General features: G+C 53.0%; 1 protein-coding gene across 4 annotated transcripts; it reads right to left on the bottom strand.

Moving 5' to 3' along the window:
* Window positions 1-11,431: 11,431 nt before the first annotated feature.
* LOC102085318 (ATP-sensitive inward rectifier potassium channel 12) lies at window positions 11,432-67,596 on the bottom strand. Of its 4 annotated transcripts, XM_021290468.2 has the most exons (3): window positions 48,833-49,851; window positions 47,204-47,427; window positions 11,432-21,508 (listed from the first exon to the last, which is right to left on the bottom strand). In XM_021290468.2, the coding sequence occupies exon 3, from the start codon at window positions 21,348-21,350 to the stop codon at window positions 20,061-20,063; it is 1,290 nt and encodes a 429-aa protein (XP_021146143.1). In that variant the 5' UTR covers window positions 21,351-21,508; window positions 47,204-47,427; window positions 48,833-49,851; the 3' UTR covers window positions 11,432-20,060. The 4 variants fall into 4 exon arrangements, with proteins under 4 accessions (XP_021146143.1, XP_064887410.1, XP_005504550.1 ...); XM_065031338.1 differs by lacking the exons at window positions 47,204-47,427; window positions 48,833-49,851 and adding an exon at window positions 67,297-67,596; XM_005504493.4 differs by lacking the exon at window positions 47,204-47,427.
* Between the last annotated feature and the right edge of the window lie 3,257 nt (window positions 67,597-70,853).

Below are 70,853 nucleotides of genomic sequence, written 5' to 3'. Positions count from 1 at the left end.
GCTCTGGTCCTATGAAGAAAGGACATGCTCCTGTTCACCCGAACCTAGCAGGGATCAGAAGCAGGGGACACGGCCACACTTGCAGCTCAGGCATCTTTGGCCCCGTCTCTTCTCTGGACTGTGCTGAGCTTGGAATTTCCTTGCTGCTTTTTTCCCTTTTCCATGGTTTGCCCTGTTTGTTTTCCCTGAAACTTGCACACTGCTTTGCATTTAGGACATCACTGAGCAAATTCTCTCAGCCCTTTTCTAGGTGCATCCATGTGTTTTGGTTTTGCACTGTTTGAGGTGTTTATTTTCTATCAGTGCCTGTTCTGATGTTAGAGGTGAGCCACAGGAACAAGATCAAGGCACTGGAGGAAGAAAGAAGTGGATGAGCCAGGACAGCTCTGCATGTCTAGGAGCTCTCACACTGTGTGAAGGCTTGCAGGGGAAATGATGGAAGACTGAAAATTTGGGGATAGCCAAACCTAGCCTGAGGTGGACAACAGAGAAGGTGAAAAGATGTGATATTCCCTGGTGCATGTGGTTTGATGCTTTGCTTCTTTACCACTTGAAAGCTTCTTACCTTGTCCCTTTTCACAGGGGAGTGTGGGCAGCTATTTCCTAGTCCTTTAAGGGTAATGCTAAATGGGGACCCAAGAAATTATACACCCAAATCCCGTGAGCAGGCTGGGGTGCTCTGCTGCACTGAGCTCTGCAACGCAGTGAGGCAGCGCGCCCGGTTCTGCTCAGGTAACACAAAGGCAAAGCACAGTGGCTGCAAATTAATTACTGTTAATGATGCCACTTCCCTGCAGAGCACAGCGATTTCTGCAGAAGGCACAAGGCTTGGTTTTGTGGAGTGCCCAGCCTGTAAAGATGCCTTCTGGCATCCCTGCCCTGTCCATGAGCCCATCTGTTCCCAGTGGGAGCCATGGAGCCATCAGGCAGTGCCGGATGGAAGCACGTTTTGACTCATGGATCAGAGTCTATCATTCCCAGTCACTTCTTTAATTGACAGAGTGAAAGAAGCCACATCTTCCTGCCTGGTTCTGACCGGGTCTGTAATTGAATTCAGCTCAACATCTCTGCTCAAGCCCCCAGGGGCCCTTCAATTAATGATGGATTTTTTTTTTCTCGCCTTGGGAACTTCCCCTTGCTCCCATTCTTTTTTATTTAATAGGATCTGGTGACAAAACCCATAGTAGTAAATCTCCCACCCCCCACTTTCTACCTTTTACAAAGGTGCCTCATGAAGAAAAGTGCTTGAGCATTAAAGGAGAGACAAGTGAACTTGAAAACGTGTGCAGCTTTCCTGTCTTTTGTTTATTCATCCCTTCTCTTGCTCCTCTCAGGTCTTTTGTTTCTCCTTGCCAAAACTGCTTGCGTACACTTTGCTCAGGATCTAATGAGACTGTTTTAGAAACTGCAAAGCTGAATTGGATCCTTCTTTCCCCCCCGCCCCAGAGTCCAATGTCTGTTTAACCTTTCTCCCTTGGCATCAGTCTCTCCCAGCAACCTATTTGCAATGCCGATGGTTGCAAAGAAATCCCAGTGCTGACTGGGTTTAAAATGGGGGTTGCTGGGGATGCGCAGGAGTATGTGATACGCTGTCAGGTACAATTTTTGGCTGGCTGCAGGAGGCAGTTATTCCATGGATCTGACTTGGCAGGGCTTGGAATAACCAGGCTAAGATGTAGAGGTTTTTCATTGCTCCTTGAAAGGGAAATGTGATTTGCATGTCAAAGGGTGAGAAAGGACAGGGGTGGGCACTTCGCCAGCCTCTTTATCCCTTTCTAGTCTCTCTTCCCCTCCCCACATACCCCCTGGCTTTCCTTTTGGCATTCCTATGCTGCTAACGATTTATTGCTGTGTTAAAGCATTGTCATCATGGGAGAGATCTTGGGGTTTCTTAAACTGTTGGATCCCGTTGAACATCTTTGTTAAACTTCACCCTTACTGCTGCGTGCGGGGAGCTTCCTACACAGACCAAAGTTCGGTCCCCAACCCACTGGTTCTCCCCCACATCGGTGACGTGCGAGTCCCTGCACGCAGGCGGCAGTGAGGGGAGGGTGTTTGGGAGAACGTGTCTCTGAAGCAGCGACTGTTTGGGGAATGTGCAGAGACAAGGGGATTGGGTTGGGTGGTTAACCAGGCGAAAACATGGTGTCCCCAGTCCGTGCTTTTAGAGAAAGGCCACCAACCTTGTCCTTGCCAGCCAGGGCTGGCGATGTGTGGGAGGAAAGCATGGAGGAGGTGATCCTTCCCTGACCCTCTCCTTGGTGGGCCACTCAACCTGCATACGGATGTGAGAAGGGACAAAGTTGCCCAGGTTTTGGAGGAGATCTGGGTCCATTTTAGATGCTAGCTGTCTGAAGGACTAGAGCTCTTTCCTCCTTCCCTGTACTCTGTGATCCTTCTCCATTTGGATCCACATTCTCTGCCCAAATCTCCTGGAGCAGGAGAGCCAGGAAGATGCTCATACTCAGCAGGGAAGAGTTATATGGACCTCAGGATGTTGCATCCAGCCACCTGCTCCTGAGACCATTAAGATGGTACCTTCACATGCTGCTGAAACTGGTTACACCCAGAACTCAGAGGACAACATTGCTCAGTAATATTCCAGGGCTACCAGCATCTTCCATCACTGGTGAGAGCAACAACCTGCTCTCCATGAGCTGAGAGCTCTTTCAGCTGGCAGGGACAGTCATAGCAACACGAGCTTGTGTCCTGCCTCCACCAGCTGTGAGGCTGAGTTGTTAGGTTGTGCTGAGACATGGATGGGATCATTGGCTTAGGGAGGTTTAAGCGGAATCAGTGGGAGCTGGGTTGTTACCCTGCACTTGGACAGGGTTGTTCTTATGCCCCATTTCCTTCGTGAACAGAAAGAAGTATTATCGGGAGCCTGCACGTGATTCCAGTTGAGGGGAGACACCCTTCTGGAAGGGGCAGAGGATCATGGTGGTGTCTCAGGAGTCTGGGAAAGACCAGGGCTCTGTTGGACTTAGTGTGGTACAGATTGATATTGCAAGCTTGTGGTCAGGGTGGCTGGAAAAATCATTGCTGTCAGCAGGAGAGTGCTCAGAATTAAAGTCATCACCCTGATGATTTGTAGAACTGAGCTGCTGAGGACACGTTCCCCAGCCCACGGGTCAGGAAAGGCTGTGGCTTCCCTCCTTGCACTACCTGCTGCCTGGCTGCTCACAAGTTGAAGCTGGGCTTGATGATCCTTGTAGGTCCCTTCCAACTCAGGACATTCTATGATTCTAAGTGAGGAGCACCCCAGGTGCCTTCATCACCCTCACGGCTGCTTTTGGGCCCAGCTGGAGCTTCTGGCTCCATCCCACAGCAGTGTTTTTGTCCTGGAGACCCCCAGGTCTGTTCTGGCTGTGTCCCAAAAGCTGTGGAGACCCAAAGGAGACATCCAGTTAGCTAAGATGCATGGCCTGACGGAAGGGAGAGAAAATACATCTGAGTTAAGGGGTGATCATGCTACTGTGTTGCATTAATGGGGAAATTAATTAAAGGACTTCATCAGGGCTGTAAAGTGAGTTGGTGGGGGGCTGAAAGTCTCCTAATGGGTGCTCTGCCCTGGGTTTTCTGTGCTCTTGTGAAGCCAGGACATGCTGTTTTCGGACAGTGCATTAACTCGATGCTAAGAGGCTTCCTAGAGGCACGTGGGGAGGAAGAAGCCAGTAGATGCAGGGAAGCACTAAAGAGAGCAATGCTGAGAGATGCTGCTCTCACAGAGGGTCATGAAGAATCTGAACTCCCCTGTGACTTTGAACATGATCAGAAGGCTGGACACCACAACCCCAGACCTTCCCTAACACTGACATATCCTTGGAGGCACCTTCCCACATAAGGAGTTCGGCAGCAGCTTAACCAGGTCCCCCATTCCAGGGTACCCAGCAGCTCTACTTACCTTTGTGTAATAAGGTTAAATCACTGCCTCATTAGAGCCCTCAAATTAAGTCACCACCTTGCTGGATCAATACTGTTTTCCATGATGCATTTGTGACACTAAGTCCGTGAGATGGATTGATGCTGGGAGGCTGAAGCGCTGCAGGGGAGCTCCAGTTAGACCCACTGCTGGGCAGGGTTTGTTATCGGGGAAAAACAGCAAATTTCCATGGAGAGCAGCAGCTGAGAGAGGCGGGAGGTGTGGTGGGGTAGGGACACAAGGACAGTGCCCGTGTTTCTTTGCACTTTGTGGGACTTGGTGCTGGACCCTGTTTCAAGATTGCAGGGCTATTACAGGGAGAAGGTCCCTGTCTGCGAGAAGCCCGTGGCAGCAATGATGTCCTCCATGTGTGTCTGCACTAGAAGTTTGGGTTAAAATGGGCTGTTCTGTCCTTTCCCCCACCCCCATTCCCCTTCCCTTTGAGCAAGGTCTGGGAGAGGAAGGGGCAAAGCAGCAGCTCCCCTGGGGTGATCACAGTGACATGCAGGGGTTTGGAGCTGCAGCACAGGGCTGAGTTTGGTGGGGGGGTTGTGAGGCAGTTTGGGATCCTGGGCACCAGATCATTGTGCTCTGAGTGCAGCCAAGCCAGAAAAAAATTTGTGGCCAGAGTGAATCCTGACAGCCCCAAATCCCAGCCCTAGGACATTTGCACTTCTGCCAGGATGGAGAAGCTTGGACTGGACATTCTTTGCCCTTTTCAGGGATGCAATGTGGACCAGAGACCACCCACCTCGTCCCATCTACCTGCCAGTGCTGAGGTCACTGCTGCATCTCTCACCCCCAAATCCCCTGTCCAATGCCTTTCCAACCTCCCTCACTGCTCTGCCCCCAGGACAGGATCCCCCAGTGCTGGGTGCTTGTTCAGCTGGCCAGAGAAGCAGGCAGGGGCTACAGCCCCTTCCTGCTGCTGCAGCTGAACACCAGACCGCTGGGAGCTGGGGAGTGGAATGGGACCAGTCGAGTGGGTGGACTAGGTGGATTTAACCCTTCCGGGACAAGCCTGGCTTTGTTGAACATCTCTGTGCAAAATCAGAGCCAGCGCTTCCCAGCACCATCACTGGGAGCTGGGGGAACATTCAGAGGAGTGATTGTAGCTCTATAACCATTCCTTCCCATCTAGACCCAAACACCTCCTGCCCCCAGGGTGCCCACATCACTTCCAAACCAGAACTCCATTTTCTTTCTAAATCTGTAACAGCACCATTTATTTGAGATATTTGGCATCAAAACTGGGATTTCTCCTCTTAACCCCTTGCCAGACATGCCCAGAGGTGACCTAGTGGCTGTCACAGCCTTGTATTTGAGCAGAGGTGGAGGAGCGGGTACCAAGGCAGCAGGTTGCTGCCCACCCTAAGGCATGAGGAGGGGTGAGTGGGTGCATCTGAGTAAAATATTAAGCAAGAGGAGGAGGGCAAAGCTGATAAAAATGCCCAGAGCAGCTGTGGCAATGTGGGCAATGAGGTGACATGGCAATTAGCTGTCACTTATTTTGAGGCTTATCATCTCTGGCTTGTTTCAGAAACCTCGTTCTTTTTGTCCCAAGAGCCCTCTTAGGAGCTGAAGTGTTTCTTCAGCCCAAAGGTCTCTGATCTGGCTCCAGCGGTGATGCAGGAGAAAGTCCCCGCAGCAGGACAGGACCTGTTGTGAGGAGTGGGGGCTGCTGGCCTCTTTGGGTGGAAAAGATCTGATTTCAAGGTGAGAGGAAGGAAGAAACTTTCATGTGTTTCTGGTGAGCGGTTCATGAGCTCATCCCTGGCCTGGGGAGAGGGCACAGAGCTCATGGTCGGGCTGTCTCTGCAGAAACAGAGAGCTGAGCAGTTTGTTCATCCCTGCCTTGTTACGAAGCAAGAGAAAAACGCTCCTGCCGAGCACAGCCAGAAATAACCCAGGCCTCCAGCAGCCAAAAAGCTTCCAAGGGGGAATTTTAAAGTGCTGGGAATTTGGCCTCTCAGCGTGTACTTCGGGCTCTTCTGCTGTCGTAATGTCCCACGCAGGGAAAGACAGACCCTGAGCACAGGGTCCAGCAACCAGCATCTCTACAGAGACCAGTTCATTCCCAGGTCACCCCCAAGACCTGCTTAGGTCCTGTTTTCACCCCAGTCTTTTCCAGCACCATCATCACTGTCACAGCTCCTGCCTTGGAAGGACACAGGTGATGGACAGCTCTTGCCCTGTGGGATGTTCTTCAGGGGTTGTGATGCTCCAACATCCCTGAAGAGCCCTTCACCTTGTTGCATCTCTGGCTCAGGACACCTCTGAGATGAGACCACCTTGCAGTGACAGCACTGCTGCCGGTGAGACCAGAATGTGAATCTCCTTAAGGGAAATGTAATAAGGATAAATAAGCTTGATTGGTCCCATTGCCCACAGGAGGAAGGATTTGGGGGGCAGTTAAAAACAGACCTTCCCCATCTCTGGAAAGGACAGCTGATTCCTGTGCTCTCCAGATGGGATTTGAGTCACGCTGCGAAGAAAACCATCTCCCTGTGGCACATGTCAGAGGCTGCAGGGAAGATAAATGCTGCTTCATTGCTCTGGCCCCACTGTTCATTCACCCACAGGGGTCTTCTGGCTGGCTTTTCCGTGTGTCAGCATCTTCTCACCACCCCAGAGCAAGGGCATCGCATGGCAGATGCTCCGCAGAGGAGGAGACACCTTGTCATGCAGCAGCAGATCTGCTCCAGCTCCTGGGCGGCTCAAGGCTGCTCCATCCCTTTGCTCCGGGATATAACCTGGTGCATTGCTTGGTTTCCTGTGTCCATGGAAAATCTGAAACCTTTGGAAACCTCCTGTACCCCCTATCTGTCCTGCACACCCCAAACTGCCCCTCTGGTGCAGGACACCAAGATGGAATGAACATAGTGGTCTGGGCACATGCAGGAGGTCACTGAAGAGACACTGGCCTTGTAAAACAGACCCTGTGATGGTTACAGGATCAGCTATTTATTTTAGGTTTTATAGGGGGCATTTTCCCTTACCAGGAGCTGGAGAATAGAGGACCCGGGTACCATCTGCCCAGGGGACTGGTGAATCATCCTATTTTCCAGTTAACCGCACTTGTTTGCTTTGGGAGATCTCCAAGTTAAGGGGGAAGAAAAAGAAAACTCAACCCATGGATCTTTTCCCACACAATAAGAAAAATGCCTTTTTTTTTTTTTTTTTTTTTCTACAAAAGCCAGTGTCAACTCTGCTTTCACTTAGCAGTGGGCTGGGTAAAAATAGACAGTGAAGTCATGATGCCTTCAGAAGAAGAACCAGGTATGGCATGGGAAGAGGGTGAGAGAAGTCAGGGCTGGGGAAGAGGGACAAAAAGCCAGCACGATGGGGACAGGCAGGATTTTTGTCCCAGGACCATGCTGGGACAAGGAGAGCCGCTCACTCGGGTGCCTTGTGGTTTCCCTGGCCTGTTGCTGGGAGAGGCAGGAGGCTCTTTGGTGGATGTACCAGAGTTCACGTGATATGGATGTGGCAGTGGCCCCGCAAACACCAGGAGATTGGCTCTTTGCGAAACTGAGATATGTGGAGCTTGAGGCGCGCTGGAAAGGGAAGCCAAGGGGTTATGCTCCTGCTTTCCCCAGGACCATATTGCTGCAGTCACTTCTCTTAGCTTTTTGCTCAGATCTGGCTTTTTTCTCCTGTTTCATCACCGTGCCAGGCTGTGAGCATGCTGGGCTGTTGGGAAGAAGGGTGCATATGTGGGATTTTGATATGTCCACCTCAGAGCAGGAGCCCTGGAAGCCACTTGGCCAGCTTTAGCACCAGGAGGTGCAGCTGATGCCCACATCTCTGTTCTGCCGGTGGGAGGCTTCTGTGGCAAAGCCTTCATGGGGCTTTTAGTGCAGGGTTGGGGCATGTCCTGAGCTCGGTCATGCTCTGTGCTGGGGTGGATGCAGGTGAAGATCCTCTGGGGCAGGGCCTCTTGGTGTTTCTGCATCACAGGAGAGATAAAGATGTTCAGCCTGGAGAACAGGAGGCTGAAGGGAGACCTCATTGCTGTCTACAGCTACCTGAAAGGAGGTTGGAGCATGGAGGGTGTTGGTCTCTTCTCCCAAGTAGCAAGTGATAGGACAAGAGGAAATGGCCGCAAGTTGTGCCAGGGGAGGTTCAGATTGGATACTGGGAAAAAATGCTTCACGAAAGGGGCTGTTGGGCATTGGAACAGGCTGCCCAGGGCAGTGATGGAGTCACCATGCCTGGAGGGGTTTAAAAGGTGTTTAGATGAGGTTCTTAGGGACATGGGTTAGTGCTAGAGTTAGGTTAGGTTATGGTTGACTCGATGATCCTCAGGGTCTCTTCCAACTGAAATGATTCTCTGCTTCTTTGGCCTTCCATGGGTAGTTCTTTATGTGCTCAGAAATTACATGGTAGCTGCCAGGAGATGCCAATTTAATGTAACAAAAGGATGCTGCACAGCAAGGGGTCGTGCCCTGCCAGAACAGAGGGATCTGGACCTTCAGACTTTTAAATTTTCAGGATACAAGGTAAGGAAGTTTTTGCCCTTTTACTTACACAAAAAATTCCAAGGAAAACATAATTCCTGTCAAAACTTTAGCATCACCCACAAGGAAGGAACCTTTTATCAACAAGAAAATCCACACGGCGGGGGAAAAAAGGTCCTTTTCTGCTCAGCAGCAAATGCTTCCACCCGCTCCTGGATGCTGAGCCGCGGTTTCTCTGCAGCAGGAGGCTGGAGGGGCGCGAGGGGGAATATCTGCATTTCTCCCTGATCACTCACTGGAACCAGCATTATCGCTGGAACAATGGGCTCAGCCCAGGCCTGCCTTGGCAGAGCAGCTTCGCCGGATTTATTTTTGTCCAGGCTTGGAGCAGGATGCGGAGATCAGGTGACAGTGCCCGAGGAGCATTTGGCATCGCCTGGTCCTGCCACCTTGTGTACACATGTCCACGGGAGCGATGAGCAGGCAGGGATGATGGAGCAGGGCTTGGCATGCATGGTGGCTGCAGTCATGTTACTGGATCCGTTTTTCTTGGCTGAGCCCACTCTTGTGACCAGTTTGCAGGAGAAGGGATGCTCTCTTGCAGTGTGGGCACCACTGATGCTCCTGCTTGCCCTGACTCAGAATCATGAAATCATTTTGGTTGGAAGAGACCCTGGAGATTGAGTCCAACCATAAGCTAAATCTAGCAGTAAACCGTGTTCCTAAGAGACTCATCTTTATGCCTTTTAAACACCTCCAGGGATGGTGACTCCACCACTTATATCTTTGCAACTCAGTCTAGGGAATCAAAATCAGTGCCTGAGCTTTGACAATGGGATTTAGGGCCTGGAAACCAGTTTCTGATGGAATTGAGTTACGGGCATTAAGGGAGGTGACCAAGGAGACATGCAAAGGACAGTGTCAGATTTGGGTAAGCCCAGCTTCCCAAGGGCCAGTGCAATGTCTTCATCTCTGAGTTTGCCGCCTTTCCATGTAGTTTCCATACTGGGTTGTGTCTGAGCAGTGCCTGAGAACCCAGTTTGTTCCCAGGGTCCCTGTGCTGTCCCAGAAGAGCCGTCAGCCTCACAGATGTGGCTGAGATAATGGATGGGTCCATCATGACCTCAAAGGGAGCCAAGTGCTCCGTGGCAGAGGCCGGGGCTCACCCTGATCCCGAGGAACTCAAGCTGCAGTCTGTGACTGGCACGTTGTCACCTTCCATGGGTCAGGCCATCCTGCAAAGAATCCCCTTTTATATAAGTCCCAGCATGTGATGTGAGAGTTGAAGGAGCCTGCCCTGCCTCAGCAGGTCATTTCAGGCTTGGCTGAGCTTCTTTCCTCTCAAGGGGATACTTGCCAGCATCTCGGAAATGGCACCGGTGTGATCTGCAGCCCAGGCACAGCGATGTCAGCTGAGGAGCCGCTCACTGCGCTTCAGAGCAGCAAATACCTCTTGCAGCAGGAGGATGAGGGTGGACGGAGCGGGAGCAGCTCCCTCTGCCAGCCCAGTGCCGAGCAGGAGGCAGTGATACCTGCTCCCATGTCGGGGGCTCATGACCAGGTTCTCATGTGCAGCAGGGACACGGTGACAATCCTGGCCTTGCCTGCTGTTCCCTGTGGTTTCTGTGGCTTGTTGTCATCTGTACAACAGATGATTTCTGTTGACGCTGGGCCCCCAGGCGATGCTTTATGGCTTGTGGCATATGGAAATCTATGGACCCCTCTGGCAGCAGTCACACTGAGTCTAAAACAGTTCTAAGGGACTGACCCAGCCACATTTCCCTGGATCGCCACATTTGGGTGTCTGCAATGTTGAGATCGAAGAGCCTGTGTTCATCCACAGGACTGGAAACACCCTGTGGAAGAGATGCAGGCACAAAGTACCATCCTCTCTTTACTGTCAGCATAGCCCTGACATTGCTGTATGCAGAAAGGACGTGAACACACGCAGAAAAGCAAAGTTGTGGATATTGCCCATCAGTCTTCACATGGGGAAGATTGCCGAACTGCTCTGCTGGATGAAATCCTGCAGATGTTTAACAGTGAGCAGACCACAGGAGCTGGCTGTGGTGTATGCGAGATGTGTACTGGGGGTCCTCCCTGTCACCACATCTCTCTTTGCTTCCCCATCCCAGCAGGACGTGACCGTCACTGAGGAGCCCGCCGTGCCATCCCACCACAGCAAATGTCCCAGCAGAGAGGGTTTTTCTTGCTGACAAGCTGCTTAGCAGATTATGGAAACAATAAAAGTAGTATTATCTTCAGTGGTGAGGCAGATGGTTTGGATGATTGGTTTGACTTTTAAGCTGGATTTGAGCTACGGATATTCTGCTTTTTAACAATTTTTGGCTGGTCAGACTCCGGCAGTGTAATCCCCAGATTCCCGCTCCCCTTAAATCTAGTTCTCTCTTTGCTGGGGGCTGCACAATGGAGACCTGTCCTGGAGTGGGGGACCATAGAGAGACCTGCATGGAGGGGACACCCAGACATCCACCACCCGGGCAAGCAACCACCCAACCCCATTGTCACCACCATGGCCACCACTAGCCCTCTGCACATGGCATGTCACCGCTGCCACCGCAGCCTTGTCACCCTGACCTTGTGGGGACAATGTCCCTCTCTGCTCCCACCCAGCGTGGGCGGCAGCGCTCTGAAAATCCATCACTGGCAGGAGCCCAGACCCGAGCTTCTCCCCCACCTCATTGTCTTTGTCAAAAAAAGAGATTTATTTAGTCTTTCTCCTAATTATCAGGAGCTGCGGACTTCCCCCCACCATCTGAGCGCCGTCACCAGCCCGCAGCGCTCCTGCTGCTGACACTGGGTGCCTGTTCTTGCCATCGCCCCCACACCCGGCGTCATTATTGTGCTGCCGTATGGCTCCAGCCAAATAAAAACCATCCTGGGGGGTTTCATCATTAACCCCGGTGCTGAGGAACATGCAGCACCCACCCAGGCACCAAGCAGGGTCTCAAGTTATTAATTACCTTAATTACCTGGCCCAAAACCCCTGGCTGTCCTGCTTGAGAAAAGCCATCACACCCAGCGCATCTTTCATATTAGAATCATTTTTATTTAGCAAATCTCCAGAGCATTAAAATAAAACTCCCATAAAACAAGGGTCATCTTTGCGTTTACATTGAATTAGTAAACTGGGCAAAAGAGGAAGACTTCTACAGAGGTCAAAGGTCATCCAGAACATCCCTTTAAGAGAAATAAACATCAGTTTTCCGATCCGATCACGAGCTTTGGTGCTGGTCAGCAGTCACCGGTGAAACAGAGGGTACAGGAAGGAGAGAGGGAATGACAGGGGTGAAGGATGCGGATGACAGCTCTAGGCAGTTGGGTTCAGTCCTGCAACCAGGCAGAATAATTTCCCTGCTACACCCTCATCATGAAACACACGGGGGGTGGAAAAATCTGTTTTAAGGAATGGGTTTGGGGTCTGTTTGCAAGTGACACCTGCAGAAAGATGAACCTGGGAAGGTTGAAATGTGGCTGAGCACTGGTGGGTACCGGGGAGCAGAAAGCAGCTGCTGGCAGTGGGATGTGAAGCTGTTTCTCCTGGGCCACGGTGCCCGATCTCCAGCAGCCTTTTCCTTCCCAGCTCCCGGGGGGCCTGGCAAAGCAGTGCCAGAGCTGCCAGGCTTATCTTTAGCTCTGTTCCCTCCCTCGCCCCCGCGCCCACCTCCTCGCCGCGGCCCCCACCAAAACACGCCATTATATAAACGCTCACAGAAACCATCTGGGGCTGAGTCAACCACCAACCCAAACGGACAGCAAGCCCACCAGGCGGGGATGCCAGCCCCCAGATAACCGGGTTCTGGGGTCATCCCCCCCTTAATGCCATCCCTGAGAGTCTGGCACCCCTACCCAGCCCCTGTGCGGGGTGAGCAGGGACCCTGGAAGGGGACAGCGAGAAATGCCCCAGCCTGGGCAACAGGTGTGACGCTTGGGGTCATCAGGAGAGGCTGGCAAAGAGGGCAAGGTTTAGTTACATGCTAATGAGTTATTGCCAAAATAAATGTGCCAGCTGCATGCGAGGAGGAGGGGGAGCATTGATGGGCTGCTGCTCTGCCAGCTTGGACACGTCTCCTCTTGCCTCTCCATCCACAGCCCTGATATCCCATTGGAAACCCTTCTGTGCATCTTGCCCTAAAGCAGCACCACCATGCCCAGCTTGACTCCAAATTTATTCATTTGTGTTTTTTTTTCCCCAAAACCTGGGGTCAGGACAGGGATCTCCTTCACCTCCTTTAAATCACCATTTTTCTCCGAGAGCAGTGTCGTGGCGAGCGTTCACGACCTGAACTTGGCAGCGTTGTGCTGATTCATGACAGCTTGTCACTGAAACTGCCTAAAACTGACACAAAAAGGGACACCAAGTCATGTGTTTGCCTTTCCCGAGCAGGGAGAAATGTGAAAGGTGAACAAAGTACTTAACGAGTGATAATTACGTTCAGCACCGCAAAATTAAATCCATATTAATAAGACAGAATGTTATTACTAATAGAGGCCTCTTATAATTAAAACCAAAAACAAACCAACAAACCTAGGTAAGGTTTTTAACCTTGACAGTGACCTTTTAACAACAAGTGTAAGGAAACCCCTAATTTTGTCCCACTCATACTTATTAATCTGTGTTAAGGAGAAACTCCAGTAGCCACTGTCCCAGTCTCCCCACAGACGCTGGGGGCTGGTTCCCCAGCACTTTCCTATGATAAAGTGGGATGAAACCTGGCATGGGATGGGCTGGACTGTGGCACGAGGAACTGGAGAGCTCTTGGCATTGCCATTCATGGCAGGCAGAGGGGGAGAAAGGAGTTGGAGAGGGTCCACCTTAATGCAGGATGAAAAAGCAAATTGCCAGCAGGAGAGCGGAGATGCTGCTCCGTTACTATGGTTACCCCCAGAGAACACAGAGCATCCCTGGGTACCAGTACCCGAGCTGCTCCCGGCCACCCGGAATGGTGCTGGAACAATTCGAGTGGGCAGGGGAACAAATTCGGAGGCGTTCGTAGGGTCTGAGCTTCTCGAAGCAGCTGGGAGTGAAGATGCGCCCAGGCTGGGTGGAGAAGCAGCATCTCCAGTGCTGATGGGGCGAAGTTTCTGCCCCTGCATCTCTGAGACATGGTACATCGATGTGGTTGAGCCAAACCCATCCATGAAAAGACACTTTGCTTTTGGGTTGGCCAGAAACCTCTGGAAGGGCACATAGAGATGCCTCAGGTCCCCTGAAGCCAAAGAGGCAGGAGGGCAGTCAGCAAGGGCTGGGGTAATGCTGAGTTTAGAGAGGGTTTTAGTATTTAAAGACGTCTTGAGTCTTGAAAGTGGAGGTTGCCAGCTAAGAAACAGCCCCAACCTCAGCATCCCTGCCAAAAACACCCTGGCCATGCCTGTGAGGCATAAGCAAGGTCCTTCCCTGCAGAGTTTAGTTCTAACTCCTGAAGATGAGGATGGTCGGAGTGGAAGTAAAGCAAGGACTGAACGTCCTGGTAGTACATTTCCCATGGTGCCAGCGTCAGCTTGGCTCCCCAGGGATTTCTGCTACAAGCAGCCACTGAGGGAGGAATTCTGGAGGCAGCGGAAACCATCCCCAGGGAGCTGTCGACTCCCAAATCATTAAATGCTTCCACAAACGAAGTGATGGGTTTCATAGTGCAAACTGCTGCACAAGAAGTCGCCACCGCACGGCAAAGCAAACCCCGAGAGCAGAGCCACCAGAGTCTGGGAAGCTGCTGCAAGGGCCAGTGCTTGTCCCAGGAGAGATGCTGTGAGAGCATCCCCTGCATCCTCCTTTTCGAGATCCATCTCCTGGTTTGGAGGAGAGCAGGGAGGTTTTTCCCATCTCACCTCCTGCCTGTAACAACCCATTACCTTCATCAATAACCCCCAGCTCCTCTACTCAGCAAGAAAAAAGCTTCCAGAAAAGCATCTGGTCCAGATTTAAAGGCATTAAGAGACAGAGATTGGTAGCTTGTTCTAATAGCTAATAATTATTAAAAGATCACTCCTTATTTCCAAGATGGATTTGTCTGGCTTCAGCTTCTAGGAAGAGTTAGTGATTATGCTTTTCCCTGGTAGATTAAGTTACCTCTTTATACCAGTGTATTCTTCCTGTGACAAATGCTGTAATCAAGTCAGCTCTCAGCCTCCCGCTTTGATAAATTAAACGGGCCGTGCTCTTGAATCATGCTTAGCCTCCGACCTATCTTTGGTCATCAGAGTGAGTGGCTGGTAGTGATTTTGTTTTTAATGAGTAAAAATACTACCATACGGTGGAAGGGATGGAGCCAATGGGACCAAACTGATGCTCATCAGTGGATGGAAGCTATCAGTCACCAGTTACCAACCTGGATTCAGACCTGTGACCAGCCTGAGAAATGATGATTAATTATTTCTCCAGGTTGTCTTGGCACAGGAGCCCCGTTCCTTGCAGCAGCCAGGTGCAACAAACAGGAGGAAAATCCAGAATAGCAAAACCAGGGGCTCTGTGTCCAGCAGGCCATTAACCTCTCCATAAATAGCATCCACGGACTTGCTCTGCTTTCCTTCAACCGTGACGTACCATTAAAGACATTTAAACTGTCACTTGGCCGCAGCACGGTGTCCCCTGAGGTCCCCGCAGGAGGCGATGCCCGTAGGAAATAGATCCTTGTGGAGCCCAAGGGCGACCAAGGTCGCTCGGGGAAGATTTGTTGGGTTGGTCTCGGATGGCTGGGCTCTTTCTGCCTGGGCTATGGACACGGTTTTTTCCCCATCTCCGGGCTCCCCACATGGCTGAGATGCTGCGATCCGCTCCCCTGGTTAAAGCCCATCAGGGGGATGCAGCAGAGCAAGCGGTACCCACACGCGGGGCTGCACGAGCGGGTGGGATCCTGCATCCCATCTCGTCTTGCCGAGCATCCCCGCAGCTCCTTCCCCAGCAGAGAGGAGAAATTACCCTCTCCTGCACGATAATGAGGAAAATTCAAATTTGGGCTTCCTGCTCCTACCTAGAGGCAGCAAAACAGACTTTTGCTAGAAGGCTCCTAAAAACATCTGTACTCGTCCTGCTGGACCCCAGTCTTGCTCGAAGTTTGCTGCACATATATATTATACGTGTGACAAGTGACAGCCTCCAAACTACATCTGAAGTTTGATGCCGGCAGACACTTCCTTATGATCTTTAAAATATACAGCATGACGCGAGATATTTTAAATAGATCAAAATACATTTATTACATATTTATATTATTTTCTCTATTCTATTTATATCTTTTGGAGACTCTTATATATAATATATATAATATATTTAAAATAACATAAAATTGGCCAGTTTTGTTATCTGAAATACATTTTACAAATATATATATACATTGTCACATATATCTCAAATATATGTGCAATGAGACAGAGAAACAGGGGAGGTGGAAAAGGTACAGATACTTCCATTGCATCCATCAGCTCCACTATCGCTGCAAATCACCATCACCACAGCGAACGGACTCGGCATTTTCCCCCTAGGAAACCTGTGCTCCCAGTTACCAGCCTGCCCGTGTGAACCGGTGCTGTGTCTCAGTCCCCAAACCACCTGGGGCCAAAGCTGGGGGAGCACCAGGGTGTGTTTTGAGGGGGGATATGGAGGGAAGATGTTGCCCCCGGGAGGGGGCACTGGGACAGAGATGCACAGGGGTCAGCAAGGTGATGGGTGACATTGGGTCGGGCACCATTCCGTGTCCCCTCCCTGCTCCAACCCCTGCCCTGCACCAACCCCCCTGTGGCAGCATCCCTGAATTGGGAGGGTGGGAGAGCAGGATGCGGCCGGAGCGCCACACTCTCGTTTTGTCATGTGAGAAATGAGGTGGGGGGGGACACAGGGGACTCTTTTGGTTGTCAGCGTGAGAGGAAAGGAAAGAGCAGGAGGGTTTAAAAATAAATGTATTTGTTCTGCCTTATTAAAGATAGAAAAGGTGGCTTTGAATTCATCTCCTACAAAAGGTTTGAAGGTCAAGCAAGCACCGAATCGCGAAAGGTTAAGCGCTAAGTGATTGTCCCAGCCCTAAAAGACTAAGTGCACTAAATTTGGTTATGAGAAGCTCAAACTCATCCCGATGGCCCCTGGGAACCCCCGCGAACCCCCGCCCAGCTGAACGGGACACATCACACATTTCGGGGGGCAGAGAATGCTCTTTCCAGCCAATGGTTTTGGGGCATAGGGATGCGGCTGCTTTCTACTCTCACTGCTGGATGGTTTTGGGGTGAAGGCAAGAGGGAGCAGCAGCGGGTCCAGTCCCTGGTCCCCCATCCCTGGTCCCCACTCAGGGCAGCTGCTGCTGCCAGAGCTGCCGTGAGCGAGGACAATCCCTGCGGGATGCTGGCCAAGAGGATTAGAGGTTCTTTCCTTTCTTGGACTCCCACCATCCTCCAAGGATCAAGTGTAACACTGGAGTTAACTCTATGGATGGAGCAGCCTCTGCTTGGTGGCTGTTTGGGGCGGGGGGGATGTGGGGTGGGACGTGTCCCCTTGCTCAGCACTGAGCCCCTTTTCACTGGGATCCCGCTCCATCCCTGCCGTGACCAACACCACAACCAGCACCCCAAGAGCATCCTCGTGCCTTTCCAGTCCCTCCAGGGAACCTGAGCACTGAACAAACATAACTTTTTGGCTATTTTCACCTTTTTTTTCTTTTTCCCCTCCTTTTCTTTGACAATCCAAGTGATTAAAACGACCGCTGGGCAGCCTTCCCAATGCTCCCTGATGGTAGGAAAAAAAGACGAGTAGCTCAGCACACTCACAGGTAGGCAAAAATAAGATTTATACACTATGTACCAGCGTGGTCCATGGCCAGGACGAGCACTATACAGTATATATACGACAACTTGCCAGAGCTAGATCCTCACTAGTGGGGTTTGGGGAAGGGGGTGCGTGAACTGGGGCTGGGGAGGGTCCGAACCCCCTCGCTGTGATGGCCACGGGCACTTCCCAGCCCAGTTGACAGCCTCCTACGCAGCAGTTTAAAAATACATCTGTATGTATTAGTCTATTCTCCCAGGTAACACTGTACAATCATAGAAGTTTCTTTAAAAGCAATAATTTACTTAAAGACATCTCTATTTCTCTTTTGTTTTTATACAAATATTTACTGTGATATATATATATATATTTATAAAGAAATTAACCCTCTGAGAACTCTACAGCAGCAAGATGTGCACCTTTTAAAATAATTGGTATTTATTCAAAAAAACCTAAAATCACTTAAAAGCATTGAAAAAAAAAAAGAAAGAGTAGTGCGCACACAAAATCTCTCTGCACCCCAATCCGTCCTTCCCGCCGCCCCAGATGCTATGGGGCAAAAAGCGGGTGCCAAAACCATCTCCCCTGGGAGCAAAGGGACCAACGATGGGATGGTGTCTGTGTTCGCTGCCTTTGAAACACAAGGGTTGTGGCTGAAGCCCAATGGCACATCCCTGTGTCCCCATGTTTGGGGACAGCCCATTCAGGGCATTCGGTGCTGAAACAGCCGTCACCCTCCCGGTACTGTCCCCAGGGATGTTTTCTCCACGGTTTTTAGGGGAAAACCAAAAATAGAGCAGCCCCTTGGGGGGGAGCGCGGGGTCGTGGTGATGGACACCGATGGGAACAGGGTGGGGAGAAAACTCTGTGGGGACAAAGACCCCGGTCCCCGTCTCATGAGATGCGATGCTGGGGGGCATAGGGCAGCAGGGGGGGACACCAGGGCAGCTGCTTCCCAGAGCCCTGTGCAAGAAGGAGATGAAGGCGTAGGACAAATCCTGCCTCTGCCACCAATGTCTGGACGTGCCACGGCAAGTTCTAACCTGGGACACGTCTCCCTTGGTGTGGGCGTGGGGGGAAAAGCACCAGGAGCCCATCACAGCCGAAACGATGCCAGGGACCCCATTCTTGACCCCTTCTCCCTGTGGCTGGGTGCTGCTGAGGCTCCACACCCAGAGCTGGGTGCAGAATGCCTGCGGGTACCGAAGCCTTTTCCCGGAGCCCCAGTGGAGCAGGGGCTCCCAGAGCACCAATGAGCAGCACAACCGGGATGAAGGGACCTACAGCCTGCATCTTCCAGCTCCTTCCCTCTGTGCAAAGGCAGGAGAAGGGATGAAGCAAAGGCTTCCCGTGCACAGAGGGGGTTGCCTTGTGCCTGAGCACAAGCTAAACCAATGTGCCATCCTAAACCAAGGCCAAACTAAAATGCAGCAGACAGTGGGATGCAGGCGCTGACACAGGGGTAGAGCAAAAGGGACACGGGGCGCAGGAGGAGTTTGCATCTCTAAGGCACAATCCAACTTGAGGCTGGGACACGGGGAGGGGTTGAAGTGCAAGACGGGGGGGGTTTTCTCGACTGGCATCTGTAGTTTTTGGAAAACCATCTGCCTTCAAAGCAGCACTCACCAGGGAATGGGGAAGTCATAAAGCCCAGCCTGGCGGGGAGACGGCTCATGTGCCAGAAGTGCAACTCAATAAGACGACTTTCACATTGATTTCCACTTTTGAAATGATTTTTCAAGGGAGAAAATACCGAATGGGTTGGAAAAGTGGGAAAAATACCCAAATTTGAGAGCTTTCCACTCTCCTTTTTGTGCTTATTGCTATTTCATCCTAGTTACAGCGAAACATGAATTCCTCATTGGAGGTGCTGGGCTAGACTAAACACTTCAGCAGCTGGTGCCCCAGACACAATTTCCAACCTGAAGATCAATAATTCCAGAAACTGGTTAATTACTGTGTTTACAAGGCATCTTTCCATTACACTCTTCCTTGTTAGCTACTTTTGCCAATAATTAAGCTACTTGCTGTCACTGCCACAGACCTGCAGCCACTTACGTTTGTTTTCTGCCTATAAAAAGAATCCACACCCCAAAATTGGATGCAATCTTGACTTCTCTCTCTTGTATCTACCCAGCAAATCACCCCTTAAAAGACCCCAGTGGCTTATTCATTCCTTTGTTATTTTTTAAAAAATACTGAATCACTTATTTCAGATTTATTATTATTATTGTTGTTGTTATTATTGTTATTATTATTATTATTTCGGTAAACAGTCTCCCAAATGGTACGGTGAAAAAATTAGAAACCCTCTCACCTGCCCTCTCCCCTATTTTTCCCCTAGTTTAAAAGAAGTATGTTAATGTTGCATGTTATTTCAAGTGTTGTTCTTGTGCAACTGAATCAGACCGCCTGCTGGAAGGAGCAATTTTTGTTGTTGTTGCTGCTCAGTTAAAAAATAAAAGGAAAAAAATAAAGAGAGAGAGAAAGATTTGTTTCCTGATATTTCCTCTTTTTTGATCTCGCAGTGCTCAGCTCCAAGAAAACGCCGGCGTTTTCCCCGCAGGGAGAGCAAACCCCTGTGGGGCCGCACGGGGCGAGCACCTGCCCGTGGCCCATGGACACTCCTCTCTCCGTCCGCCCGTCCATCCGTCTGTCCTTTCCCCCAGAGCCGTCAGCCCCGCCGTGGGCGCCGGGCGCGGGGGACGTGCCGTGGGCTGTCGCCGTCCCCTCTTGCCGACCGCTCAGTGGTTATTGCGATGAAACTGAAAACTATGAACGATACTAATTTCTCAAGCATTCCTATGGCACTTGCATTGTTCTGCATAATTTGAGCGGGTTGTAGGGGAAGAGATTAGAGGAGGAAAAAAAATACCCTCAGAAAAGTCAATGGTAGGACCAAGAGTCATATTTCCGACTCCCTCCTGTACGACCGCTGATCCAACGCTATCGTGGCTTGAAGTCTATCAAACTCGTGCCTATTGTCTGGGCTCAGGTCCTCCAAACCCCGGCTGTCATCATCTTCCTCTTCCTCATCACGGCTCATGAAGGCCAGCTCGTTCTCGTAACAGAAAGAGTTGGTGCTGGGCAGGAGGAATTTGTTCTCCACCAAGTCCTTGGCGCTGCAACGAGGGGTGGATGGGACCTCGTAGGTTTTGTGGAAATGGGAATAGTCTACTTTGTACTGGTTTTTCTCCTCAAACAAGACAGGCTCAAAGCGGTGGCCCCAGAGAATCTCGCTGGCCAGGTAGGAGCTCCGAGCTTGCGTTGTCATAGCGGTGGCTTCTACCATGCCTTCCAGGATGACCACGATCTCAAAGTCATCTGTTTCCAAGTCCTGGCGGCTGATCCCAAACAAGGGGCTGTCTTCGTTGATCTCATGGAGAATGGTGATCGGAGACACCAAGAAGATACGGTCCAAGCCTTTATCAAACCCCACATCAATGTCTATTTGGTCAAGAGGGATGTACTCCCCTTCTTCTGTGATCCTGGGCTTAATTAGCTGAGCTCGTACATGGGCTTCTACTATGTGGCTTTTCCGGAGATTCCCAACTCTCCACATCAGGCAGAGTTTTCCATCTCTCATTGCCACTACTGCATTATGGCTAAAAAGTAATGTCTGGGCCCTTTTTTTGGGCCTGGCCATCTTTGCCATTATTGCACCAATCATGAAAGAGTCAATTATACACCCCACGATGGACTGAACCACCACCATGAAGACCGCGAGCGGGCACTCCTCTGTCACGCAGCGGAAACCGTAACCAATAGTCGTTTGGGTCTCAATGGAGAACAGAAAAGCAGCCACAAAGCCATTGACCTGCAGAACACAAGGCTTGAAGGTATCATCTCCACCTGGGTTTTCTAGGTCTCCATGAATGAGTGCAATTAGCCAGAAAATCAGCCCAAACAATAACCAGGACACCAGAAATGCCAGAGAAAAGAGCAAAAGCATATACCTCCAGCGGATGTCAACGCACGTGGTGAACATGTCTGCAATGTACCTCTGTGGCTTGTCATCCATGTTGGTGAACTCCACGTTGCATTGACCGTTCTTCTTTACAAACCTGTTCCTGCATTTCCTCCTGGTATGGATTTTCCCATTGCCAAAGCCGTTGATACCTGGCATGGTGGTCAACCTCAGCCCGTCTTCCTCGGAGGACACGATGCTGTAAGGGTTGACTCTGCCCGCAGTCATCCCTGAGCCAAGCCCACAGTGAAGGTGAATGGTCTTGTGACTCCCAGCGACCCCCTGGCCCACCCCTGCCCACCCCCCAAATTCTGTTGTGGTGGAAGAGACGTCCCAAGCTTCCACGTCTTGGCTGCCACGTCACCACGTGGATCCCGTGAGGGGCTCTGCAATGAGAAAGCAAAGACATGGACGTTACCTCTCACGGCAAAGGGACCCAAGGGGGTGTTTGGCCTTGGGTCTGGTGAGGTGGGTGGCTGCATGTTGAGTGAGGACCCGGCACTGCCCCGACTCTCCCTCCTATGGCTAAGGCTTTTCCCCAGAAACACTTGGGAGGAGGGAAGAATGTCTTAGAGTTTGTTCTCTCATAATACAAAGCGAGTGAGCACGCTTTGCTGGGGAGATGTGGCATTTGTGGGACCTCAATGACACAGGCAGATGAAAAAGCTTGGGTAGCATTGGAGTCTCTCCCCTTTGCTTTTCTCATGAGCTCCACGGTCAGAGCAGGGTCCAGAGGAAAGTAGAAAGGCCAAGCTGCTCTCCTTAGCACAGAGATATTAATAAAGGTACGCCTGAAAGCAGCTCTGTCGGTTCACATTGCCCGTGCCAGATGGACTGCTGCCCAGCACATCGCCTGACCTCCCAAGCACCAGCTCTTCTGGGGTCAAGGGAAACGACGGGAGATGTGGATTTAACCTCCATCCCTCAGCCCAGGGATGGGAGAGGACATGGCCAACGTGCAGCTAGTTGGAGAACGCTGAGGGAAGGCACTCGCTTGGGACAGATGTCCTGAGGAGTAACTTTCCCAACACATCCATTGGGACATGGAGCTATCTACGGTCACAGATAGGTTTTATTGGCCAAGTGTCCTGAAGGGACAATGGCCACTGGGGAATGGGAAGCTGTTTTGGTTCCTTCTGCAGGGACCTGCACTCAGCTTTGCCTGGGAGAGGTGGGAGCAGGATGGACATGGGCAAGGTCATCCAGGTCAGGTGTGCTCTCCGGTGCCTCTATGATGGCACATGGGGCTGCATCAGGCAGTGGTTGGGATTGTGGAGAAACCACATGGCACAGCACAAACACCCCAAATACATGGCACTGCAAGAGTGCTCCCCAAACCGCCCCCTGCCACAGCTTGTCCTATTCTTCAGTGACATGAGATCGTAAAATCATGGAATTGTTTTAGGTGGAAGAGACCCTCACAACCACCGAGTCCAACCGTTAACTCAACCCTGGCACTAGCCCCTGTTGCTGAGAACCTCATCTCCGTCTGTTCAGCCCCTCCAGGGATGGTGACTCCACCACTGCCCTGGGCAGCCTGTTCCAATGCCCGATAGCCCTTTGGGGAAGAAATTGTTCCCGATATTCAAGCTCAACCTCCCCTGGCGCAACTTGAGGCCATTTCTTCTCATCCAGTTGCTTTTTACTTGGGAGAAGAGACCAACACCCTCCATGCTCCAACCTCCTTTTAGGCAGTTGCAGGGAGTGAGAGGATCTCCCCTCAGCTCCTGTTCTCCAGGTGAAATGCGGATGAAACCCCCTTGCTGGCACTGAGACCTGCACAGGGCAGTGCTGTGGTGGGGTGGGGGGGTGGGGGGGTGCAGACCCCCCCGTGACACCCCATTCCCCCAGCACAGGGATGTCCAGCAGGTGCCCAGAGGTGCAGGCGAACCCGCCGGGCTGTACGAGCCGTGTCGCATCCACTGGCCCTGTCAATGGGGTCGATTCCTGCAATCAGCTCGAGCGCCCGGGGACACGCTGCGACAAAAACACCCTTTCCATTACACGATGACCAGGGCCAGCCCAGCACTGGGGAGCTTTGCCAGGCACAGCCTGCCCAGGGCTGCATCACCTCAGCCGGCAATGATACGCTGGATCGCCTTTTTACAGAAATTCTCCCCAAATCCATTCTGGGACTTGGAGATCCCCAAAGAATCCCAACGCCACAAGCAGGAGCACTAACAACCTGCACAAACCTCCCAGGCACTGGACACAGACCCACACATGCCAAAGAACATCTTTCCACCTGCTGCAATACAAGCACAACCATTTCAAGCACCACAGTTGTTCATTGCTGTGTCGGGAGCTCAAGCACCTGTCAAGGGCAGCTGGCACGAGATCCTCTCCCTCCTTGCAACCATAGGGAAGAGGAAAAGAGGCAGGAAGAGTCAATTTTAACAGTTAATATTTACAACCTCCTCATCAGTAGGAGTCAAATGCGACCAAAGTGGCCTCGCAGACCTGACGTGTCTGGCTGGCTGAAGGTTCAGGCTGCCAAACCCCAGCCTGGCCACCCATCCCAAGTCTTCCTCCTGGCTGCACTGGCCATAGTCATTAAGGCTTTCTCTCCTTTTTTTTTTTTGTTTTAATGAAAACTGAGAATTTGGAGCCAGAAAAGGCTCCTTCTCCATCACCTCTCCAGCTCACCCCAGGGGAATATGCCGAATTAATTTTGCCAGAGGATGAATTTACTGTAGTTTGTTTGGGGGGTTTTGTTTGTTTGTTTGTTTGTTTGTTTGTTTTTAATTAATTCTAGATGCATTTGAGAAGTGAACAAAATGCAATGAGCTCCCAGTGACCTGCGAGAGGATTAGCTGGGGTCTGGATTAACTGTGCGGGAGGGGAGACGTGTCCGGGTGACTGCAGAGGCAGCGGCGCTGCCCTCATCAGGGAACGCTCCATGGAACCAGGGGTGCCAGCCACCACCACCGCTCCCCCACCTGCCTCTTCCCCCTGCCCTCCCTCTTTCCCTCCTTTTGCTGTTTCTTCCTTTCTCTCTTTCTTCCTGCTCTGCATATTTCTTTATTAGTTCTCCTCTCCTCTCCTCTCCTCTCCTCTCCTCTCCTCTCCTCTCCTCTCCTCTCCTCTCCTCTCCTCTCCTCTCCTCTCCTCTCCTCTCCTCTCCTCTCCTCTCCTCTCCTCTCCTCTCCTCTCCTCTCCTCTCCTCTCCTCTCCTCTCCTCTCCTCTCCTCTCCTCTCTTCTTTTTTTTAATTTTACTTTCTTCCTTTATCTTCCTTCCTTCCTTTCTTCCTTCCTTACTTCCTTCCTTCCCTCCTTCCCCCCGCCTCCTTTCCCTTTCCCTTTCCCTTTCCCTTTCCCTTTCCCTTTCCCTTTCCCTTTCCCTTTCCCTTTCCCTTTCCCTTTCCCTTTCCCTTTCCCTTTCCCTTTCCCTTTCCCTTTCCTTTTCCCTTTCCCTTTCCCCACCTCTCCAGTCCCCCAGACATGGGGGAATCCTCTGCTGTGTGGGACCCAAGGGGCTGACACTACTTTGGAGACAAGGCAGCTCTGGTGACACAGCCCACAGAACACCCCACATTCACTGAGGCCACCAGACTGAGTCCCCCCCGAAGCATCAAAGCTCTTGGGGGGGACAACCCCCCCCCGGCCCCAGGCCGGTGGCGGCAGCTTGGGGAGACAGCAGCTAAATAAAGGCAGCAAAGTGGAGCTGTCGGAGCAGGCGGCCGCCTGCAGCTCGTACTTTATTTAGCACGGTTTTGTTTGGAAATACGTTTTCTTGAGTTCGCTGAAAGCTGAATTTCTGGTTTGGTTTTAATTTGGAGGCTGGAGCCCCACGCTGCCACTGCGGGAGGCTCGGGATGGGAGAGGGCTGGTGAAAACCCACGGCTGGACGGGCTCTGCCGCGGGCACTGGCTGGGGATGGTGTCCCCATGGCCACCCTGCATTTCCTTGGGTCACAAGTGCCATCCTGCAGCATCACCCCAGTATCTCCCCACAACGAGAGCTGCCCCAGGACACTGGCAGAGGTACTACAGGAGGTTACAGCCCCCTCCCTGCCTCCTTCCCAGGACTTTTGCACCCATGACCATCACAATTTTACCCTCTGGGAACAAACTCTAAATTTCCCCTAATACTCAGAGCCCCTTAATCCCAGCTTTGGCACAGACAGGCCCATGCTGGGTGTGGGGCAGGACTGTGACCATCTCCTGCTGCTTGTGCCACGTGTCTTCTGCAGCACTAATAGCGTTAAAGATGTAAGAAACAAAACAGGCTCATAATATTAATAGTGGGAAGGAACGGCCCACAGCTCCCCGCGGGCTCTGAGCGCAGCGGTGCCTTAGACTACCCCAGCTAATGAGCTGACATTAGCGGCGATGACTCCTGCCACTGAACTGCAGCAACCCAACTCCTACCGTGGAGCGGTTTCCCGCAGAGAACCCAAGTGTCTCCAGCAATCTCCCAACTGCACGGCTAATTTTATTTTTTTTTTTTTTCTTTATTTTTAAAAGGGAGTTAAATGTTAAAACAATATTCTGAACAGTCAGAGTGCCTGGAAAACGTGTCGAGTGCCAGAGAGGTCATTAGTTAGAGCCGGCTGAATATGTCGATATGATTTATCATCACACTTTTCCCTGTAACTCTGGAGGGGATGAGTTTGGGGGCCGGGGAAGCAGCAACCAGGCTGCTGTCCCCCCTCTGCATCCTCCCAGCGTGGATTTTCTCCCAGCTTATGGGGGCATACGGGGAACTGGGCTGTGTTTGGATGGGATCAACCCGGACGGGGGCTTGGAAGAGCCAAGTCAGGGCATGCAGGTCCCCTGGTGGGAGAGGTGACCGTCCGAGAGGGTATGGCACGAGGAGGTCACGCTGGGCGCTGCTGCCGTCCCTGCACCAGGAGATAACGCTGCTATCTCCGCAGCGATGCCCTTCATGCCCCAGCAGCGCACGGCAATGTCAGCGGGGAGGAGGGAGCTTGGCTCCCAGCACAGCCGTGGGTCCCCAAACTCCTCCTGCGCACCCCCTCCCAACAGAGCAACACTGGGCACCCACAAATTGGGGGAGAAGAAGGAAGCAGCTGAAGTTCCCACCACAGTGCATTCCTAATGAGAAAAAAATCTGCTCCATTTTGGCAAGGACACGGGTAGAAAACCACCATGGGCATGCACCCCTGCCTTGGAGCCCCCCACACCCCCCTAGTGCCAGCAAGCAGCTGAGACCTCACTATCTTATCTGCAAGCTTCAATGGCACACACAAGAGGGAAACTGAGGCACGAGGGATGAGGAAGGCCCTAAACAGGGAGACTGGAGGTGACAGGGTGCCTGGAGAGGTGCTGGCTCATCCCTACCCCCCTGAGCCACGTGCAGATGCCACCGCGGGCACAGGAGGAGAAAAGAGGACACGTGCAGCACTCGGCACCGCTTGGACCAGGTATCTTGTGCTTAAGCACCCCAAAAATCTTGCTAAATATGTCCTGGATCAGAGAAAAACCTGGGAAAGATCCCATCAGAGGCTGCACTGAGGATGCCGTTGGTCCCCAGCTCTGCAACATGATGGGGTGACCGAGCGTCCCAATCCAGCCACCTCTGTGCCCGTTTCAGCCGCGGCAGCACCGGTACCCACCACCCACATGCCGCAGTGGTCGGACCCCAGGGTTGTACATCTCCCCTCACCATTCGTTAGTGATGCCCTCCCAGCCCGGCTACATCAGGAGGGGGCTGGGAAACTCAGCAGCACCCAGGGTCCCCCCCAGCCCTGCCACCCACCCAGGTCTTGAAATCCTATCTCATGTACCAGGGAAATATTGGTTGTTTGTCTGTCCTCTCACATCCTCACAGTCAGACTGCAGGACATGGCTGGGGGTGAGGATGAGGGCAAGGGGGTCTGAAGGCCTTGGCAGGGTCAAACTGCACAAGGGGCTGCCAAAGGATGCCCCAAAACACGAGGGATGCAGCCAGACTGCTTTGCCCCTGCAACACCCTTATCCAAACCTCCAAAGCACCCGCACCCCCCTCCCTGCACCCTCTTCCCTGCAGCTTTCCCTGCAGCCCCCCCGGCTGCCCTGGCTCAGAGGACAGGTGTTAATACCCCAGCAAATCACCCCAGGAAGGGACAGAGCCCCGTCCGTCCCCACGAGCAGGGGGGGGGTCCAGCCAGACCTCGGGAAGAGGGGTCAGCCCTTACCTGCTGTGCAGCCGGGGGGGTCTCCCCAGCGCTCCCCAGCCATGGCTGCGGGGCACAGGGTGCCCCGTGGCCCTGCTGCAGCCCAGGCGAGAGACAGAGAGTTTTAATTGAATTTCTAGATTATCCTGGAGGAGAAGTTGTAATCTCCTTAAATCCAACCTCTGGGCGAGTCCCGTAACCTACTGTCCTGCGCCAGGGAAGGGATTTAGCCAGGGGGAGGGCAGCTTTCCCAGCCTGCTGATGCCCCGGACCCCCGCACCCCGCAGGATTTGTCCTGCAGGACGTCAGAGATCTGCTCCCGGCAGCCCCGCAGCTCTGGGAATTAAATCTCTGCGGCAGCAATGTCCTGTCCCCTCTCCCCACAGCAATCGGGGTGTCGTGGAGGTGGTGGGACTGGGACACTGGTGATGGAGATGTCTTGTGTTGGGTGGAGGGAGCTGGATACAGAGTCAGTGGGATGTTTGGAGGATGAAGATGACTCCACCCTGAGCGAGACTTGGTGTCTGGGGCTTTGAATTGAAATATTGCCAGGGTTGGCTATGCTTGGGGTACTGGTGGGATGTGCAAGTCCCCAGGTAAGTCCCCTTTTGCAGCAGGCTCCTTCCTCCCAAAAAGCCCTATTCCTGTGCAGGCCAAAGGGTGTTTATGGATGGGTGACCTTGGGGTGTCCCTGCACCCCCCCGTGCACTCCCCACCATCACGTGGACCTGCTTTCTCCTGCATGCTCCCAAATCTGGACACGTGCCAGGCTCCAGCCCCAAACCATCCTAGAGACAAATACCAGCGATGGGGCTGCGGGCAGACCATGGTAGAGCTGAAACCAGCTGGTCATGCTCCTGCCAACCCTGTGTCCCTGTTGTGCCACTGCCGGGGCCTTCAGGGATGCAGATGCCCATTGGGAATGATGAATTCCCATCCAACATGTGCCAAGGGGCTTGAGGGGAAGGCAACAACCCTGTCCCAGCTCAGAGCAACCACCTGGCTGCTAGAAAGCACCATGGGAAGAAAGGGAAAGGGGAACTAAACAGGCAAAAGTCTTCAAGCAGATTTTCATAGAACTATAGAGTCGTGGAATAGTTTGTGTTGAAGGGACCTTCCCAGCTCCCCCAGTGCCACCCCTGCCATGAGCAGGGACATCTTCACCAGCTCAGGTTGCTCAGAGCCCCATCCAGCCTGGCCTGGGATGTCTGCAGGGATGGGGCATCCACCACCTCTCTGGACAACCTCTTCCAGTAATTCTATCAACCAACCAGACAGAGAAGATCCAGGTAGCACCAGCGCAGCGCTCAGCAACACCCCTAGGGTATCACAGGCATGAATTCTTTCAAGAACCCCTCTCACAGAGCAGCTGCCACGTACACCTTAGGGTTAGAGGCAGAAGGTGGTGGATCTGGACCCTGTTCAGCCCCAGCTTGCCTGTGCCAGGACAAATCCTCCACTTCCCGCTTGTGCAGCTCCCATCAACATCCCTTTTCCAAATCCCATCCCTCCCGAGGTGGGTTTTCCCACAGAGCTCTGCTCTCACCCAATACAAAACCCCTTTCCAGGAGCTGCATCTCAAGGGAAATCATATGTGTGTGTATGTGTGGGCAGAGCCCGCGCCCGGGAAGTGTTTATCCTGAAAGCAAGACGTGCAGCAGGTGGAACCGTGAGCCACGGGGAGAGCGATGCTGAGCACCGTTCGGCTGCAGAAGGTGCCCGGGCGCTCGGCGTTGCTCTCCCCATGGTGACATTTCAGCTGGAGAAGAGTGGAATGAACACGAGAGCCAGTTTAGGATGCACAAGTCCCTTCCAGCAAAGGGAGATGGGATTTAAGCAAAGTTGAGCCATCAACCATTCATCAACATCCACCACTCTTTTTGTGGGCTTTAAACCCAGTTATTCCTGCTCCAGCCAAGCATTAGAGATTGCTCAACTCTTGGTGAGAAATACATCCTGTGTCCCACTATCCCAGGCAATTTTCCTGGCTCCATGGCCATGTCGGGGTAAAGCTGCCATTTCCAGCACCCTTCATCATCGTCATGGGTGAAGGTGTCAGCAGAGCCCTCAACTTGGTTTTTAGCCCCAGGAGGAAGGAGATGGGGAGGAAGCACATGCCATGCTCAAGCAGAGCCACCATCCTGGCTCTACTTACCCCACGATCGCACCAAGAGCCGCAGATGCTGAGCCCGATGTCGGCAGCCAAGCGAGCGAGCAGGCAGCAGGGACTTTGCCGGGCAGCACGTCACCATCCTGGCTAATTGCTCCCCAGCTCAGATTACAGCCTCTCTTCTTCCCTACATGTACAGGAGCTGGCACCTCAGTTGCAGCCATGAGGAGCCACTGCCAGCAAAGGGGACATCCACCTTCAGTGGTGTTTCTAAGAGGTAGGGAACAAAATTGCAGTCATCGCAGTGTAGGAAGCCCAAGATACGTTTGTGGTCTCAGGGGACTGGAAGAGAAGCATCTTGAAGGGGATTTCAGAGATTCTGGGGATGCGAAAGACCAGCCAGAAGGACGCAACAAATTCAAACCTGGAGGATAAGGCACTAAACTGGGGCAAGGCAGTCAGTGGTCCAAGGCAAGACCTTGGTACTTTGATCTTGCTATTTAACAATAGCCGTAACCCAAACCCATCTTTAAGCATTTCCCAAGAGAGAAAGAAAAATCCCCCACCTTTTCTGTTGGGGGTGACAAACCCTCTGGCACACACATGATGCTGCCCAACATCTTCAAGACGAGAGGCCTTTGCACGGCTTTCCTGCTACTAGTTTTCCTGCAGCTCATGGCTCTGCATACACCAGTTCAAGAGTTTCAGTGTCTTTTAAATCCACCGAGGGCTCCTTTTAACACTCTCCTCGAGCTCAGCCTGGTCAGAGATCTCCTTCCCAGGGGTACCAGCTTTGTGGCACCAGGTTTCTGCCCTTTCCACCCTGCTCCGATGTCACCGGGGAGCCGGACACTCCCAGATTGCAGACATGACCCCAAACCCAAGTAGCTGCAGGGCTGACAAAGGCAGGGCAGGGTATTTTGGGGACCATCTTTATCTGCTGCAGTGAAGATTTAGCACAGGCATTGCGTAACGCCGGGGGGGCTCGCTGCTCCCCGTCCCCTCTCACCATCAGGGATCAGCGACTCAATTAATCCTCCTCATTCCCTGCCTGTGGGTACCAGCCCCGGGTGCCCTCTCAGCCCAGCCCCAGCAGCAAGAAGTCAAATCTCTGCCCGACGTCAGCATCCATAGGGACTGGTACCCCACAAGCTGGGGGTGAGGTCCTGGAGGCCACCCCACTGCCACCACCCAGGTCACCCACCTCGTCTGGGAAGCCCTGCTCAAACAGGGGTGGCCACACAGGTACCCACTGGACAGTCGTGCTAGTGCCTAAAGTAACTCCCTTCTCATTATTTATGTGCCCGAGCCTCAGGCGCTGCCATGCGTCAGTTCGTTAAGGGGCCCGGCAGCCGCAGACCCCGCGGGCAAAGACCTGGGCAAAGACCGAGATTCAGCGCACACCCGGTTGTGTTCCCCCGTCCTCTCCTTTGCACAGCCCAGGTGCACTCACTGGTGGGCAGCTCGCTCAGGCACACACTGCAGCATCGCAAAAGTAATAAAGGAGAAGTCAGGAATCCCTTTATTTTTTTTGGCCAGCCCTAAAATAATAACCCTCACATGTGTTCCTGGGCAACCCTACAGTAAACAAGGCAAGTGAAAAGCCCAACGTTGATGAGCCTGGGCACCGCTGTGCACGTACACACGGGTTGATGAGGAGCAGGGGACTGTTTCTCCAGCAAACAAAACAAAAATACTTTCAAGGGAAGATTTTTGGGGGACAAAGGCAGTGGCATGTCACTGTCAGCCACAACAGCTTACCAAACCCCCAGATCCTGCCCTCCAGCATCCCTGGGAGGTGTAAAGCCAGACGTCCCACAGCATCCCAGCCCAGCTGGGTGCCAACGAGTGGGCACAGAGCAAAGGTGCCCTGCGGCTGGGGCAGCGTCCACATCTGGTGGCGCTGGTGAGAGTGGGACATGGTGACATGCCCCCAGTGATGAGCCACACGGAGAGTTACACAACGCCACCCTGGCCGCCCTTGGCTGTGTGAGCTCCTATTGACACGGCCCCAGCCGCCCTCCGACATCCCCGCAGGGGAGGATAACTTTGTAAGAGGCATAAATGCAAACACGTGTGAGCGGGGGTCACTGCTCCAGCCCCTTCTCCAGCTCCAGAGCTTCTGCAGTGGTTGCCAGTGATGCTCAGGACTCGCCAGCGTCCCAATGTCCCCTGGCTCGGCCGCACCGATGGCGGTGGGATTGGGAGGGTGTGACAGTGTAGGGGGGACAAGTTGAGCACCTGCCACCAACACTCCACCAAGCACTAAAGCACTGCACGGCCCCAACCCAGGGACCAGCTAGAAGAATGCAACAAATTGAAACCTGGCGAATGTGAGACTAGGTTAGGGCAAGGCAGTCGGTGGCTGACACCAGCAGCAAGGAGCCCTCCCCTTAGCACAGCAGCAGGGATGCTTCTGTCTGTAGAGCGGGGGAAACTGAGGCACAGCGGCTGCATGGGCCTGAGCACGGGGATCAGCTGCAGCCCATGTCATCGCCTTCGCCTCAGCCTGCCCTGGCCTGAGTTTGAGATATTTATAAAGCCGATAAGGGAGCAGAAAGAATTTTCCGTACACTGAAGTTACGTAAGCTCTCCTCGCCCTCCCGGACATCATCTGTAATTAAGGGCTCGGTGGGGAGGGGAGAGCTCCACGGAGGGGGTGGTGGGGGCAGCAGTGTCACCCCAAAGGGCTTCAGCCTCCTATTTCTCACCACAGCGAGTCCCCAGGGCCGGGCACCAGCCCGTGCCATCACGTGGCCCCATGGGACCCCATCCCTGGTGGCATAGTAGCAGGTCCCTCTGCCCTGTGCTGGGGGGGGTCCAGGTTTTTGACTGGATTCTGGGTGGCTGATGGGGGGATCAGTTCCTGGGGTCTGCACACCCCTCGAGCACATCCCAGCACACGCGGGATGTCAGAGCAGATGACAGCCCAAACAGGGCTGTGACATCGCCATGGTGACAATCAGCTGCTGACGCTGGGAGGACGATGCTGCACCAGCACCTGCCCCCACAAAACACTGACACCCCCCAGTGACTGCGGGTGCCCCCTCCCCTCCATCAGTCCCGTTTCCCCCACTTTTTGCTCCATTACACCCACAGGCAACTTCCAAAACCTTGTCCATTACCTCACAGCTGCCTCCAGCTCTACCAGACATGCCTCAGTTTGCCCAGCCTGCTCCTGCTGCCTGGGGAGGGGGTTTTTAGTGCCCCCTCCCTGGGGTATTTTTCTGTCACACAACTTTGACCAAGGCAGCGGAGTTGGAGGGATGCTGAGCGAAGGCTTCGTCGCTGTGGCAACCCGCCACGGCTGTCTCCAGGCGACCGCCCGGGGATGCTGCAGAGCCGCTCCGGAGGCAGAGCAAGAGGGACCAGGGCCGGGGGAGGTATCCATAGGGATGCCACCCCCCTACAACCTCTCCTAACAAAACCACAGCCTGAATGGTTGTAACAGTGTAAAAACACCCTGTAAACAGCCACTGATTTGAGTCCGGCTGAGCATTGACAAGCTCATGACACCGCAGGCTGGCAGCGATGCCAGCAGGATGTTCCTGGGGGGCACGGGGCCGTTTTCAGGGACACCTGCAGGGCTGTGGAAATAATTGCTGGTAATAAGCCCGTTAGCCTCTTAATCCTCATTAAGCGGCTTAGGGGGGGACACACGCTGTTATACGCAAACCCGGAGGTGGAGAAGGCCCTTGTCAGGGCAAAGGGGTGTTACTGCAGGGATGGGATTTCAGCGGGTGCTGTGGGGGTATCACGGGGGGGCACAGCTCCATCCTTCCCCCCAAAAAAACTCCCCTCCTGCATCCAGCCCCTCCATTGCTCTTTGCCAACTGGGACCATCGGCTGCTTCTGGCAGCACTGAGCAGCGGGCAGGGACGGTGGTGACAGCTTGTCACACCCGTGTGACGAGTGTGGGAGGTCTCAGCCGCAGTCACACCGACAGGGGCGGAGGGGACAGGACGGCTGACAGTGCAGGGTGACAGCCTGGCCAGCGCCCGACCCCGCCGCTGAGGAACAGAGCAGGACGTTTCTAATCGCTCCGGTTGGAAAATGTCCCATTTTTACATTTGCTAAATTAAAGGATGTCAGCGTCTGATGCCAAGCCCAGACTCCCTCAGAAATTTAAACTAATGACAATGGAGAAAATGAGCTGAAAACAGAGCACATGCGCTCCCACGTTACCCAGCCGCACCAGCCCCGACCAGCCATGACCGTTTAGATGACAGCTTGACCACCTCAAAGATCTCAACTTTTTGCCCCAAAATGCAACCTTGTCCACTCTGCTCGGTCTGAAACTGCATTGCTGGTACCTGGGCAAGCCAGGCTCCTGTGCTGGGGCTCCCCAGCCTCCTCCAGCCCCACAAAGGGCAGACATCTCCCTCTTTGACAGATACGGCTGCTCTAGGTGACAAGGTTTCGATGGGCACGATGTGGAATGGAGGGAGGATGGCAGGTGCGATGTCTGGATTTCTCCAGATCTGGTGACTGCAACAGTCAAGTCCATCCTGCCTGGCCCTGGGATGGGGGTCAGGGGGGTCCCAGGAGAGCATGGTCCCCTCGCTGCCCCTTGCACCGATGGAAACACCCGGGCGCAGGGGAGGGATCCAGCCCCTGCGGCTCTCTGGGCTCCGCTGGGCTGTTTTGGTGTTGCAGTTGAGCAAAACCACAGCGTGGTGCTTTGCCTTTTTTTTTTTTTTTTTTCCCTTTTATAATTTTCTCAGCGAGATAAAATTAAACAAACAAGGCTTTCTGGGAGCAGGGCGAGGAAGGGAGCCTGCTTTCCTACAGATGTGCGTGTCCTCAGCAATTACAACTGCCAAATTAAGCTTTCCCCGTGGCTGGGACATTTGCACAATCCCCCTCCTTCTCCTCCTGCGGTTTCACTGGTAGGAGACAAGCTCGTTCTGCAGCCTCTCTCCCCATGAGGTCATTACCCAAACACCTATTTTTCACAAAAGCACCAAGAACAGATACTTTCCTGACCTCACCACCTCACCATGAAATTAGAGTGGTCTCGAGCACGAGGCTGGGAGCGCTCGGCAAAGCAGCACGTGCTGGCGGAGGATAGAATAGGAATAGGAATAGGAATAGGAATAGGAATAGGAATAGGACAGAACAGACCAGAACAGACCAGAACAGAATAGAATAGAATAGAATAGAATAGAATAGAATAGAATAGAATAGAATAGAATAGAATAGAATAGAATAGAATAGAATAGAATAGAATAGAATAGAATAGAATGCAGCCATCAGGAGTGGAGAGGGTTTCTCCACTGCCCTCTGAGTCCCGGCTGCAGCCTCCAAACCAAAGAATAACGGCCGTGGCACAAAGACTTGCAAACACACATAAACTTTCCAGCTTTGTCTGATTTGGGAGCTGGCGCAGAAGCTGTTGCTATAGCTGTGCAGACCACCGGTGGTTTTCATAGCGCAATCTGGACCACGGATCTATGCAAATCCCCAAGGCAGAAGTCTTTATGGAGGCATATGACAACCGAAAAAGAATAGCTCTCAGTGCTCTACTCCCACACGCCACCCCCCCAACTTCACCATCATTTAAATCAGTCTTAAGTTGGAAGAATTCAAATCAACACTGTCGTCACAGAGCCAAGCAGAGAGGTGACACAACTTGGATGCTGCCAGGGAAATTGCCCCCCTGAGACTCCAAACCCATCAGCCCATCACTTTTTGAAGCCCCATCGAGGAAAACAAATGAACTGGCAACTCGCTGCCCCTGGCCCTCCATCCCCTCCAGCCAGGGATGTCGGAGAGATTCCCAACCAGATTCCCTTGGGATCAGTGGGACGGGGACCACGGGGAGAAAAAAATATCCAAGACATGCTGCTGAGGCCGAAGAGCCACAGTTGGAAAAGAAATCAAAGCTCCCAAAGAGAGAGATGCCAAGGAGATATGCTGTTCCCTAGAGAAGCAGGACATTCCTCTCCGAGGGGGAGGAAGGGAGGAAGAAAGCTTGTACCCCCCCATCATAGCAGAGCATCCCCTGCTCGGGCGGCTTGTCCCTGCCTTGCGATGCTGCAGACACAGATGGCATTGCAACTACTGACTTCTTTGTTGTTGTTGTGATTTTTTAATTTGTTTTTTTACCCTAAAAACACGCTTTGCATTTGGGGAAAAGATTGCCGGATCTTGCCAGCAGCCAGGCAGATGCTGAGCCGCACTCCAGGCTCCCAGAGACATCACTGCATCGAGTGCCCAGACCCTCCAAGGTCTCCAGAGATGTAGCATTGGCAAAATCCTCAGGGAATTTGTGGGAGTCATATGGGGAAGGAGCTGGGGGAAAACATGATACTTTGCTGTTGCCAGAAACACCAAAACCAGGTCCCAGACGAGAGGGCGAAGGATCACCAGTTCAAATTTTCCTTGTGAATATTTTTGGGTTGCGGGATCAAACTGGAAGCAAGCGGGGGAGATTGTTTCAGTGCATTCCCAGTTGCTGCCCTGAAAACCACCCAAGTGGGCTAGTTCAGCATAATTTCTGCAGCAATTTGTTCCTGCTGGAAGTTTCATACCTGTGCCCTTGGGCAAAGCCCTGACAGCATCCTCGGCTGGGAAGAAGGTACCTGCCTCCTCCAGGCAGCATCTGGGGAGGTGGGAGGGGAGGGTGAGGAACAGAGTTGGCCCAGCTATATATAACCCCATGGGAAGGAAGCAGGAGGAAAAGCATCAAGCAGAAACCTATAAATCCAAGGAGGTGGGTTTGGGTATGGGCACATGGTGCAAACAGCTCCTTGTGCTCTGTGTGACCCTGAAAAATCAGGCACAAAAAAAGATAGGATCCATCACAGCTGAACAGAGTGGGATCCAGCCCAGCCATCACCTTTCTATGAGTGAAGCCCTGGGCAGGGTGGGCAGGACACAATGCATAGTTTGTGGCAAGACCTCATCTACTCTGCTTCATTAAAAAAGATAACAAGAAGAAAAGGAAGAGTTAAATTAAGGTGAGTTAAATTAAGGCACTCATTGGACCATGCCAACACAGGGCTGGCCTGGCTCCTGGTGTCACCAGCATTGAACACCCAGCGAGTCCATCCCCGAAAGCGTCAGCAAGCTGCGAAACAGCCCATGTTTAAGGCAATCGTTATTTGCAGTCTGTGATCCTGGAGAAAAATGCATAAAAAAGCAACTTCTCATTTTTACCAATAAAAGGGGAACTGTAGAGGCTCAGCAAGCACAGTGCCCAGCAGGTCACAACCAGCAGTGCTGAAGCGATTCATCCTAAACATGCTAGATTTAGTCAAACCAGCCTAGAATAAGGCAGGGAAGACAGGCCTGAGTTCACCCTGCTCGTGCCTCCCAGGTATCAGCCCGTGGAAGCGACGGGGCCAGTGGAGAGGAGGAAGAACAGGATCATCCCACCACTGCCTTCCCCTCTGCCTCCCAAAAAACAAATGAAAAAGCCTCAGTCCCAGCTCCCATGCCTGGATACTGCACCGAAACATGTTAAAGAGTGTTTATTTTTTCTCTCTTTTCGCAGCCCATCGACCCAGAGCCCATTGGTTCCCATCCCCGAAGGCACCGGGTACCGCTTCGCAGCATCCACCACACTAGTTTTCCCCAGACAATCATCTGAGTCGCTCTAGTTTTGCTTGTGTGTAACTTATTATTAAAGCTGAGCAAATAATTCAGGGCAAAAGCTCCAGGAACAATGTTTCGCCTTTTCATTTTCTGCTCTTGAGCTGTCTGCAATTTTCCCAGCGCTCGGGGATGATTTAAAGACCTGTCTCCGGACGGGAGCGCCTTGCTGCGAGTGTTTGATGGCCTGAATTTCACGTGCGCAGATGAGGACACACCGGACACATAAGGATGGATGAGTCTTTCCTTGTACCCTAATTAGCCAAGCAGCATTTTGCAAGCGGTTTTTTGGAATGTTTTTTTCTGTTCTTGAGACCTGCAAATACTTCATGCAGAGTTAACGACCGCCTGTTCAGAACGCAAAGATCCATGAGCTCTTTGCTTTAGGGCTGATCATTTTTCCAGCTGACGGTACCAGCCCAGACGCAAGATTTCCATGGAGCACCTTGTTCCCAGGCCCTCTTTGTGCCCCAAAACATCACTAAGGACATGGGAAAGTCATGAGGACGATGGGCCCGTGGGGCCATCAGGCTGCGATGTCTCTGACCTTCCTGAGCCACAGCCATCCCAGGTATTCGCTTGCTCATTAGTGGAAGGGCTGGGGAGAACGGATTGGCTCCGTGCAAAATCACCACGGTGCCTGCGTGATGCAAGCCAATGTTGGGGCAAGGGCCAGCCGAAAAAGAAAGCAAGGCGGGGGAGCCATGCTCCTGGTTTGCATGCCGGGGTGCCAAAATCAGAGGTCCTGTGATCCCCACCCCATCTGCCTGTCCCTGGGAACCCCACACTGGGAGTAAAGCAGAGTCTGTCCTCGAGGCCATATGAGCTGTCGGCTCTAAGAATCACAGAATGGCAGAATCATTTTGGTTGGAAGAGACTCTCACGATAACTGAGCCCAACTGTTCCCCCACCCCTGGCACTGCCCCATGTCCCTGAGAACCTCATCTCCATGTCTGTTCACCCCTCCAGGGATGGTGACTCCAGCACTGCCCTGGGCAGCCTGTTCCAATGCCCCACAGCCCTTTGGGGAAGAAATTGTTCCCCAGATCCAACCTCAGCCTCCCCTGGCGCAACTTGAGGCCGTTTCCTCTGCTCCTGGCGCTTGTTCCTGGGGAGCAGAGCCCGACTCCCCCCTGGCTCCAAGCTCCTTTCAGGCAGTTCAGAGATCAGAAGGTCTCCCCTCAGCTCCTGTTCTCCAGCTGAACCCCCCAGGTCCCTCAGCCGCTCCCATCACACTTGTGCTCCAGCCCCTTCCCCAGCTCCATTGCCGTTTTCCCAGACGACAAGGGCTGGTGTCACACACTGCTGGGACCCCAGACACTCGGTGGGGATGCTGAAGAGGCTGAGAAAGGGACCCCTCAAGAGAAGAAGAGTCAGCAGCAAGGGCAACCGCATCCTGTTTGGTGACCCAGCCTGAAAGAAAGGAACCACTCCAGGTTTGGGCAGGGCAGCTGCTGCTGCCCAGCTCAGCTCCTTTCAGGACTGATGACATTAACCTCCCACTGAAAAGATCCCACAGAGCTGCTCTTGCATGGGACAGGAGCTGTTTAATGTCCTCCAGCACCTGAATGGGGCCAGGGCCATTCTTGGGGCCATCCCAGGTGACGGAGCCCAGGGCTCCATTAGTTCCTGCTGGAAAACCCTCTGCAGCCAAACAGCTTTCTCCTCCCGTTGTGTAATTGCACTTTGTTGAGCAAACCCAGCCACTGGCGATGCATTTTCTCCATCCTCAGTGCTCTCCCGTGATATTTTCCTTACTCCTTTCACTCAATCCGGACGGTCACCAAAGCACCCAGAGAGCGACAGACAAACCCAACACTCATCCCACCCATAGAGCAAAATGCAGAATGAAAAAAGAGGAGGGAAAAAAGCAGAGATTGGTGTCAGGTGCCTTTCCCCAATCCATCCCCTCCCGGTTTGCCTGTGGGGGTTTGACAAAAGTGCTTTTTGGCTGACAAAATGATTACAGGGTACCGAGACAGTAAGTTGCACATGGATTTCTTTCCTGCATTTCAAGCAGGGCAAGGACACGGCTGCAAAAGCAGCTGCACTTCTGGAGGGGTCACGGTGGTGGAGGACAGGGGAGATGGCAGGAGGGGGAATTTGGGGAGAGGAGGAAAGACGGATACTTTCTGCTTGGGAAAACAAACCAAAACAAAATACACCAAAAAAAAAACCAACGAAACAGGGAGAGAGCGGGCGGGAGTGCACACAAATGTGCAAAGCCAAAGGCAGGAGATGGTGCAGCTCCGTGATGGAGCAGAGATGGGTTTGCGAAGATGCTGGTGCCGGTGTCTGGACCAGCCCAAAGTGGGAAGGGGAGAAGCTGGAGCCATTGCCTACCCTGAGCAGGGTCAGATCCTGTGGTTTTGCTGGCGCTGGGATCATGCATGCAGCGTCAGTGTACCTCCCCGGTGGCAACACAGACCAAGCGGGGTGCCCTGGGCGCACTCGGGCTCCCCGTGCCTGCAGGCAGCGGGTGCTGGGCATCTTGGGAGGATGAGAGGAGGATTTCAGCTCCAAACTCAATCTGTTGGAGAACTTGGACTGCTCCCCGTCAAGCTGAAAATAGCACATATGGAAGGACGCGCACGCAGTGCTGGCTGTGTCCTCGTCGAGCGCTTCCTTCCTGCTGTGCCCCCCACAGCCCCCACATCCCCCCCACTGGGGACAGGTCTTGGGCAAGAGGGTTTTTTTTGCGGCTCCTTGGAGAATCCTTATTTTGGCCAAGCTCACAGATGCAGAGCTGGAGCCTGGTCCTTTCACCTTCAGCCACTTTCTGTGTTTGCCACGAGGTCCGTCCAGTGCCGGCATCCCCGCTGTTATCACCTGGAGCAGCTCACGGCAGGAGCTGAGCTTTATTAGAAACAGGCGTAGGGCGCCAGCCCCTCCAGCCCAGCCTTGGGCTCAGGATGGGGCGATGAGCACACACAAGTGACCAGGCAGCTGTGGCAGCAGGCGGGGAACCTCCACAAACCCCCAATATTTTTCCAGGTTTTTAATCTCCAAACCCAGTATTGGTGGTGGGAAAATAAAGACCTCATCCTCCTGCACAGGGGCACGTGCTGCCCAGCTGGGGTCGAGCCCCAGCCCTTGGAGGGATGGTGAACTAGCAGAGCGTGCAGCAAGCTGGAGGATGGAGATAACCCTGGCAGCAAACGGAGGTGATTCCTGCAGCGGAGAAGGAAAGGAAAGAAAAGCCCGAGCTCCCCGTGGACATAGCGCATAGAAATAACGGGAGAGTTTTGTGGGATATCGGCTTGTGCAAAGTCCGGCTCCCTTCCCTGCTTTGAATTCTCCCTAAAGAAATGTCCATGGTGAGTACCCCAGGATGGAGGAAATGCAGAGTTTCTCTAAACGAGGCATATGGGGTTGTAACTGGGGGATCTGGTAAATGCAAAAAAAGCCAATAACACCAGGTGCTGGGGAGGGACGTGCAGGCAAACTGCATGGTGCTTTGTGTACAGCAAAAGAGGATTTTTATAAGTGTGCAGGTTGCCTTGTGCTCAGGGCATTCAGGATGCACTGCATAGCCTCTATAGGATGGACCTGAAAATCTTAAAGGTCTTTTCCAACCAAAATGATTCTATGATTCTATTCTATCCCCTAACTAGAGGAGCGAGAGCAGACCCCCGCCAACCTGGCCAGTGTTTCAGGGCATCGCCCCACAGTCATGCCCAGCAGGAGAGGTATCACCCCATGAAAACACATTTCTCACCCCAAATCTCCGCTCTGCCAGGTTGTTGCTTTATAACATCGGCTGCTCACACTGCAGAGCCTGGCTGGGGACAGCAGCCAGACACCGGGGGACATCACTGGCTGGGCAGGGACCAAGCACAGCTCTAACACCAAAATTGCAGCCAAGCATCGCCAAAACCCCACTGAGCATCGCCAAAACCCCACGGCTTCCCGACGGCCTCTGAGGAACGGCATTAGCGAGCGTGCGGTATCAGCTCTCCTGAAACAAAGCAATTGTGGTCGCGGCAGGATCCTTATTAATTCTTTCCTCTCTTTAATTTCCATTTTTTTCTTGGTTCCCTTTCCCATTGCTCAGGTAGGGGTTGGGTAGAGGCCCCACCACTGCCAGCCTGTGTCCCTGTGGCACGGTGCCACCGGATTTATCACTCCATGACATGGGAACATGATGGGTGGTTGCATTTGGGGTCGATGTGAAGCTCAGTGGCCAGACAGCGGGGTGGGGGGACACACAGCCAGATCCTGGCCCCATCCACCCTGGGAGGATGGAAGCAGGAAACTGCCACTTATTGAAATGGCACCATTCAGTGAAACATCCCAGTTTCTCCCCAGACATCACCCGTGGGAAAGATGGCAGGGAAAGGGGTGGAACAGAAACCCCACAGCACCCCCAAAACCCACCCAGCAACCACCTTTCCTGCCTCTGCCAGCAGCATCCAGCTCAGCCACCCATCGCTGACATACTCCACCTGCACCCATGGGTGCCCCTATCGCCCTCATCCCCCATCACCCTAAAAAGTGCCATTTTTCCCATCACATCCCACATCCTTTGACGCTGTAGTCCCCTCCAGCACCAGCCCTGCAACGCCCATCACCATTGATGCCATCGACGTGTCCCCGGATCCCAGGGGATGCTGACGTGCAGCAGCCCCTACACAGGGGACAGCGTATGGACACTATATGGCCCTGGGGGCTTCTGCGCTGCCCATTCACCCACCGTTACACAAACTGCCTGGAGCCGGGACTGTTTTCATTTGTGTTGCCTACAGCGCTGCACTCTTCAACTTTATTTGCATAACAAATAATTAATAATAATTAATGACTAGGAGAACGGTGCAGATTGCCAGATTTTGCTAATTAGCGAACAAGCGCCATTGCAAAAGCGATGGCAGGTGTCACGTGGCCCTGGGTCTCCACTGAGGGTGGGCTGGGGCCGGGGACATGATGGGGACAATGGTCCCAAGGGACTCTCAGCCCTTTTGGGGAGGAGGAGGTGACAATGCCAGGGGTGGCGGGACAGGTAAACGGTGCTCACAGGTTTTCAGCTGGTTCCCACGTGCGGGTGCCTCAATAGAGCACCCGACCCCCCCAATGAGCCCTGCACCGTGACATTGCACGGCGTCCCACGTCCCGCTCTCTCCACACCCTTATTAGAGCCTGGGACAACACTGCTTAATTGTCCAATGATGGCACTGCTCCATGCAATTAACGGGTAAACTAGCACCAGCTCATTATAGAAAAGCCTTTGCTCTGACAGCCTTTGCTCCCCACAGCCAAGTTATGCCGGGGACATTCCTCCCCCCAGGCCCCTTGGGGTTGGGGGTTAAAAGGACCAGAGAGACCCCACTGCACCAAGATATGGAGGAGTGAGGATGTGAGCGACCAACTGTCCTGTTCGGTGACAATTGGGGTGGGGGGTGAGACAGCAGCCTCTGCCTGGACTCACTACCTGGGAACACTGACCCTGAGAAGGAGGCAAAGGGAAAAGGGAAAGGAAAAATGGAAAGGAAATAGAAAAAGGAGAGAAAGGAAAAGGGAAAAGAAGGAATGGGAAAAGGGAAAAAAAAAAAAAAAAGGAGAGAAAGAAGAAGAGGAGGGAAAGGGAAAAAGGGAAAGGGAAAAAGGGAAAAGGAAAGAAAATTGTATTCTTTCATCTTTGAAATTGTGCTCAAGCACTGACTGTATCACACAACTCTGTATGAGCTGGGGCAAGCAATGGACGAAGCCCCCAGACCCTGAGCCAGCCTGTGTTTTGTGTTTTCCTCCCCGGAAAAGAAGGGACAAGGCAGAGCAAAGCCATGTCCCTCTCTCCCCTCCACAAAGCCCTTCACTTCCCACTCTCTTCCCATCACCCCTGCAGCAGCCGGACCAGCCCCGGTGCTGCTCGGCATCACTCCCACTGCCGCTCCAGACCAGCTTTACAGCACCATCGGAGCAGAGCTGTGTGTAATTACGCTTTGCTCTCCTGACTGTAATTCCTTTGCTTCACTGAATTGCTTCCCCATCAGCACCACACATAATCCATCGCACTGTAATTATACGGGAATTTTAATATCTGATGCATTTATAAGATGCACTTAATTCATCAGCCCCTTTAAATACATTGTCATTACAGCCGTCAGCACGGTAGGAAGGATGACTCGCTGTCAGATGGAGATTAGCTGGCCCCCGTGTGTAATGAGTTGGAGGGTGTTCTCAGCCCAGCCTAGAACTGCGCTACCAGGGTTTCGGATCAGGATCTGACCACGCTGGGTGTCCTCATGTCCTGGGGGTACTTACGGTGTCAGGGCTCCTCTGTGGAGATGGGGCAGCACCCAACACCCCTTCCCCGAACACCTGAATCACCCGGATTTGGCATTTCAGAAGAGAAAGGCTTGATGCAGCACTGACTGCCCAGCGCTGCAGGAGGCTTATCCCTGCAGGCTGAGCACTGGGGGGTCCCCAAAGGGCTCCCCAAGGTGAGGGATCTGCATCTGGATCCCTCCAAACCCATGAAGAAAGTAGCCACTACTGAAGACTTATTTTTCCTGGCATTTTTTTACGGTGGCTCCTTTCCAGCTGTGTCCTAAAAGGGAACCAAAGGCCTTTGAGCCTCTCACAGTGAGCACAATGCAATGATTTTCCCGGCCCGGGATGAGGGATGAGCTCACCAGTGTCCTCAGTTCCCCCCCGCTTTGGGGCGCAGGGTCCCTGTGCCGTGCACCGCTGGTGCTGGGGCTGGCGGGAGTGCCCAGGGGGTGCCAGTGGGCTTGGTGACATGTCAGAGGTTGCTGGGCACCCCCTGAGCTCTGTCCCACCCAGCCCAAGGAGAAACACCAGCCAAGCCTGGGAACAAGGGGCAAAGGGGGAGAGGGAGGGTGGCAGTCTCAGGGACCCTGCCGGGAGTCCTGGCTCTCACTGGTGGGTGACATCACATTTTTGCACTGGGAACTCACAACAAGGCATGGTGACATGCTGGTTCCCCATCAGACCACAGCTTCGGCACGACCTGCCGGTGAGGTCTCTACCCCCGGCTCCCTGCTCTGGCACCCTGTGCTTCCCTGGGGACTCAAGCTGGGGGTAGCAAGGGTGCTGCACCCAGCCTGCTATCCCCTGTCTCATGTCACCAGGTCATGGCGTGTGAGACAAGCTCCAGCTCCCTGCAAGGATGCTGCACCAAGCACCAGCAAGTCCTTGTACCCGCATGCCAGACGCATCAGGGACACCGGCTCTGGGGGCAGAGCACAACCTGGACCAGGACATCTCCAGCTGGGGGCTATTTGAGGGGCTGGTAATGTCCCATCTCTCCTCCCTATCCAGCAGGACCCTGGTACCTGCTCCCCACGTGGAATCACAACCCCTGCCTCAGTTTCCCCATCTGCACAGCAGGGCTACGCTCTCTGAGGAGGGTAGAGGTGGGAGTGTGGTTGGCAGACGATGCCAGCAGGGTCTCTAACCTGACCTCTCATTTAGGGCCGGGACAGGGCTCCCTCCGCTCCCCACTCCGCAGCCCCTCCTTCCACAGGGCGCTGACACCCCGGGGGGATTTCAGCTCCCAAGGTCACCGGACAGATCGGACTGGGAGCAGACACCCAGTCCACCCCGTGAACCACCCCCTCCAGGTCTTGGCCACCCCCTGGAACTCACCTGTCCCCTAACTGTCCCCTTCCCTCCCCCTTCTCCCCAAAATGCAGACATCCAGGGAGCTGGGCTCCGCGCTGCAGCTCTGCCGGTGGCACCGGTGGCTGAGCAGAGCAGACTGCAGCACGGCCGTTACGTAAGCCCGAACCAGGCTCCAGGGATGTAGGACACCAGGGTTATCCCCCCATCCCACCCAGGGGCTGCCACTGCCACCCCCACCCCAACTCAGCCCTGCAGCTCACAGAGTATGGGGGGGACCCCACATCGACCCAGCACATGCTGCAAGGGGCACAGGGGGTCCTGGGGTGGCCCCGGGGGTGGCTGTGGCCCTGCCATGGGGCAGACAGTGGTAGCATGTGGCAGCAGCAGAGGGACATAAATGTGCAGGAGGGTTGAGCTGCTGTGGGACAGGGAGTGGGGCAGGAATGGCATGGGATGGGGCTGGGAGGTGGCAGGTGCTGCACCCACATCCCACTGAGTCCTTCTGGAGCACTCAGCCGTGACTTTACCAGGGCCCAACCGCACAAGTGAGAGCACAGGGACAGAGCTGGGTGGCCAGGTGATTCCTGGGTTGTGACTCTCTCGGGGTGACTCACGGAGCAGGATAAACACAGGCAGGGAAAAGATCCCAACCCCTTTCCCAACCTGGATCCACCTGCCACGGCTACATCCCCATCCCCGCACCTCTAAAGGTTCAGCATCCCTGGGTCAGCATCCCCCAGGCCATGGAGCCAGGATCAAGGCTCCCCAGAGCTGAGGGCACATCTTTCCCCTGAGGGACAGCCCCAGCATCATCTGCCCCACAACCCTTCAGGGAAGTGGAGGTGAGGGGTGGCACAGCTGGCATCATCTGTGCCAGTGGCATGGCGAGTGGGTGGGCAGCGCCGGCAGCACCGGGACTGCCCCCAGGATCAAGCCCTACCCTGGCTAAAGGACTGGCAGGGGCCTGGCAGCATCCCCTGCCACAATGGGGAATGGGGACAGCAATGGGGAGAGCCCACGGCCCCCCCAACTACACGGCTTTTCTCTGGCTTTTTACCAGGCACAGTCTGGATCTGGCCATTTCTGTTTGGAGGTGGGGGGAAAAAAGCTCAGGCTAAGGCTCCCAGCAATAGGAGATACCAGAACAAGGAATTAATGTTAATTAATTCATAATGACACTGAGATAGTGATAGCAGATGCTTCAAAAGTCCAACCGGGGAATCTGAACGAGCTTTGCAAAAAACCATCGCCCACCGGCAGTCCTGCCTCGCCACAAGCTGGGAACGAGGGAGGGAGCTGGGAATCGGGATCGAGCTGGGACCAAAGGACGGAGCTAGAACAATGGAACAAGCCAGGAATGGGGAAAGAGGGGCATGTCCCAGCAAGGTGACAGGCCCACAGTCACCCATAGCTGTGGGGGCAGCAGCACCAGCACTCTCCCAGTCACCTGGGGTATTTGAGGGGCTGGTAATGTCCCCTCTCCTCATCCCCACCCAGAGGGACCCTGGTACCTGGTCCCCATGGGGAGTCACAGGCCCTGCCTCAGTTTCCCTCATCTGTCTCCCTTCTACCCCAGCTCAGGAATGGGGCCAGGGTGGTGAGATACCCACTGTGCTCTGCTCCCAAAGGCACAGGGGCTTTCTGAGCCCCTTAATGCTCATTTTTTCTCACCTTTCCTCCATTTCAGGCGTGTTGGGTACAGGGCAACCAGGTGGGTAGGCACTGGGGCATCTGGGGGGCCACAGGAAGGACAGGGGGACAGGTTCATGGTCTGGAACAGGGACATAGGTCCTTCACCAGCCAGTATCTGCATGCTTGGAGGATAATTCTCAGCTCCTGCAGCAAGTTGGCAGCAGGAGGAACGGGTGCGAGCTGGACTGGGTTCCCCCTTCTCGCACACAAGAGCCAACCCTTGCCCTGCGCTATCAAACCCAAACCATGCTGGGCCTCAGCCAAGGGGCACGGAAGAGCATGGAAATGGGCTTGAGCCCAGGTGCCACCTCTCCAGGGCTGGGGACCCCAAAACCGGTGCCAGGAAAGATGTAGCCGTGAACTCTGCAGAAACCACAGACAGACCTCTGGGCTTGGAGCCATTCGCCAGCCTGGACCCCCTGGCTGTTGGGGGGGATTCTGCTCCCCCCATGGGGATGCAGCACCTGCACCCTGAGGGAACCCCCAGAATGGGGGCTAAAGGAGATGACCAAGGCTGCGCAGGGCCCGGCAGTGGCGGAGGAGGATAGCACGACATGGCCAGAGCTGCCATCATCGCTTACATAAGGTGCCCGCTCCATGTGTCACACACCCGAGTGGTGACAAGAAAGGGGGACAGATCCATCCCCCCAGCAATCCCTCATCGTGACGGCGCTCTTGCTCTTTGTAGAGATAGCATCCTCGAAAAACTGCTACCTCGTCCCCTTTTCCCCCGGCACAGAGGTTGGATGAGGTTCCCATGTCTCTCAAGCACATTTACACCCCAAAACCTGATGCCGAGTGGGGAGAAAACATCAAGTTTAAGCTCGCCATGCAGTTTCCCTGACAGCTCCTCCAAAGTTTATCTACAGCAGGGAGAGAGGGGGGAACCCATGGCAAACAGCGGCCATGCCCGGAGCATCACGGCACCGTGCCGTGCGGCCGGGGAACCGCTGCCATCCCACCCCGTCAGGTCCTGGGGGACTCACCGTAGTCCCCGGGGTCATCTCAGGGCTCAGAAAAAAATCCTCCTTGACTTGGTAGGTACAGCAAGGCTTTCGGGTAAAGAGCAACAGAGGCAATACAGGATTTCAAAGTATGTCGCAGATCAGAGGCAAGAAATAAAGTGGCCTTTAAGGTGCCTTCCCCGGCAAAGCCGTTGTTTCATTAAACATCTCCAGCGTGTTCAGGAATAGTCGCTGTTATTCCAGGCCTGAAAGGAGCAGGCAAGGATTTTTAAATTATTTTTTAAGTCTTGTTTTCATTATTTTCTGGTGGCTTCATTGCTTTGTGCTCACACAAAGGGAATTTCACCTGCTGTTCAGAACAAAAGGCCTCGGAAAGTTTTGCAGAGAAGGGGACGAGGGGAAGAAGCTTTACAGAAGCAAAACGCGCTGTTGCAGGGTTTGTTTTGGTGGGGTTTTTTTTGTATAGATTTTGGGTTTTTTTTTATTGCGAGCTATAAAACAACCCCGGCTCTTTGGTGCCTGCAGGAGACCCAGCACCAGCACATGTGTCCCCTGTCCCCACCAGTGTCACCCCCAAGCTGGGAGCCCTTAATGAGATTGGGATTGATTTGGGGTGCAGAGTGGGGTTGTGGGAAGGCAGCGGGTCGCTTCCCATCTTTTCTTAGACACAAGCAAAACCATCGCTACGCTTTCTAAGAACAGGAAAGAAAAGATCCAGCCCTCGATTGCCAACACCACTGCAAAACAGGTGGTTCAAAATCACAAGAGCAGGGGGAAGAAAAACCCATTTTTGGTGATTTTGTGCTCATATTTGCTGCAAAACCGTCCGGGAACGAATGCTGCTAAATACGCACCATCTTCTCTCTAACACTCTTTGCTCTATAATTAAGAGAGACTTCTAAAAATACAAATAGCCTCCAGCACCCAGTGAAGGCGTGCAGGTGCTCCTAACTGGAGGCACTTTAGTACAGCTCATTTTCTGGACAATTTTTACTCGCCTGGCTCCCGCTCAGCGCCGATACTATTACAGTGATGCAATTATGCTGCTGCTGCTGCTGTTGTCTCCAGCTTGCTTTGCTTTTCCCCCCCCCACGTTTTGCAGTTTGCCTTCGAAGCACATTTTACCCCAACAAGTTCCAAGGCTCAGCCCAGGCATGACCCACAGTATGGGTAGATGGGGACTGGGGGGGTCACACAAGCGTGCATCGCACGCAGGCGTGTATACATATATATGCACGTGCATAAGGGCATAACCCCGCATGGGCATGGCCAAAAAAAATCCAATGTGCAAAAGTTTTGGCCGAGAAAGCGAGCGGGCTGGGGGAAACAAGCGGGAGCCCCGCATGGCACCGGCGCTCCCCGAAAAGCAGCAGCAAACCCTCGCCACACAGGGAGGGGACCCACGGCATTGGCACGGTGACACCGGTCAGCTTTGCAAAATTCACCCCACCACCAAACCTGGCATTTCGGGTACAGGGCTGAGGGACAGGGGGAACTTCACCACTAAAGCTGCTGCTGCGAAACTTCCCCGTCTTATTTCTCCATTAGGGCTGCAATAGGTGGAAGTGATTGACTCACTATGAGACTGCTGTTTTTGCCTCTGACTTGGGATTAAGACGGAGCCGGAGAAGCTGTGGTGCTGTCACTTACCTCTCACTGCATCCAGCCCCCCCCAGCCGTGGGGCTGCGGGTCCTGGAGAGTTAGCTGGAGAGGGACCCCAGATCCATTCGGGTTTCTCCCAGGACCGACGTTCGGTTGCTGCTTCTTAGGCACAGACCCAACCCCTCCATTCCAACCACAGGGGAAAAAATATATCTTCTTCCAAAAGAAATAAAATAAAAATTTAAAAAAAGGGGGGGAGGGGGGGAGATAGAAAAAAAAGGACCAAAACCAACACCTTTTTTTTCTTGGTTCAGTTTCCTCCTGGATAAAAAAAAAAAAAATAGATAAATCCCAGTGACCAAGAGATCCAGACTCAGGTGAATTTAGCTTCAAACTCCCTCTGCGCTTTCAGAGCCTTCACCCTCAAATGGGCTCTGGAAGATGCTGGGGGACCCATTGTCGCCAAAGTGTCATCAAATATCCTCGGGGCTCAACTCCGCTCCTGCCCGGGGAGGGTGCGCGTCTTCCCGGCTGGCTGCCTGCGGTGGAGTTGGCAGGGACCTGCTGTTTCAGCTCAGCGTGGAGGGTGGGTGGGTTGGTTGGTTGGTGTGGGTTGGTTTTCTATTTTTTTTTTCTCTCTGCTATTGGTTTTCTCGCTATCTGATCCGGAGCGAGCGCTGCAGCTCGCCGCTTCCCTGCCTTTTTTCTTTCCACCACCCCCCCCCCCCCCCCGCTCAGCTCCCAGCCTTTTTGACAGGGAATGAAACACAGACACCCAGTGAGACAAGCTCCGGCTTCTACAAAGCTCCACTCCCTCCTACCGCCTTTGTCCGTGAACAGCAACTCCTCCAACTCTGCCCGTAGACACCAGAGAATCTCCGCATCAGCACTTTCCTAATGGCTGCTTCGCCTGAGTCCTTCGGCCCTTCTTCTTCCTCGCTTCCTCTTCTCCACCTTGATGGCTTCCGCTTGCTTTTCTCTCTAGCCCCGTCCTGGCTCCAACAGCCACAACCGTGATGAAGCGGCAGCCCTTTCCCGACGGATCCAGCTCAACTCCCCCTGGGCACCGGTTGCTGCGGTCGGGGGGTTGCGGCCCCCGCAGTCCATCACCGGCCCTTCTGGGCGCCTTCCATGAAAAATCGATGGCGGGGACTGTGTCCCCGGGGGCTTCGCTCCACTTTCGGCTGGTTTATGGGGTCTGCATGCAGAGAGGAGTCGGGGGCAGAGGGAGGGCTGGGCATTGAAGCCACTTCTTTTTATTGCGGGTGGGGATTTTTTTTTTCCTTAAGCTTGATGGGAGTCCAATTTTATTTCTTGGTGGTGAGCATTATTTTATGCCTTTGGGAGGCTTTGGGTGTCTACAGGTCACTCCGTCCTAATAACAGCGAGGCCTTTTTAGAGAGGGTTGATGTGAAACCGTGCTCCATCAGCTTTTCCCCCGCCACAGAGGGGATGCTGCAGTGGGCTCACAACCCTGCTGGCTTCCAGACAGAGAAAGATGCAAACCAGCCACCATCTGTAATTTTTGCTAGACTTCCTCCACGCTTGGTTGCCCACAAGATCCCAGGGCTGCTGTCTGTTCCTTTTTGAGGATTCACACACAAACACACACAAAAAAAATCACAGCCAGGAGATCTCCAGGCTCAACACCGCTCAGCTTGGCTGTCACACAGCCAACAGGTGACATGAAAACTATAAAAGGTCACATAAAAACTATAAAGCTCGCCAGCACATTAAAAAGCTGCCTCCCCACCTGCCCCATCTCCCTTTCACATCGCCTCCCATCCCTTCCCAGCCTTCTCTTCACTCTTTGCCATCTCCCACCATGGGTTTGGGACCGGCGATCCCTCCCTCCTCCCTTCAGCAGCATCCCCGAGCAGTGACCCTCTTCGTCCCCAGCTCCCATCCTCCCCCCACTATGGTGATGAAGCATCGTGCTTCTCCTCACCATTCCCAAACACCAGAGTATCTCAGGGCGATGCTCACAGCACTGACTCCTCTCCCTGTTGGCTTGTCCCATCTCACCCATCCCACAAATACTGGATTTTAACCAACACTGGGTGTAAAGCGCTGCAGAACCCCAAAATACTGCTCTCTTCTACCTATCAGGCACTCCTTTGCACCCTGGATTCCTCACCTCCTGCCACCCACACTGCTCATCACTCATGGGAACCTTTCCAAATCCCGCCCCCCACGCCAGTGCCAGCCCCCGGCTCCCCACACCCGGCCCCCCAGCTCCCTCCAGCAATAAATATAATTAACATGCTGGGCAGCCCGGAAATTGGCTGCAGGGCTGGGGCAGCACTGGCCACAGGCCAGGGAGGCACTTTCCGGGGCAGAGGGAACAGCTGTGGGGACCCCTGTCCCATCCCCGTCTCGCCTGCTGCACCCCAACACAGTGCTCTGATGGTGCCAATTTGGAGCTGCATGGGCAGAATGTCACTCCAGCAAAGCAGCAAGTGGGAGATGTTTGGGGCTTGTAGGGAAGGGGAGACATGGGCACCCTGGGGGACTGCAGCCCTTGGGGGTGGCCGAAGGGAGCTGGGCAGCCCAAGCTGCTGAGGCTCATGTTCTCATCACCCTGTCATGCTGGTGATTTACCCTTCGCTCCCCAGTTTGCTATGGGAAACACAAATAAAATAGCCTGGGATTTCCATCCTGGCAAGCCTTGGGATTCACCCAACCCACCAGGGGAGCAGAGAGGATCCCCATGTTTTTGCCATCGGCTCTGGGCACTGCTGCACCAGGGCTGGGGAGAGCTGTGGAGAGAGTGCTGAGAGAGCCCATCACCCTCAGCACAGTCTGTGGGTGCAGGACTGCAGCCTCAAGGAGCCCCATGACCCAGGGGGTCTTGCCTGAGGAACAGCTCAGGTCAGGATCTGTCCTCACCCTGCAGCCAGACCAGCCTTGGCAGTTTGCTCGAGAGCTGTCGAAGCGAGGAAAGGAGGGCGAGAGGGTGAAACAGGGCTGGGGGTGCACCCCAGCGGGGTCTCCAGCGGGTCTCTTCCTGCAACACGACTGCGCAGGACTGTGAGCATCTCAGCGCAGAGCCATTAGGGCTAATTTAATCAAGACGGATGGCCCGATTGGAGGGCTGCCGCCCATAAATCCCGCACTCGCGCTGCATTAGTGTCAGGGCTCCTGGAGGAAGAGGCCAAGGGGGAGGCGAGGGAGGAGCAGGGCTGGGGAAACCTGCTAAGTCACCCATCGCACAGGGCTGCTTGAACAAAGTGCCACCACCATGACGTGATCCCCATCCTGTGGTGAGCAGTCTGGCCCTGGGACACAACCTGCCATCCTCCAGACCCTACAAAATCCCCATAGCTGGAGCGGACGGGATTTCAAGCAACCTGGTTTTGCTGAACCCCAAAAGGTGCGGGGTTGTTCACAAATTCTGCATGCCAAGGCATGGGTTTGTTCCTGTGGGAATCTCCCCTGCTTGGTCCAGGGGGTTTTGCAGCAGGAGTTAGATGGGGTGCTGGGAGATATAGGCTTCAAGGCCCACAGTAGATCTCAATATGCCAAGACCCAGAAGTACAAGCTGAGAAAGACCCAAGGCTGATGGATACAGCATCCCCCTCAGAATCCAGACGAGACACCCCAAACTCAAGCCACGCCAGCCTGCCATGGGGCTGCAGAACATCCCTGTGGGATGCCAGCTCTACTCTCCCAGCTCCCTTCCCACCTCTGCTCTTAAAAAGGCCATTTTTTGACCCTGGGTGATGACCCAAAACAACCATGTCCCCCTGTTCCCATGCATCAAGAAACACACATGCCACTGTGCCACATGAGCCGAGTCAGGAAATAAGCTCTCATCTATCAAAGTTAAAAATAGCCATTATCTGTGCCATTAACACACGTTACCCCTGACTCTCCGGCTGGCCGAGCTGGCTCCGATCTCACCACCCGCCCACTGAGGCCACCAGGCTCACGACCGAAAAACTGGCCGTGGGGAAGGGACCGGCCGGCTGCTGCCATCTGCTCCGGGCACTGGCATCGCTGTTGGCGTGGGATGCTGGCTCTGCCAGGCCATACTGTTGGCAGGTGCAGCGATGCGAAGGGCCAAGTCCTGGTGGGTTTCGGGAAGACAATGGGCCAGGGGATGCAGCGGATGGATGGAAGGACGGCATGGGTTTGCGAGTATCACTCTCACCCCCGGAGCTCTCATAGAGGCTGCATGGTCTCCCAGCAGGGGAGAAAACAGGGGTGCTGGCGCGATGCAGAAGAAAAGGTACTTGTGTGATAAGGATGGGGGTTTCCAGGGGATCTCAGCCTGGGAGAGTGGCTGAGGACATCAAGGATGACGGAAAGATGGATGCTCAGACCAAGTCTCCACGTTCGGTGCATCTCAAGGATTATGCCAGCAGGCAGTTAGCAGGCAGCACGACTGAAATAGCTCAGGGAAGCTGAACTCCATGCACAAGGAGCGATGAACCGTGGCACTGCCATAGATTTATCTGGAAAAAGGATAGCGCGCATCCCTGTGCACCTCTGGGTTCTGGCTGTGCTTCAGGGAGGGCAGGGAGGGAGCCAGCTGCCGGCAGGAGGAGCACGGCGGCTGAGGCCAGCCCTTGTCCTGCTTTCATGAGACCATACACAAGGTCCTCGGGACCAGAAAGTGCTGATGGGGACAAGAATCAGCCGCTGCCATGCAGGGGTGCAGAGTAGATCTTCGCAGGCTGGGTATGAGCAGCACCATGCCCAATAGGTCCAGCTCCCTGAGCTCAGCACCTTTACATCCAGCTTCCCAGAAAATGAAAGCAAAGGCAGGATTGGGTCTAAGGAACCACCAGCCGGGAGCAACAGCCCATCCCATGAAAAGCTGTCGAGCAGGTGAGCCATTTCTCCCCCTGAACGGCTGGCACAGGGAAAAAAAAAAAAAGACATTTGTATTTCTGCCAGCCAACAAAATGAGATGCCACTTGTAGCCAGTGAAACTGCAGATTTTGCTAATAAAGGATTGCTCCGTCCAGCTTCCAGCTGGATTCCAGCCCCAGCCACAACGCAGACACTGCCAGCATCGGCCGTCGCATCCCAGCGCTGGTGTCCCTAAGCCCCGTGACACACTGCGGGTTCACGCTCACTGCAAACTCACGCACTGCCCCGTGGCAGGGCCATAGCTCCCGTGCTGAGCTTTGCTCCCACCCGGTGTTTGCCGTGAGGACCGTGCTGCTGGGATTGCACCGCGTCCCTCGGGAGGCTGCAAGACATCTCAGGAAATTTTCCCTTTCTGTTCATCTTAATTTCACCCATTAGAGCTTGTTTCAGCAGGGTCCCCAGGGAATATCGCTCCCTAGCATCCTCCTCTGACTCTTCCTCTGCTTCTCTCCTCCTTCGCACACACACTGCTTGCCTCAGGGAGGATGGTCCTTGTTCCATCACGAGCAACAGTGGCCCAGACAATCATATCCTCCGTAAAACATGACCCTACACCACCCTAGGTATGGCATGTACATTTTCCACGTGGTCATGATAGTCTTTTTTTAGGACTTCAAAGGTACCAGCCCTGCCTCACTGCATGCAAAGAGGTTGAACCCAGGTCTGTGGGACAAATACTTGGGGAGAACTTGGCCAGGACATCACACCATGGCCCGAGGTGGGAGCCTGGTTCTTATCTGCAGTGGAAGAGCACAAAAAGAGTCAGTTTGGGAAAACCCTGTGCCCTCAGCATGCCACCACCCCGAGATCAGGACAGAGACTATGTCATGCTGGGATCCTGCCCAGAAAATATGGGACAATGCAGGAGGCAAGAAGCTTATCTGTTGCTGTTGTGACCTGCGGTGTTTGGGGGCAGGATTTGGGGTATCAGATGGGATTTCCTAGACCTCGTGCATAAGCCCAGCACTAGCTCCACATCCCGGGCCAGCTGGGATGAGCACAGTTTGGTTTTTTACCATGGGATGCTCCAAAAGGAACAGCAAAGGGAAGCTCTCCTGGCCTCATAGCAGCCACGACAAACCTTCAATCCCCTTTCTGCTCTCCTCACTCCTCCACCAGTGCCCTGTTCCCCTTTCTCTTACTCCCAGGGTGGATTATTTTAGGACAGGAAGGAGAAAAGAGCATCAGCAACCAGCAGATCAATGGCTGCTCATAGCAGAGCCCATGGGGGCTGGACATCCCAGGGGTCAGACAGGCGCCTCATGTAACCCAGAGCCTTCCCCAGAGGGCTCAATACAACCAAAGGGCCCAGCCAGCTTCTTACATAAATGACCTCAGGGCAGCGCCTCCGAGACCACTGGACCAGAGAGCAGATGCTCTGAGGCAAAATCCACCCCATCCCAAGCAGACGTCACCTAATCAGCACATTGGCTCCTTCCCAAGACGGTCTTGGGGCACACAGTAAATATCTTACATAAGCATCTCTGGCCTGGGGTCAGAACCAGTTCAGCCTTAATATACAGTGATGTCCTCCTGGACAGAGGCACCAGGGGTGACCCCAGGGGCCAGAAGGGGCTTTCTCCAGCACAGACCTGTTAGATAGTTGTAGGAGCCCTTGGTGCACCATCTCCACAACTTTACCAGAGGAGGTTCCAGGAGGAACCCTGGTGTCTGGAGAAGAGCCATGCAACCCCAATGGTGAAAAAGGACAGAAGAGGGGGTCAAAATGACAAGTCACACCTGTCCTCAACTTATTTGTCCTCCAGGACTTGGTAGCTGGATACATGGCTGGAGAGAGCTTGGAGAGCCCAGCAGCCCTTCACAGCAAGGACAGTCCTTCCAGCCCAACCATCACTGGCCCAACCTTAGACACCAAACTAGGACTCACTCTTACCACTTGGGAAGTGTCAGGTCCCAATTCTGCTGCAGGTTAACCTCCTAAATTTCTCAGCACAGAGACATCCTTCATTTTTGTCATGAACAGCATCCTGGAGCCCACTGGGGCTGAGGGGTGGGAGAGCTCGTGGACAGACACAGCCAGGGATAGGAGCAGCCAGGCTGCAGAGGATGGATAACCTGTGAGCAACTAAACCATCAGCACTGGCCTTTCCTCCAGGCTGCTCTATGAGGTGGAAACTGAGGCAAGGGCTGTGCTGGCAGATGTTAATTCCCTTTTCAATGCCTTACCTCTGGCCTGACATCTCCAGGGGGTTTATGAATGTGTCTGTACAGGGTTCTTGGTTTAGAAAAAAGAGCAGACTTGAGCCCCACTATTGTCTTTACCTGCCAGCACCAAGCTTGGGGGATCTGCCCATCCATAGGACATCACCTTTCTGCCCAAGCAGATCACACAGGAGCACGGCGGGTTCAGACAGCAGCAGGGGGGAATGCTCAGATGCGCAGGCAGCAACCAGCCCAGGGAGCAGACAGGACATGACCTGTCCCAGCATCCCGGCTCACCTCCAACAGGTCACTTCAGCACTGCAGACACCCACAACCCGTCCCCAACTTTCACAAAAGGTGTTCCACACCAGCCCTCACTGCTAAATAAGTGAGAGAAGAGGAAAGTCCTCCCTCCGCTACAGCAGTGTGGGCCTTAAATTTTGTCGTGATGGGCTAGGAGCTTGGCTGTCACCAGATACATGTACACACAAGTGAAAGCAGAAATGTATATATAATATGTTCTTCCCTAAGGACTGCAACCAGCAGGCTAGGGCTGTCCCCCACACCAGGCACTCTGCACTTCTCAAAGATGCTTCTTTATATTTTCTTGGCTATTTTTATCCTCTTTTTCCATCCATTCTGGATGATAAAAGACAAAGCAGCAAAGGGCTTCCCAGAGCCCATGCCCAAGACCCCACACCTCCCTTCGTGCAAGGGAGATTCCCAGTGTAAATTTTTATGTTGATTAGCAGGTATCAAACTGTGCCTCTCCCCAGGGGATCTTCCACTTCTACTCCATTAAAGAAAACTAAGAAGTGTTTTAAAACCCCAATGTTTAACAAGGCAGCTGCAGGGAGGCTACTTGACTGATTGAGTTTTTACCTGGCCCTTACAGACAAGCTAAAGTACTTAACATAGAAATGAGGTTTAGTCACAGCAAGGCATGTGGGATTAGAGTTGGCTGGAAAAACTCTCATGGAACCACGTTCCTCCAGAATACGCACTCTTGTCAAAATTGAAATGCTTTGTAAGATTGAATAGGTTTAGCCAGAAGTTCATTTTCTGAAGAAAATAAGTTGAATGAAAAATGTGCTTTTTCTTTGAGCCGTACTGGTGTGTATGTTGTTAGGGAGGTTTTGGTTTGTTTGCTCACAGTTTCTTTGTTCAGTTGTTTTGTTTGCGTTATGTTGCTTTGGGTTTGTGGGGCTTTTTTGTTTGGTTGGTTTTAAAGGTGTACATTACTCAGGAATGAACCATTTTCTCTCTGATTACAAATATACCCAAACTCAGCAATTCCCCCCCCCTCCCTGCTGCCTCACAAACTGGTAGCCTTGAAGATATTTATGGCTCCACAAGAGATGTTTGCTCATGGACTCTAAGGCCAGCACGACTCAATAACAACACGCTATGGAAAGCCACCTGGAGTGAGCCTGGGGAGGCAAGGAAAGCCCAGCAGGACCCAATCAAGCAGTGTAATTGCAAATAGAGTGATGAATTTTAGGAAAATTTTTTCACATAAAATGTTTTTGGGCATTGGAACAGGCTGCCCAGGGCAGTGGTGGAGTCACCATCCCTGGAGGGGTTGGACAGACACAGAGATGAGGTTCTCACGGACATGCGGCAGTGTCAGGGTTGGCCTAATGGTTGGACTCAATGGTCTTGAGGGGCTTTTCCAACCAAAGTGATTCTATGATTCTACAGCACAAACACCAGCCCATATTACAGCAAAACCCCTTTCCCAGGCCATGGAGGAGCTGCACGATATACAAGAGGGTTTTTTGGAGGAAAAAAACCCAAGAACCCACGGTACAAGGGAGCAAATTCCCAGTTACCCACTCACTGCTGTTCAAAACCAAGGAGGGTTTGTGCTGGATCTCAGGCTGGGTGGTGGCCACAAACCCTCTGACTACTGTAAGCCCAGCTGTGTGCCCAGCCATCCAAATCAAGCTGTATTGGGGTTGGGTTGTTTTTGCTTCCCCCTCCCCTTGCTTTGGGATGAGAAGACCTTTATAAATGATTTCCGCTTAATCTCATTGCCAAGCGGACGTCGCTGGGTTCTGCCATCACATCATGCTCTGAAGACAGATAGAGTTTTTTGCCCGGGCTTAAAAAGAACATTGTTTGCAGAACAGAGCGAACAACACGTGAAAAGGAGAAGGAGAAAAAAAAAAGAGTCTGTGATGTTTACTGGATGAAAAACTCACTCGTTTGTTTGGACGAGGATTCTCAGCACGTACAACCTCAGGAACAAAAGGAGATGGTTGTTCTTTGCCATGTTTGTGGTAAGAGTCCTGTAAATATTCAGGCGTGTTTGTGCTGTACAGAAGATCATCTACCTGGCTCCAGAAACTGCTCCCAGCGCCCCCAAAAATCACTGCTGAGGGGTCCAGCCCTCACACAGTCCCTGTCCCCAAACCCTTTATGTTCCATAGGAAATAAACAGCCTGTTCAAACACAAGTAACTACAATAATAAAATTCATCTGGGCAGAAGTTTTAAGAAGAAACACGGCTCTGTTTGACCTTCCTGGTACTTAACGAGATGTAGGTCAAATATTTTAATTGCCAGGTCACTAATCCCCACAGGCAGCATTTCAATATTTGTATTGCTGCTGACTTATCGCTTTCTGAAGCTGCAGGGGGGAAAGAAATAGCTGTCTGGATGGATGGGCTAGTAATTTCTGCCAAAATACGGTGCTGGATACAACTGCTCAAGATGAATTGGTTGTGACTGCAGGGAGAAGGGAGTTGAACAGGTGGGAGTTGCTGCTTCACCAGCTGCATTTTCACATCAGATTCAGCGCTTCTGCCACCTTCCCAAAATCACAGGTGCACCCTCCAGTGTCCAAGCACAACTGTCCCGACCTACACAGGCAGCACATACAGCTCAAATACAGCCTTTGAACTCTGCCGTCCCACCACCGTCTGGAAACTCCAAGCAAAAGAGTTCATTAGCAATTAGTGAACCAGCCCCACCAGTGCAAGATCCTGCAAGTGTCTCACAGGCTCAGGAGCATCTCTCCAGACCTTACGCACCTGCAATGCAGCCACCTCTGGGCTGCAGCACTCCATGCAACCCCAGACTCCTTTGGCAGGGACAGGACTAGCAAACTGCATGGATGCTCCCCAAGGAATGTGAAGAGATGTAATTACACGTGCTGGAATTTGGCTTGCACAAAACAAAACAAAAAAACCCACAACCCATAACAACAACAAAAAACCCCTACAGCAGGAGTCACAGCTCCTGGGTTACGCAGGGACAGGCGGGAGGGAAGAGGACCCTGAATCATCAACTCCAGACCCCGCCATCACTGGCAACCATGTCACATAATCCAATTCGGAAATCTATCATGGAAATCTTAAAATTAGCTCAATTTTCTGCCCTCCTGCTGCTGCTGGCATCCTGCTTTGTAGCTGCCTCCTTGCGACAGCCCTGAGGATGCTCCAGTCAAGGAGCTCCCCCATGTGTCGGGGCACAGGGAGGTCCCACACAGTCACACATCACCTTGGGGCTGGTTTCCCACCTGGTACCAACCAGCATTAGCTCAGGGACAGCACGTCTAGAGAGGAAAGAAAATGGAGAGGGAAAAAGTGTGGCACAGAAAGCATCGCATTTTCAGGCCAGAATTAAAAGGTCAATTACTTTATAATCTCTCAAGTACAGGAACACTATTGCTCATTCAAACAGGGCTTAACAAAACCAGATCCTGGCCCAGAACAGAGATATTGCTGCAGACCCGAGAACAAATAATAAATTCTGATGAAGACAGAGGTCGCATCATTAAAAAGGAACGGGCTGGATTCTGGCCTTATATCTACCCCCGTAAATCTTGGACAACGGATTTTCTAGATTACATATTCACATTCCTTTCCCTGTTTCTTCATTAAATAGCACACAGTGTACATGGGAGAAATCACCCCAGGCTTGCACAGAGCAGGCAGCTGGTGCTTCGGACCCCATGGCCATCCAGAGAAGATGATGCCCTGGGGAGAGAAAAGACTGAGGGTTTTTTTCCCTTTTTCCCCGATTGTCAGGGAGGATGTGCCTTTGCTTTTCTATGGTGGGCAGAAAGCTCAGGTGGTGACACCAGCAACCCACAAGGTTTGATGCACAGCAAGCAGTTGGGCAATTTGTCTCAGCTGCAACATAGACCTGGGACATGACTGTGCCCGCTGGGGCATCATTTGGAGGTGTTTCTTTTTCAGCATCACTTTCGCAAATACGAAGAATACTTCCTTTTTTAATGCTGTTTGTTTTCTCTTCTCCTTAGACTCAATTCATGAAAATCTGTTCCTCGGACACCTGATAGCAAGGGATCCTCTAGCTTTGGGATGCAGGAGGATGGAAGAGGCTGTGCCTGCCAGAATACAAGGCTCATACCCCTCCTTTGCTCCGTTTCCCCCACATTTGGCCACTGCAAAGGGAGCATCTTGCTGGCAAAGTCATATGTGTAACTACGCAAAGCCCATCCCACAGAGAGCACAGCACAGGTTACAAGAGAGGATGCTGCTCTCTGGACCGGGCTGGTCCTTCCATACATGAAATCTCACCAGTGTCCCACAAGGACAATTATCAAATAGGAGAGTTAGTCATCCTGACCCAAAGCCATTAGTTACAAAACAGGGATGAGGGCTTAAAGCTTTTATGCTTGAACATGTTAGCTCAGCCCTTTAGGGAACTCTTGATGTGCCAGAGCATCTAATCTCTGCAAATCACTTTTATTCTGCCTTGCTCTGGGTTTTCCTTTTTAATCAACATAATCTTTATTCATGAGGTGTGTTGCTGCATTACAGGAACACCCAGATCTTGAGCATCAGGCTCAGGGAACGGAAACTGGGGAAACTTGGTGTTTGTTCCAGCCAGGGCTTAAGGCCTGGAGCAATTTATCTGGATTCATGGCAGGCACTAACACTCCTCCATGTCCCGGCAAGGAAAAAGGAGGAGGAGGTGGGGAATGGCCCAAGCACGTACGGGACAAGTGCTACACCCGAGGCTGGCACGCTTTGATCAGTACATCTCATCACTATATTTAATCAGCAAGGTCCACGCTCGCCTGGCATTGCTGATGGAGCCTTTAAAAAAAAAACCAACAAAATAAGTTATTTGAAATAAAAATAATAAATTAGAGGGATCAAAGCAATGAGCAACCAGCAAATGACAGCAATGCAAAGAATAAAGGAAGCCCTAATGGGATTTCAAGGGAAGAAGTGGGGCAGTAGAGAGGCTTTGCTCATGGAGAATAAAAAGTCAGGATGCCAGGACCCCACAGCTTGTCCCATGTGGGCTCAGCCCGTTATCCTGATCCATCACCACCTAAGGCAGAATTTCATTAGCCATCTCCAAAAAGGGACGCAGGCAGAGCATGGAGTGAAGGAGCACAGCTTGACACTCAGCGTGAGCGGGCTGGGAAACACCAGTGCCAGCACTTCTGTTTTAGAAAGCTGGCAGCAACTTCCACATGTGCTTCCACAGAAGCAAAGGGCCATCATTTTGGGTGACCCCATCTCCAATAAATCAGACCCAAAGAACCCCCGTTTTCCGCAGTGCAACTGGTGAGCTCTTACTTGCATCATCCAAGAATCAGCTTCCACACACCCCCTGCCTCACCAAAACATGATCCCAAGGTACTAATGGGATTGTAATTCCTCTAATGAGCTGTAATTAATTAATTACCCTGTTAGCACAAGAGTTTTATATTTTTTTGGCAAGCACAGTGCCATTTTTTAGCTAGAAGGAGGCTCTTCTTCAGCACCATCGGGCTGTGATTGCAGCTGCAGACAAACCCCATCTCAGCACCTTTTTCCCCCTCCATCCAACACTGTTTGTAGCTGGGGGAGAGGACCCTGGAAACAACCACACAGCCCACAGATCTCCCCTGGGTTACAGACAACCAGGTCACAAACATTAGCTCAGAGGGGCCACAGACATCTCCTCCAACAGCCCCTTGAGAATATAAATTCACCCTGCCAAATTTAACAAGAAGAACACCCCACGGGCAGAGAAGGAGAGATACCAGGACCCTCTGCGGTCCTTGCAGAGGGGGAACATGCCCAAAAGCACTGACAATGAAGTCAAAGTGGTGTCTGAGCTGTATTATGCATCACAGCAGCTCCGGGATGCTCACAGCCACCCCACAGTCTCCAACATGCCCAGGTCACAGGACTGCACCCGTGCACAGTGACAGAGCCCAGTCACCTCTCCCAGATCGGTTTCTTCATCACCTCCACACTTAATAATTGAAGGACCAGTGTAAAGGCATTAAAGTTTCAGGCCCTGACACGGGCTGCTGCTAATTAACCCTGCACAGTGCAGACAGCAAAGAGAAGGTCCCCACTCATCTCCCCCCATAGATTTATCCTTTCTGTCCCACAAATTTACATCTTCCCAGCTCTGCTTTCCAAGACCATCCACCCCACATTACAGGCAAAGTTTTCAAAACATCAGCTGCCTCTAAAAATTTGTAATAGAGCTGTGGCTCTTTTCAGAGAAGGTGTTTTCTTTTATGAAGCACGTGGCTTTGCATGGAGCCAGCTCTGAGCAAGGGTTACAAGGTACCTTTGGCTGGTTGTGGAGGCTGAACAGGAGGACACTTCTGCAGGAACAGATGGAGCCAACGTGCCTGGGAGCCAGCCCAGCCCTGCTGCAGTGACAGACTGTCCCACACCACCCCCCAACTCAGGCTACACTGAGACCCCCATGCAGGAGCCAGAATTTGCCAGGTGGCTGAGCCCTGGCACAACTCATCCCACCACCAAACTCCACACTAGTGAGCCCTTCTGCTCCTCCTCCAGCATCCAACTCACCTTACTTGTTTCCTCCTATATATAAGCAGCAGGCTGGGGAGGAGATGCCTCTCCCCTCGTTAGGCTCAGCTGGGCAGAGGGCACCACCTTCCCTCACTCACAGCAATTAAGCTAATTGCATCTCCCTGGGTAGCTGATGCTGGTTCCCTGATCATGCAGCCCAGGCTGCCCCAGGACAGAAGGTTCTGGGTCCCTTTGCATTTTGGGAGATATGAGCTCCTTATACTCAGGATGGGATCCTGCAGAGAAAGACTCTTTGCACATATTATTTGCTCGTAGATCCTCAGGAATGTGACTCCAGACAGGGTGGGTGCAGAGGCAGAGGTTTGGCTTTGGTGGAGCCCTGCCTGTGGACAGCAGGGCCAGGAGGGGTTTGGGGCTGGGAATGGGGTCCAGGAGGGCTCAGGCAGCCCCTTTGGCTTCCCTTTGCTTGCTGCATCTCCAAAAACAAGGTGCTATTTGCACAGATGAGTGGGGCCATCTGAGCTGAGCCTGTCACCAGAGTTGGGTTTTGGTGTGCCAGGACAGCAGCTTGGCAATTAATCCTCCCCTGTGACACTGCCTGGGCCAGGGTGCAAGTGAGCATTACCTTAATTAAAAGAGATGGGCTAATGCAGCGTTTTGCCCCAGCAAAGCAAGGCAGGACTGTCCTCTGTCATCGAGTCCAGCTTCCTGAATTGCAGGTGATGGCAGGGAGCCCCGTGGGTCCCCAGGACACTGCTCAGCACCCCAGGCTGCCCGCTGCCGGACCCTCCCAGGGACCATCCCCCCTTGCCAGGCAGCTAGAGCTTGTTTCCCTCATTAATTCAGCATTTGCTCCTCTGAGGATGCTCCTGCTCTTTCAAAGCTCCTCCTGCTTTGTCACCTGCCTTTTCACATGCTGCAGACACAAAAGACCCTGTTCTCCCTGCAGTGCTGCCAGCCGAGTGCCTGGACTGGGCAAGCACCAGCATCCCTGGGTGCAACGCTGGAGTAGAGCTAGTGGTGCCACCGGTTGTCTTCTAGCCCAGCTCGTTGTCTCCCTTTCCAGCCTTGTTTCACCACTTTTGTTTTTTTAAAGATATTTTTTTGAGGATTTTCTTTCGCTGCAATGTTATAAATATGATGCTTTGCATTTTGAAGGCCACCTTCTCAGAGCTGCACAGGACTGTCCTGCTGCAGCCAGCCCCGTCACCCAGGCTGGTCCTGTTTGGGCTGGTGCTTCTCCTTCCCATCTCTGGAAGCTGTGGCCACCTCTCCCAGGGACCATCCCCAGGTCCTTTTTCCCTTTGTGTTGTTCTTGCACCTGCTTTAATTTGCTTAACACTAAATATTTTATTACCTCTCTGGAAAGTTACTGGGGAGATTTCCTAGAATAAAATCATAAAATCATAGAATCACAGAGTAGTTTGGTTTGAAAGGACCTTCCCAGATCCCCCAGTGCCCCCCCTGCCATGAGCAGGGACATCTTCACCAGCTCAGGTTGCTCAGAGCCCCGTCCAGCCTGGCCTGGGATGTCTCCAGGGATGGTTCAGCCACCACCTCTCTGGCCAACCTGGGCCAGGCTCTCACCACCCTGTGTCAAAAATTTCTTCCTCATGTCTAGAAGGAAATAGGAAGAATGAGAAACATTCGGAGCTGTGAGCGGCTCCTGCAGGTGCACCAAGCCCAGGGATGGTTGCAGCCACCCTCAGCCTGAACAGAGGACCTTGGCAGAGCCTCCAGCCTCAGCCTTTCCAGTTTGTCCAGGTGCCACTGAGCACGTTAGCCGTGCTTGGAATGTGTTTTTTTTATATCATCAGCCCTTTTTATTTGGGCCTCTGACCAAGTCGTGAACTTGCACTGCTTCACTGGTGGCCGCCAAGATCTGCTCAGCATCCGACGACGGGAGGGCGGTGATGCTCTGCGGCTGCTCGGCTGGCAGACGCCTACCCTCCGTTTTTTTGGCAAGATGACACTCAGCCCCTGAGCACGGCACAGGCCGGCAGGACCCGCCGAATGGCCGGGGACATGCAGCACTGTGGATGGTTGCAGGGTGGAGAAGGTGGGCTCACACCAGCATCTTGGCCCCATGGGCTCCCCACGATGCCCCAGTTCCCTGTACGGGGTGTCAGGATGATAAAGCCGAGCCAAGTCGCCAGAGCAGGTGCAGCACCCGGCGGCTCCCATAATTAATGGCACCGCCAGCACTACCCTGCCAGACCATGAATAAAACATCTTTTCTGAGAAACCAAACTTTGAAAAATCTCTTTTTTTTCCCTGTTAATTAAATTTGGTGGGACACTGTGCTTTTATTATTTTCTCCTCCTGCTTAATCAGGGGTGGGAAAGCCTGTTTGTGCCCCCTTCCTTCAGACTGACACCTCATTTCTCAGAGGGATGGTGTAACTGCCAGGAGATTTCCCCTCACAAATCCCCTTTCCACCCCCTCAGAAAAGGGTCCACCTCTGCAGCTTCAAACCTAGGTTTGCTAAAGCGAGCGACAGGAGAGTGATTTGCGATGTGTCAGGTTTTCTGCCCTTTCTTTTATAGCTTTGGCTTATAAGAATATATTCCCATCAGGATGGCTTTGGTTCCATTGCTGTTGACCAGTTTAAACCCCTCTTTATTATTTGTATTAAGGGAGGGTGTGGGGAAGCTCACTGCCCTATGGTACCAGTGCCCAGCAAAGGCCAGACCCCGTCATGGCCCCAGGATGAGGAAGGCCGACTTCCAAACCTAGGGAGATGAAGGGAGATGCCCATGGACACATATGCAGGGAAGGGTTCACAGGTCACACCTGCTGTTCCCCACCATCCCAACATGCTGCATTCTGCCTCCCCATGGCTTCACAACCATAGCTAGATGTAGCTTTTACTGGGGAATCAAGACAGTCTCTGCTTCCTTGACAGGGAAATGGGAGGGTGGGATGAGATGAAGCAGTTCATCCAAACCCATGCAAAACCTCAGCGGCAGATCTGAGTCCCAGCCTGCAGCATGGCTGCGAATCCTCCTGCAAATCTCTGATTTATTGAAGAGCATCGGGGGATTTTTTAGTGGCCCTGTTTAGATTACTCATGCATTTTCCTCTCCGCCTTGGCAGAGTCGATTATCTTTATTAGCTCTAGATTTTCACTGCAGTGATAAAGCTACTAGAAGATCCCTTGCCTCTGCAGACCCTTCAGCTCTTAAACATGTGAAGCATCCTTAGCTTGTGTGAGCAGATGCGACTGTATTTCCTGGTGCTAAAGGTGCCAGTTCTTCCCTTGGAGAGCACTTCAAGCACTTATACTCCAGCTTTTGAGAGTTATGGCACAGATCTCTCTGAGAGCCGAATATTTCCAGGACCTTCAGGAAAACAGAAGCAAAGGAGAACACACAGAGGATGCCATCGACCACTGAGGGGATGAAAGGAATGGAGAAGGCAACTTGCAGGATGGGTAAGCCAGGCTGAGCAGGGACTAGTGACCATCCCAAACTGGTTGTAACTGTTGATTGTGTTCAGTTTGAGGTGCTGGAGCGAGTTGAGAGAAGGGAGTGGCGCTGGGGAAGGGGCTGGAGCACAAGTGTGATGGGAGCACCTGAGGGACCTGGGGGGTTCAGCTGGAGAACAGGAGCTGAGGGGAGACCTTCTGATCTCTGAACTGCCTGAAAGGAGCTTGGAGCCAGGGGGGGTCGGGCTCTGCTCCCCAGGAACAAGCGCCAGGAGCAGAGGAAACGGCCTCAAGTTGCACCAGGGGAGGTTGAGGTTGGATCTTGTGAACAATTTCTTCCCCAAAGGGCTGTTGGGCATTGGAACAGGCTGCCCAGGGCAGTGCTGGAGTCACCATCCCTGGAGGGTTGAACAGACGGAGATGAGGTCCTTAGGGACATGGGTAAGTGCCAGGGTCGGGTTATGGTTGGACTCAAAGATTGTGGGGGTTTCTTCCAACCAAAGTGACTCAATGAGTCTATAAAGGAGAACCAAGCAGGGTGTCCTAGAGTTGGAACATGGCCCCCTGGGTCCTTCCTGGAGTCAGATCCCAGCAGCAGCAGCACCACTCAACCCCAGACACCATGAGCACCTCATTGGCATCGACACAGAATCTGGGATCTGCAAACAGCCACCAGCCCTGGGTCAACCTGCCCTGCAGGTTATAGGAGACACAAAATGACTTGTCCATACACAGAGATAAAAAACCCCTCTTCGTGACCAAAAATCCAGGGAGTCCCATCAGATATCACCCCACATGCTGCAAACAGTCCCCAGGAACAGGCATAGCAAAGCTGACAAGGGCAGAGCAAGTGAAACCCCTCACAGAAATGGTTCCCCCAAAAGCAAGAGCCTGGTCTCATCTTGTTGCCCAGCTGGGAAAGAAAAGCCCTGCTCAGGGGCTGGAGCACATTCCTTCACCTCAAGGTAGACCAGGAAACCAGCACTGAGAGAATCCCCAGGACACCACATCCATTCTTCTTTCCACCATTGGGGGCAGACAAGCAGCCCAGACCTGGAGAAAAACACCCAGTTTCCTCCCAGCCGTTCTGGGTCCCATGGGAAGTGCCTGGTTTGTTCCCTGAGCTTCTAGGGCAGCTCCAGCAGGCATGGGCTGTTGAAGATCACCCCTTTGAACCTCCAAATGCCCCTTCCTGGAAAGTGAGGAGCCTCCTGGACTATGGTGGGTGGGGAAGCACATTTGAAGCAGTCACACGTACCCATCCCATCCCAACTCACCCACATGGACTAGGGCTCACTCAGCTCCTTCTTTCCCAACACACTGAAGGTGGCTCCTGGAGCTCTCCTCTTGCTCCTACCTCCAAAGCACTGGTGGAGAAAGACCTCACCTCTTCAGAGCCAGCACTCACCACCCTCCTCTGCCACCAGAGCCCAGAGATGACCACGACACATCCACTCCTCCCGTGGGTGAGGCTGAGGAGCATCAGCAGCTCAGAGAAGATTTTTCCCCATGGATGGAAAGAGCTGGAGCAGCAGGAAAACTTGCATTTGAGCCAGCAACGCTTGCTCAACCACTGGTTAGTGTCTCCACAGGAAACACCTTCCTGCGTTTACCTGGAAAGGCATGTTCCTAGTGAGGCAAGGCCACCAGCGGGCAGGGAGTGGATGGGTGGCTGCAGGAGGTACACACCTTGGCAGGTCCAACCTCATCTTCGCCATGGCTGGCAGAGGAAAAGAGGCTGCCAGAAAGTTCTTCAGCTCTCAAAACACTTTTACTCTCTGCTTTGCAGCGTTGGGGTCTGCTATGACCATTCCTTGAGGAAAGTGGCTTTCTCATTTAGGACTAATCCAGCCTGGGCTTGCTCCTAGGTGGCGCTGATATTTCTGGTTATAATACACCTTATACTCTCCAGTTTTATTTTAGACTGAAGCCATGAGATCCCATGTGAGGCTTTTGGATGACCACTGCTCTCTGCCCCTTCTTGAGCTGCCCCACAGCAAAGCAGTCTGTAAACAGAGCTTTGCAGGGACACAAAATGATCCCAGTCCAAGCTACATCTGATTAAAACCAGCAACATAGGTGGGAAATCAGTGGACCATGAACCTGTGGGTTTTCAGTTGCTGTAGAGCTTCGTTGACCTTTGACAAATCCTGAGGAGTAAGTACCAGGGGGCTGAAATAAGTTGTGGGAAGAACCCCAGGCTTTACCACAAGCTCACCAAGACATTTCAACAGTAGTGATCCTCCTGACAAGCCTGGCTGAAGGCGTCCCAAAGGGCTGGGGAGAGCAGAAACCTGGAGCAGGAGGTTGGGACAACGTCATGCCCAGACAGGTCTCACCCGCTTTATGGACAACAACCCAAACCTGCCTTCTCACTCATGCAGGGCTTGCTGGGTGACAAGGAGAAGCCAGACAGGTCCATCTCCCCACAGAGGTCCTCTGTGGCTACCCTCCTGCTGTCAGCTCTCATGGATGGGTACCAGACGTGGTGGCCATGCTTCGGGACACAACACCCATGACTCCTCCACTGACTTCCCTGGGAGCACAGGATGTAATAAAAGTCCTCACTGTCAGGAGAAGGTTACTTAGATCAAAAGCATGTACTTATGTGTCATCAAACGAGATGCTGCTCCCTCCTCCCACCACGGAGCTGTGTGGTATCTCCAGTGCTCACCACAGCACTCCAACCACACGGCTCTTGGCCTTGCTAGCCAGGAGCACCTTCTCTGTCACACCTCTCAGGGCATGGGCTGGAGAAGAGGAGACCTGCATGGACATGACAAGAGTAATTACAAAATCATAGAATAGTTTGGGTTGAAGGGACCTTCACAGCTCATCCAGTGCCAACCCTGCCATGAGCAGGGACATCTTCACCAGCTCAGGTTGCTTAGAGCCCCGTCCAGCCTGGCCTAGGATGTCTCCAGGGATGGGGCATCCACCACCTCTCTGGACAATCTGTTCTACTGATCACATCCCTGAGGAGTCCAGCAAGGCTCTCCCAGCTGGCACCCAGCTTTACCTTGTGACATGGGACATGTCACCCTTTCTCCTCCTCTGCCACGATGGTGCCAGCTGCTCAGAGCAAAGGAGCATCACTCCACTGTCATCAGTGCCACAACTCACAGACATCTCCCAAAGGCTGGTCTCACTCCTCCCAGGTGCTGGGTACTTTCCATGCTCACATCCCTCGTAGATGCTTATCAAACAGCTCTGGATGGCTGATTAAGGTCCATATCAGCTACCTTCCCACAACTTCATGAGGCCACATGCCTGTTCTGGTCCAGAGCCATGGCTTCCCCAGGCTCAGGAAGGCTGGGACATTAGGTGGGGAAATGCTGATTTCACAAGGGGCTCAAACAGCATGGAAGAAGCAAAGCCATGCTTGGGAGAGCTGCAGGTCAAACCAAGCCAGGAAGCATTTCTTGCCAATCAGGAGTGAAGGAAGAAGAAGAACCAGGTGAAGCTCTTGGATTCCCAGCTTGGAGGTGGGTTCCTGGTGTGCTGGATGTGCCCCCTCATCCAGGCGACACTCCATTCAACAGCGAGTCCTGATGCGAAAGCCAACATCACTGGTTGGCTAAATACAGCATTTCCCAAAGCTCACCCCATGTGGGTACCACCATTGGAAAAAAATGCATGAAAGAACAAACACATATTTTGCAGAAGGACTTCTTACATAATTTATCTGCAATTCAGGAGACACTAAGGAGATACAGGAACTCCTGCATGAAGCATTTCTTCTGCCTTGGAGGGCTTTCCAGCAAGACCACACCTGGGTGGCTCAGGACTCTCCTCTTGACTCCACAGTGAGCCTTCACCTCAGTCTCATCCTCCATCCTCCTCCTCACCTTGAGGCATTTGGGTTGAGCATCACTGCCGGGAAAGGAGCAGCTGTGGGCACAGCACGTGGAGCTGCCGGGCCAGGAGCAAAGCTTGCCAAGAGATCTGAAGAAGGGCTGGTTAGGAGTGGCTGCCCTTTGCGAGCTCGTTTGCCTCATGCCTCCCTTCCGACTGCGTGGTGCGCTCAGCCAAATATCATCAAAGGTTTATTCACACACTGATCACGTTATTTGCCTTCAAAACTGGAGCGATATCTCTCTGCCTGGATTGCAGCATCTTCGAAGCCAAGGGAAGCTGTGTCTGCTCACTCTGAGCTTCACACGGCAGCGGGAGTTCATCAGAATGCCTTGGAAAGAAGTGGCTGATGCCTTCAAAGTGGAGTATGGTTTGATAAGAGCGGAGTGGAAAGAGAGGCTTTAGCTCCTGCGGGGTAATTATCACCTGAGGAAGGCTGAGGAGTTAGCTGGTGGGAGAGAAATTATAACCTCACATAAAACCAATCTCTTTCCCAAATCCAGTCCCTTCAGCGTTCAGGAGTGTTTGGCCTGGTTCCAAGGCTCAGCTTCTGAAGGAGTTTGGAGAGGTCCCTTGACAGACCTCCAACACGGCTGCAAAGCAGAGACTGCATCCCTTTTGTTCAGAAGAGTACAAAAAAATGGGTGATGCTGCACAGCGAGAGGCTGAAGGAAAACAAATGGCTTCGTTCAGGAAAACCAGTTGTGGTGAGACGAGAAGTGACTTAATTACAATAAGTCCCTTTGCAGCAAAACTGCCAGGTGCTAAAAGACTCTTTAATTTAGCAGAGAAAGGCAGATCAACACCAAGCATCTGGAAGCTGAATCCAGAGAAAATCCAATTAAAAATCAGGCAATGCTGCGAGTGAAACGAGCTACGAAGTGATGGATTATTCATTCCAGGATATCGTAAATTCAAGGGAGGGAGAATCTAATAGATCCTTCCAGCATGATATCTACTGATGATGAACATTCCTGCT

This window comes from Columba livia, chromosome 15 (genome assembly GCF_036013475.1).
Source record: "Columba livia isolate bColLiv1 breed racing homer chromosome 15, bColLiv1.pat.W.v2, whole genome shotgun sequence".
Lineage (NCBI taxonomy): Eukaryota > Metazoa > Chordata > Aves > Columbiformes > Columbidae > Columba > Columba livia.
Note: the sequence above shows the minus strand (reverse complement) of the source record. Positions and strands in the feature narration are given on the sequence as shown.

Coding starts and splice junctions, on each gene's coding strand:
- LOC102085318 (XM_065031338.1), bottom strand. CDS start 21,350: ATGACTGCGGGCAGAGTCAACCCTTACAGCATCGTGTCCTCCGAGGAA.